The 72,089-nt window shown below is 37.5% G+C and overlaps 1 protein-coding gene and 1 long non-coding RNA gene across 2 annotated transcripts; one reads left to right on the forward strand and one right to left on the reverse strand.

The window, feature by feature from the left end:
- Positions 1–14,932: 14,932 nt before the first annotated feature.
- Positions 14,933–39,717, forward strand: LOC106783202 (uncharacterized). The gene is made up of 4 exons (XR_001380843.3): positions 14,933–15,067; positions 26,005–26,256; positions 27,863–27,893; positions 38,228–39,717. It is a non-coding gene; the product is annotated as an uncharacterized lncRNA (long non-coding RNA).
- Positions 39,718–44,920: 5,203 nt separating this feature from the next.
- CD1A6 (CD1a6 molecule) lies at positions 44,921–48,561 on the reverse strand. The gene is made up of 6 exons (XM_070266985.1): positions 48,218–48,561; positions 47,574–47,840; positions 46,585–46,863; positions 46,086–46,364; positions 45,657–45,747; positions 44,921–45,485 (listed from the first exon to the last, which is right to left on the reverse strand). The coding sequence occupies exons 1-6, from the start codon at positions 48,276–48,278 to the stop codon at positions 45,443–45,445; spliced, it is 1,020 nt and encodes a 339-aa protein (XP_070123086.1). The 5' UTR covers positions 48,279–48,561; the 3' UTR covers positions 44,921–45,442.
- Between the last annotated feature and the right edge of the window lie 23,528 nt (positions 48,562–72,089).

Here is a 72,089-nt window from a genome sequence, read left to right on the forward strand (position 1 = left end):
TGTCTTCTAGCTGTGGCACTTCACAGCCAGCCAGGAGCAATCTTAAGGTATGAAGCTTTCCATGGAGGAGTGGGGGATCTGAGTGGGAGAGTGTTACCACAATAAGCAGCTTTTGACTCAGCACAACCAAAACAAGTGCCATAATATCTGGCTTTGTTGGCTATCAACAACAATGGAGAATACCCCTAGAAAAGCTATTAGACATGAAGGAAAAAAAGGCCTGCACCTAAAGGGCTCATGCACAAATTTACCCATTTCAGAAAGTGACCTGAAATCACCAGAAAGAAAGGCATGCAGTCCTTTGGTGAAAAGAGACTCACTTGCCAGTCTCAGGGTGCCTCTCAGTGAGAGGTGACATCTCCTCAGGCTGGGACCACCTCCCGGTGGACTGAAACGTAGGTGGCACCATTATGTGTACTAGTACAGGCGTGCTGAGACAGATGCTGGAAGATGTCATTGGAATTCTTTCCCTGGCCTATTAGGTTAGAGTCTGCTCCACTCACTAGACCAATGATATAATCCAGCTCAACCAGGGCAGGCAGCCCACCCTAAGGACAGGTCCCACCCAACAGCAAGCCCTCAAGCAACTTGTTGGCCCACATAGGCAGCATGCCTGGAAATTCTGCAGCCAGGCAAGTGGGTCACATCTGTAGGGCATGGCAGGTGCAAGGGGTGGGGCTGCATTGGTGGAGTTTGTGGGACCTCTGCAGTGGAGTGAATGGGTTTGCTTCAGTGGGTCAGGGTGTGTGCACAGGGCAAGACTGTGTTGACAGGATGTGTGGACCTTTGGGCAGTGGTGCTTGTCAGCTGCAGCAAACTTTTAGTTCTCAAACAGCCACATAGGGGACTGGCCCTACCTTTCAAAATCTGACATAATTGGGTGATCCCGTGTCTGGGGTCAGCCCCACTCAGCTGCAATCCTAAGAAACCAGACAACAGCCTTGCAAGCCAGAGGCCTACAGCAATTGTAAGCCCCTGAACAGAGGAATCAGCTACACTGGGTCCCTACTTACTTAACAGAAAAACTGAAACAGGAATGAGCTATTAGACCTTGCAGCCAACTGTGCTAGGGTTTCTCATACATGATAAAGTGGCTGAAGGGTCCAGAGCAGCCACATAGAGTTCAGCATTACAACCAGCCAGCCAGGGGTACAGTCTAGCCTCTCTGGGCACCTGCAGCAAGAACAACCATGCCACAACAGAAGGACTCATGTAGCCCACACCGGGGACATTGCTGTAATATCTGGAACTGTGACAAGAGAGAAGCACACTGCTGTACCTCATAAGACATCGATAAGGTCATCTCTCCAAGATTGGGAGATGTAGTTGACTTACCTAATACATAGCTATAAACACAGAGAAAGAGGCAAAATGAGGAGACAAATGAATACAATCCAAGTAAAGGAACAGGACAAAACCTTGGAAAAAAGAAATAAATGAAACAGAGATAAACAATCTATTTGACAAAGAGTACAAACTAATAGTCATAAGGATGCTCACTGGTCTTCAGAGAGTGATGAATGAACTCAGTGAGAACTTCAACAAAGAATTGGAAAATATGAAAAAGAACCAATAAGAAATGAAGACTACAATACTGGAAATGAAAAATACACTAGAAGGACTCAATAGAAGAGTAAATGATACAGAAGAATGGATGAGCAAGCTGGATGAAAGACTAGAGGAAATCACCCAAAGTGAACAGATGAAAGAAAACAATTAAAATGAGGATAGTCTAAAAGGCTTCTGGGACAACATCAAGCACACTAACATCCATATTTTAGGTGTCTCAGAAAGAGAAGAGAGAGACAAAAGGTCAGAGAATCTATTTGAAGAAATAATAGCTGAAAACTTTCCTAACCTAAGGAAGGAAAGAGATATCCAGGTACAGGAGGCACAGAGAGCATCAAATAGGTAAACCCAAAAAGTCCCACACCAAGACTCACTATAATTAAAATGTCAAGAATTAAAGATAAAGAGAGAATCCTAAAAGGTGCAAGAGAAAGACAACAAGTTACATACAAAGGAAATCCCATAAGTCTATTAGTTGACATCTCAGTAGAAAGTTTACAGGCTAGCAGGGAGTGGCACAACATACTTAAAGTGCTAATAGGAAAAAAAAGAAAAAAAAAACACACCCAAGAATACTCTACCTGGCAAGGTTATGCTTCAGAATGGAAAGAGAGAGAATGAGTTTCCCAGGCAAGCAAAAACTAAAGCAGTTTATTACCAAAAACCAGCCCTATAATGAATGCTATAGGGGACTATTTAAATGGAAAAGAAAAGACCAAATATAAGAACAAGAAAATTATCAAAAAAAGAAAAATGATGAAGTGCCTGGTAAAGGCAAATATACTGTAAATGTAGCAGGTCAACCACTTATGAAGCCAATATGAAGGTAAAAAGACAAAAGGACTAAAATTATCTTTTTCCATGATAAGAGAGTAACAGATACACAAAAAAGAGGTTAGATATGATATCAAAAACATAAAATATGGGAGGAGAGGAGTAAAAGAGTAGATCTTTGAGCAAGAGGTAAAACTAAAGAGACTATCAACTTAATATAGATTGCTATATAGTAGGTTGTTATATATGAACCTCATTGTAATCACAAACCAGAAAACTATGATAAATACACAAAGAAATTAAGAGAAAGGAATCCATTCATAATACTAAAGAAAGCCACCAAACTACAAAGGAAGAGAGGAGGAGAAGAAGAAAGGAACAGAGAAGAACTACTAAAACACCCAGGAAAAACAACAAAATGGCAATAAGTACATTCTTATCCATACCTACTTTAAATGTCAATGGACTAAATGCTCCAATCAAAAGGCGTAGTGTGGCCAATTGGATAAAAAACACACCCATATATATGCTGCATACAAAAGACACACTTCAGACCTAAAGACGTTCACAAACTAAAAGTAAAGGGATGGAAAAAGAAACTCCATGCAAATGGCAAAGAAAAGAAGGCTGGGGTAGCACTACTTACATAAGACAAAATAGACTAAAATAAAAATTGTAACAAGAGACAAAGAAGAGTACTACATAATGATAAAGGGGACAATTGAACAAGATGAAAGAACACTTGTAAATATCTATGTACCCACCACAGGAACACCTAAATATATAAAGTAACTATTAACAGACATAAAAGGAGAAATAGACAGTAATGCAATAACAATAGGGGAATTTAACACTCAACTTACACCAGTGGATAGATCATCCCAACAGAAGATCAACAGGGAAAAGCTGGCCTTAAATGACAACTTAGACTAATTGGATATAGTGGATATATACAAAACATTCCAACCAAAAACCGTAGAATACACATTCTTTTCAAATGCACCTGGAAAATTCTCCAGGATACATTACATATTAGACTGCAAAAAAAGTCTCAATAAATTTAAGAAGATTGAAATAATACTAAGCATCTTTTCTGACCACAACAATATGAAACTACAAATAAACTACAGGAAAAAAATCAGACAGTCACAGATATGTGGAGATTAAACAAAATGCTGGTGAACAATGATGGTATCAAGGAAGAAATGAAAATAAAAATCAAAAAATACCTGAAGGAAAATGAAAATGAAAATACAATCTCCAAAATTTATGGGATACAGCAAAATCAGTTCTAAGAGAGAGGTTTATAGCAATACAGGCCTTCCTCAACAAACAAGAAAAATTTCAAATAAACAATCTAACAGTGCACCCAAGGGAACAGGAAAAAGAATGAACAAAGTTCAAAATCAGTAGAAGGAAGGAAATAATAAAAATGAGAGCAGAAATAAATGAAATAGAGACTGAGAAAACAATTGAAAAAATCATTGAAATAAAGATATGGATCGTTGAAATGATAAATAAAATTAACAAAGCTTTAGCTAGACTCAGAAGGAAAAAAAGAAAGAAGGCTCAAATAAACAAAATTAGAAATGAAAGAGGAGAAATTGCAAGAGACACTTCAGAAATACAGAAGATTATGAGAATACTATGAAAAGCTCCACACCAACAAATTGGATAATATAGAAGAAATGGATAAATTCTTAGAATCATACAACCTTCCAAAACTGAATCGAAAAGAAATAGAGAATTTCAATAGACCAATCACCAGTAAGGAGATCAAACCAATAATCAAAAACTTCCTCAAAAATAAAAGCCCAAGACCAGACAGGTTCCCTGGTGAATTCTACCAGACATTCAAAGAAGACTTAATAGCTATCCTTCTCAAACTCCTCCAAAAGACTGAAGAGGAGGGGAAGCTTCCTAACTCATTCTACAAAGCCAACAAAACCCTCCCAAAACCAGACAAAGCCAACACAAAGAAAGAAAATTACAGGCCAATATCACTGATGAAAATTGATGCAAAAATCCTAGACAAAATACTAGCAAATCAAATACAAAAATAATGTTAAAAGATCATCCGTTGGAATCAAGTGGGATTTGTTCCAGAGATTCAAGGATGGTATAACATTTGCAAAGAAATCAATGTGATACACCACCTTAACAAAAATAAGAATGAAAATCACATGATCATCTCAACAGACGTAGAGAAAGCATCTGACAAGATACAGCATCCACTTATGATAAAAACTCTGAATAAAATGGGTATAGAAGGAAAGTACCTCAACATCATAATGGCCATATAGGACAAACTCACAGCTAGTATCATTCCCAATGGGGAAAACTGAAAGCTATCACTCTAAGAACAGGAACTAGATAAGGATGCTCACTTTCACCACTCTTATTTAACACAGTAGGGAAGCCCTAGCCAGAGCAATCAGGCAAGAAAAAGAAATAAAAAGGATCCAAACTGGTAAGGAAGACATGAAACTGTCATTTAAAGATAACATGATTTTGTATATAGAAAACTCTAAAGAACACACCCAAAAAGTTTTTAAAATGATAAATTAATGTGTTAAATTTGAAGGATATAAAATTAACCTGCAAAAATCAGTTGTGTTTCTATACACTAATGACAAAGTAGCAGAAAGAGAAATTAAGAATAGAATACCATTTACAATTGCAACAAAAGTAATAAATTCCTAGGAATAAATTTAACCTAAGAGGTTAAAGGCCTGTACATTGAAAACTATAAAAAATTCTTGAAAGAAATTGAAGACGCAAAGAAATGGAAAGACATTCCATGCTCTTGGATTGGAAGAATTAACATAGTTGAAAACATATTTCCTAAACCAATCTACAGATTCAATGCAATCCCTATCAAAGTCCCAACAACATTTTTCACAGAAAAAGAACAAAGGGTCCTAAAATTTATATGGAACAGCAAAAGACCCTGAATAGCCAAAGGAATCCTGAGAAAAAAGAGCAAACATGGAGGTGTTAGACTCCCTGATTTCAAAATATACTACAAAGCTATAGTAACAAAAACAGCATTGTACTGGCACAAAAACAGGCACACAGATCAACGGAACAGAATTGAGAGCCCAGAATAAAGCCACACATCCATGGATGTTAAGTTTCAAGAAAAGAGCCAAGAACATACAATGGAGAAAGGAAAGTCTCTTCAATAAATGGTGTTGGGAAAACTGGACAGCCACATGCAAAAGAAGGAAAGTAGACCATAATCTTACACCATAAAAAGTAACTCAAAATGGATTAAACACTTGCATGTAAGACCTGGAACCATTATATTTCTAGAGGAAAATCTAGGCAGTACACTCTTCAATCAGTCTTATCAGCATATTTTCAAGTACCATGTCTGACCAGCCAAGGGAAAAAATAGAATAAATAAATAAATGGGACTACATCAAACTAAAAAGCTTCTGCACAGCAAAGGAAACCATCAACAAAATGAAAAGACGGCCTGATAATTGGGAGAAGATATTTGCAAACCATATATCAGATAAGGGATTAATATCCAAAATATACAAAGAACACTTACATGTCAACAACAAAAAAAACTAGCAACCTAATTAAAAATTGAGCAAAAGTTCTGAACAGAAATTTCTCCCAAGAAGATATACAGATGGCCCACAGGCACAGGAAAAGAGGTTCATCATCATTGACTATCAGGGAAATTCAAATCAAAACTACAATGAGATATCACCTCACTCTTGTCAGAATGGCTATAATTAAGAAGACAGGAAATAAGTGTTGGAGAGGATGTGGAGAGAGGAGAATGCTCATACACTGCTGGTGGGAGTGCAAATTGGTGCAACCACTATGGAACACAGTATGGAGATTCCTCAAAAATATTAAGAATAGATCTGCCATATGATTCAGCTATTCCACTGCTGGATATTTATCCAAAGAATATGAAAACAAGAATGCTTAAAGATACATGTACCCCTATGTTCATCGCAGCATTATTCGCAATACCCAAGACTTGGAAGCAACCTGAGTACCCATTAGGGGACGAATAGATAAAAAAGATGTGGTATATGTACACAATGGAATACTACTCACCCATAAGAAATGATGAAATCTGGCCATTTGTGACAACATGGAGGGACATTGAAATAAGTCAGAGGGAGAAAGTCAAATAATATATGATCTCACTCATAAGTAGAAGATAAAACCAAGGACAAACAAACACAGAGAAACAGAGATTGTATTACTGGCTACCAGAGGGGAAGGGGGGAAGCAGGAGGGAGAAAGAGGTGATTAGGTACACGTGTATGGTGATTGATTGTAATTAGTCTTTGGGTGGTGAACATGATGTAATCTACACAGAAACAAAATATAATGATTTACACCTGAAATTTATATAATCTTATAAACCAACATTGCTACAAAAAAAAAAAAAATCCTAAACCCAGGTAGGGTCCTGAAAAGTTTTCGTAAATGAATCTATATTCACTGCCTGGTACAAATTTTGTTTTAGGCCTTCTCCTATAACCCAAATAAAACTATGTACTCGGAGGGAAAGAAAAACCTTCTCAAGACCTTGAAAAAGAATTTATGGGTGGATAAACCTATGATGTCATTTGGCTGCAACTTAATTTTTGGAGGAACTTAGAACAATTGTTTTTATCTTAAAAATCATTGGAAAACTAGAAATGAAGCCCTAGAGCCAGTTCAAAGTTCATATTCCTTTTACCAATCCCCAAACCTCTCCTATATATCTTAAAACTTGCATTCTTTTCCTGTGCCTTTGAGATATCAATGTTCTACATGGTCTCCTCTAGGAAATCTTAGCTAGACCAGCCCCAATCCCTAAGATTGAAGGAAAAAAAAGAGAAAAGAGATTTTTAAAAAATACAACTTCCGTAGAAGCATTCTTGCCCAACATCTAGTTGAAGGGCAAATACAAATCTTAAGTGCCATCTCCATAAATATTACTAGAAAAAGTTTTCCCCATCTAAGCAAGTAAACAATTTATTGCAACTATTCTTTTATAAGCTAATGGGTTTTGCATTATCCTACCAGTCTCACGGCTAAAATTTTAAAATGAAAACTATAAGGTCTCTGTTAGTATCTGTGTGTTCATGTGTGTTATAGATGTGTGGCTTTTTTCCACATCTGGATTGTATTGACAAAAATAATTTGTAAAATAACTCTAATAAGCTTAAAGAAAATTAAGTGCTTATATAACTTTAATATCAGAAATACAGTAGAAAATAATCCAAATGAATTTTAGGTTCATATGATCTGGGAAAATATTTGGTCTTAAGGCTAGTTTAATTTTCTTGGTCCAGTTAAAACAAACTTTTCTTTAGAGTTATCAGCATTAAATGTAGTACTTTTTTTTTCTATTTAGGCTTATCAAAGGTCAAAGGAGTTTATCTCTTACACATTTTTTCAGCAAGGAAAATAGTTTAGGATAATGACTGACTTTGTCTAATGTCTCATGAAATTTTTGTGGGTAGTCTAAATATAATTGCTGGGAGCAATTGATTTTTTTTTTTACTGTGTAAGTTTCAGATGTACAGCTTTATAATTCAACATCTGTATACACTGCAAAAGGCTCACCAATACAAGACTAGTTACTATCCATTACCATACAATTGATCCCCTTCACACATTTCACTGGCACTTTAACCCCCTTCCCCTCTGGTAACCACAGATTTGTCCACTGTATCTATGATTTTTTTTTTATTTTGTTTGTTTGTTTTGTTTTCTTAGATTCCATATATGAGTAAAATTGTGTGGTATTTGACTTTCTTCATCTGACATTTCACTTAGCATAATACCTCCAAGGTCCATCCATATTGTCACAAATAGCAAGATTTAATTCTTTTGTATGTCTGAGTAGTATTCTATTGTGTATATATACCCTGTCTTTATCCACACATCCATCAATGGACATTTAAGTTGTTTCCATATCTTGGCTTTGGAAATAGTGCTGCAATGAACTTGGGTGTGGTGTAACTTTTCAAATAGTGTTTTGATGTTCTTTGGATATATACTCAAAATGGAATTACTGGGTTATATGGTAGTACTATTTTTAATTTTTTGAGGAACCTCTATATTGTTTTCTATATTGGCTGCACCAATTTACAGGCCCACTAACAGTGCACGTGTTCCCATTTCTTCACACCCTTGCCAACACTTGTTATTTCTTCTCTTTCTGAAACCAGCCTTTCTAACAGATGTGAGATGATATCATTGTGGTTTGATTTGCATTTCTCTGATGATTAGTGATGTTAAGCATCTTTTCATGTGCCTGTTGGCTATTTGTAGGTATTCTCTGGAAAAATGTCTTTTTAGGTCCTTTGCCTATTTTTTAATCAGATTTTTTTCTGATATGGAGCTGTATGAGTTCTTTATGAATTTTTGGATACTAACCCCATATCAGATATATTATTTAGAAATATTTTCTCCCATTAAGTAGATCACCTTTTCATTTTGCTGATAGTTCCTTTGTTGTGCCAAACCCTTTTAGTCTGATGTAGTCCCATTTGTTTATTTTTGCTTTTGTTGCTGTTGCCTGAGGAAATAGATGAAAAAAAAAAAACATTTCTAAGATCTGATGTTGAAGGACTTACTGCCTATGTTTCCTTCTAGCAGTTTTATGATCTGAGGTCTTACATTCAAGTCTTTAATCCATTTTGAGTTTATTGTTATGCAGGCGTAGGATGAAGGTCTTCCTGACCGATGACCAGAAAATTTCAGACTGGCTGATTAAAATCTAGGAGAGAGCGAAACTGCAATTAGGTGAAGTATTAAATCTAGGTTTGGCTTTTGGCATGAGTGACACCATTTGGGGCCTGTGGTTTATATTTTTAACAATATAAAGCACAGTTATGGATTCTATTTCTGGGAAGATGGCACACTACACAACTTGAAAAGACATATAATCCAAGCAACCAGAAACGCAAGATAAAAAAATATTTTTTAATTCTTTTTGAATGCAGAGCTGCATTCATGACAAAGTTAGGGAAACCGGTAGGGAACAAAACATAGAAGAATTGGAAACCCAGAGAAGCAAGCAGGAACTGACACGTGAGCATAGGAGCTATTGTCTGGGTTCCCTGCTGTTTAGCTTTCTGGTCACTTGGATCAGGAAATAAGGCCTGGAGACCAGGCAAACAAGGGAAAAGATTCAATTCAGGCTTCTGCTAGACTTTCATCTAGTCCAACGAAATATCCACCCAATTGTACAGGGGAAGAGGCTTGACTGTCTATGTATTGAATGAACGCTTGTTTGGTTTCGGTTTGTTTTTCATTCTGAGAATTATTAATCACAAGTATGAAATTGTAGTTTGAAAATATTCTACTTGTGTGATTGTGGAATACGCAATCTAATAAATTAGAATAGAAGGTGACTCTAAGTCTGTAATACCTCTGTGAAACTTGGTGAAATTTAAAGAAAGTTAATCTCAAGAGAAGCACCCTCAAGACAAACTGCAAAGGATTCCCACACATAAAGTCTCTCTGAATATGAGGCCACAATCCAAAGTTAGAGAACAGAAAGAGAAATAATTGATCATGAAGGAGAGATGGCAAACAAATAATAGGTTAAACCCTCAAGAAATCACACATAGAGGAAGTTATATTTTAAAGTTTAAAGATATAAAAAGAAATAATACCAGAATAAAAGAGACACAATGAAAAAATACCAGGAAGGTTTTTTCAGTAGAAAATTCAGAATTAAGAAATTTAAAAAAAATCTGATCATTGCAATTAAAAACTCAACAAGTGGATTAAGCAACAAATAAAGAAAGTAATTTAAAAATATTTCTAAATTGGGAGATCTGAAGAATTTCTGATAATGCAATACAGAGCTAAAGAGCTGCTGAAAATGAAAAAATAAGTCAAGAGATATGAAGATTAAAATTAAATCCAGTATAAGCCCAATATAAATTTCATTAGGAGACAAAACACAGAATGACAAGAGGAAATATTTAAAGAAATGAGGCTGAGAATTTTCCGAAATGAATGAAAGGCATAAATCTTTAGATTCAAAAAAGAGAAAAGCTTCAAAGCAAATTAATGAGTTTGAAATACAATTTTTATTTTTCATAGTGAAGAAAGCAATTCAAAGATGTAGGTAACAAAATATAAATCAAAGCAAATCAATTAATTAATGTAAATTAAAGCAAAGCTCCTTTTTCTTAGCTTTCAGTTATTTCTTAAGTGAACAATTCCATTAATGTCTACTAAATTCCAAGGGCTTGCTGAACCCTAAGATTACAAAGAGTAGAATGATAGAAGTTCAAACTCTAGAGAATGAAACATAACCAACCATAAATGTAGAGTGCGATAATTCTCTTGAGAGAGAAAGCACAGAGATTGAATCAGCCTCATTAAATCTGTTCTATCTGTGTTTGTACTTCTTATGGCCTTACTCATTCTAAGCATGAGAGTATTTTCTGCAATAATCAGGTAAGACCAAAGCTGTGAGACTATATATCCATGAGAATATTTCAAGTGGGTTTTTTTTTTTTGGTGGTAAAGATTGGCCCTGAGCTAACATCTGTTATCAATCTTCCTATTTTTTGCTTGAGGAAGATGGTCCCTGAGCTAACATCTGTGCCAATCTTCCTAAACTTTGTATACAGGATGCCACTGAAGCATGGCCTTACAAGCGGCATGCAGGTCCTTGCTCAGGGTCTGAACCTGTGAGATCCAGGCTGCTGAAGTGGAATGCACAAACCCAACCACTATGCCACTGGGCTGGCCACCCAAGTGGTTTTTAATTCAGAAATTTATGAAGATATCAAAAAGGATTGAAACTGAATATATAATAAGCACCATACATACCACCTTGTGTGTTAGATATCAACTTCTAACTGCTCAATAAGAAGCTGATGAGAATTCTTGGACAGTCAGAGAACATTCTCTTGGCCATACTACTTAATAGGTCTCACCTGTTCTAGCAATCACTAGAAAGTAAGGGCAATAATTAACACAACTGGTAGGTGCCTCTTAGAAAAATTTCATTAAATATTGCTTTTTTTCTGGTTTATTTTGTCAGGGCCCTTATATCAGTTAGAAAGTAGATAAAGACACTCTTTTCTATGTGGTTACTCAAAGTTCCTTTAAGAGCATCGTCTACAAAACTTTTTGTTGTTTTTTTTTTTTTTTTGAGGAAGATTAGCCCTGAGCTAACTGCTGCCAATCCTCCTCTTCTCACTGAGGAAGACTGGCCCTGAGCTAACATCCATGCCCATCTTCCTCTACTTTATATGTGGGATGCCTGCCACAGCATGGTGTGCCCAGCAGTGCCATGTCTGCACCCAGGATCCAAACCGCAGAACCCCGGGCTGCCAAAGTGGAATGTGGGCACTTAACTGCTGTGTCAGCAGGCCAGCTCCTATAAAAATTATTTTAAGAAAACTTTGACTTTCCCTATGGTCTGAAAATGCTCCCTAAATGTTTAATTATTATCCTGCAATGCCTGTTATATGCTTGTCTACTTTGCTACCTTGCTTAATAACTAATCACCTAGAAGACATTGCCAACATCGGGTGCATTAGTTTGCTAGCGTTGCCATAACAAAGAACCACAGACTGGGTGAATCAAATAACAAAAATTTATTTCTCATGGTTCTAGAGGCCAGAAGTCGAAGATCAAGGTGTCAGCAGGTGTAGTTTCTCCTGAGGCCTCTCTCTTTGGCTTGTAGATGTCCATCATCTCGCCGTATCCTCACATCATCTTTCCTCTGTGCACATGCAGCCCTGGTGTCTCTTTGTGTGTCCAATTTTCCTCTTCTTATAAGGATACCATTCAGATTGGGTCCGGGCCCAACCTAAAGGCATCATTTTAATTTAATTGCCACTTTAAAGGCCCTATCTCCAAATATAGTCACATTTTGAGATACGGGGGTTAGAGCTCAACATATGAATTTTAGGGAGAAATAATTCAGCTCATAACCCTGGATATTTTCAATTTTCAAAAGTCTTAATTTCACTTCTTTCACTTCTCAAAATCTTTTTGACTTTCTAATGTGTGTTTTTTTGTTTTTTTTTTTAACGGAAGTGTCTCATAGACGTCTTAACTTTGGAGACTGTTGCTATGGCCTATGAAAGTAAACCTTTAACTTTCAAAAATTCTGTAATTCTGCATTGTTTTCCTATTAATAATTATTGCTGTAATATTTATGTTTAAATTGACATCTCTGTTTTCTAAATGTCTAAATAATCTTGATTTTCCTTTATTAAGCCCAAAGAGAAACATTTTTATTTTTCTCCTTCTTTCACAAGATGCATTTGAAGAATTTCTTCAGTGTTATTAGTGAATTGACTAACATTTCAAAAAACTAAATTTTACCCCTATTTCACATCACACACAAAAATAAGGTCCAGGTATATTGTAGCTCTAAACGTCAAAAGTTAAGCTTCTCAAAATAAAATATTACAGTGGTTTTCAGAGTGGGATCCCCAGACCAGCAGAGTCAGCATCATCTGGAAGTTGTAAGAAACACAAACTCTTGGACCTCTTTCCTGACCCAAAGAATCAGACACTCTGCAGGCATGTCCCAACAATCTGTGCTTTAAAATCCTTCCGGATGATTCTGATGCCCACTCAAGTTTGAGAATCACAGATTAAGGAGAGTATCTCATGACCTTGGAGTAGGAGTAAAGAATTTACAGGAGTAGATCACAGTAGCCATGAAGAAAAATATCAATAAACTGTACTCTATTAAAAAAATCTTTTCAGGGGCTGGCCCCATGGCCGAGTGGTTAAGTTCGTGCACTCCAGATTCAGCGGCCCAGGGTTTCACTGGTTCAAATCCTGGGCAAGAACATGGCACCACTCATCAGGCCATGTTGAGGCGGCATCCCACATGTCACAACTAGAAGGATTCGCAACTAAAAATATACAATTAGGTACCGGGGGGCTTTGGGGAGAAAAAGGAAAAAAAAATCTTTTCATCAAAATACAACTTTAAGAAAGTGTTTAAGAAAGTAAAAAAAAAAACTGGTTGAAAACATTCACAATGCATATATCCAACAAAGGAATAGTATCCAGAAATTATAAAAACTTCAAAGGAATAAGAAAAAGATTGACCTGCTCCCATACCACACACACACAAATAGATAAAAACTTAAACTGGCAATTCATAAAAGAATGCATCTCAATGGCTAATAAGAATATGAAAATATGTTAAGTACCATTAGTCAACAGGGAAATAACTAAAACAACAGAGGGGTACACTGCACCCCCACCAGAATGGCTAAAAATGAAAAGTGTTAATAATATCAAATATGGGCGATGATGTGGAGAAGATGGAAGGTAGATTAGTATAACTACAATGAAAACTAATTTTCCAGTATCTATTAAATGTAAAAATGTATATAATAGTGACCCAGCTATTCCATTTCCATATTCCATATTCCCAAGAGAAATGAGTGTTTATATTCACAAAAAGATGAAAAAAATGACCAAAAGAGCATTATTCAAAATAGCTAAAAACCGGGAACAATTCAAGGTCCATCCACAGTAGAAAGGAAAAATCGTGCTATATTCACACAGTGGAATATTACAGAGAAATTAAAAATAATGGACTGCTGCTACGTGCTTCAACATGGATAAATCTCACAGAAATAATGTTGAATGAATGAAAAATAAGGCTTACTGTATAATTCTAGCAACTCATGTTCAAAATCAGAATCAAAACTAATCTATGATGAGAGGAAGCAAGTAATTGTTGTGTTTAAAAGTTTGTTGACTGGGAAGTGGACAGGAGGCAGACTTCTGGATGCAAAAAAATATTCTTTCTCAGGATAGTAGATTATGCTTAAATTTCTTCTAGAAAGCAGACTCTAAAACAGGAAAGAAGAGAAATTCAGAGTAAACTATTTATAGGTAAGACTTCATTTGGGGACATGACACGAGGCATTAGGAGTGGGACTCTAGGAAGCGCAAAACAGGAAAGGAGAGAAAGCCAACACAGTGGTGCATTGTCAGAGTGGTCAGCACTATGCAAAAGCAGGATCTGATCCCAGTGGAACCCTCTGATGAATCATGCAGATCCTGCCTCAGTATTGTCCACTGAGGGATCAGATATCCATGATCCCCAGCCCCTCATAGTCAATAATCGCCACGTTGGGTGTTAATTCCCCCACTCTTGCAGTTTTGAGCATCCACAAGTGATAAGCAGCTTCTCACAGGTGTCTCAACCACATCATGAGGGAAGCCTTTGTGCAAAAATGCAAATGATAAGCAGTGCAATTAGGTACCGGGGGGCTTTGGGGAGAAAAAGGAAAAAAAAATCTTTTCATCAAAATACAACTTTAAGAAAGTGTTTAAGAAAGTAAAAAAAAAAACTGGTTGAAAACATTCACAATGGCTGGGGGAAAGGTGGGCTGAGAAGATGTGAGGCAGGACACAAGTGGTCTCTGATACTGTCAGGTTTTTATGAGCAAACAAGCAAAAACATATACTATATAAACAGAATCAATCATGGGAAAGTTTCAATACGCCACAATCTGTTCAGAAACTGTTTAACTTCCAGTGACACCTAGTGGTGAAATATAGACACTCACAAGCATCAAGTTACAGCTCTGAAAATTTTACGTTGCTTAGTTTCACTCCATTCTGAATGAAAAACCCAGTGCCTGATGTGGACAGTCACCTGCAGTAACAGCTGTTCATCTGTTGGGACCTTTATCTTAATCCAGCATTTTAAGAAGAGCAGGCCAACTCCATTTGGTAGCTTGTAAGTAAACTCTATTGATGTGGGGAGCTTTGTAGTAAGACTTTGCTGTAAGTGGAGGATTTTGTGACTCTGGGCTGCTTCCCCGATATGTTTTCTATAGTTATATTCAGCCTTAAATGAGATCTCTATATTGCATTCATAATAAAAAAAATCCTAATTTCCTCAACTTTTGGAAGTCACTCTACTTAAATCTTCAAGTTAAAATATCTGAGAAAGTGTACCAAGTAAATTCCATCAATCTAATTTAATTCCACTATTCTAAAACAATGAATAATTTATATTTCCTCAATTTTATTTAGATTTAATTAAAATTATATTCATTGGTATCAATTTTTGTATGAAAAAATTGTACATGGTAAAAACTGATTGGCAAATCAAATGTTGGATTACACCTGTAAAGTTTTGCTTTCATAGATTTTCTTTTGTAGCCATTATTTCTACCAAACTGCAATTTTCCCAGATTGATTTGTACAGCTCTAAATGTTACTATATATGGCTTTATTCACTTTAAATCTTATTTTGTGTTGGTTTTGCTGCTATTCATATTTATTTAAAAATTTAAATAAAGCAAAAATAGTTTAGCTCATTGATGCAATTTAATGAGATGTTGTATGATTTTCCTTTTTCTCAGATTATTTATTATATTGCTAAATTGGTTCTCCCACAATTTTGCAAACTGTATACTAACTATGCAGGTCCTGGACTGAGAAAAGAGCATTAGCACTTCGGTAAATGGTCTCAGAAAGTATCACATCACCCACAAATAAAGAGAGGGAGGCTGCTTGTCTTACAATTTATATGGCTCTAATGTCTTTCTTTTGTCATAATTCTTAATTAATAAAATTGGGACATCTAGTACAATGCTGAATACAAATAGCGACCACAGACAGCCTTAGCTTGCTCCCAATCTTAAAAATAATAAGCCTGTAATGTCACCAGTTAGTATGATGTTAGCTGTAAGATTTTGTTGATGCCCTTTATCAAATTGGGAAAATTCGCTCTTATTCCTAGTTTACTGGGAGTTTTAGTCACGAAGAGGCATTGAATGTTTCAAATGTTTTATCTGTATCTCTTGAGATAATAATATGATTTTTCTCCTGTATTCTGCTAACACGGTCAATTATAATATATTTGATTTTCAAATATTAAGCCAATCTTCTTTATCTGGAAAAACCCCATATGGTCATCATTTAATAGGCTTTTTACACACTGCTAGATTTTATTCATTTTAGTTAAGGATTTTTGTGTCTAAGTGCTTAAGAAATGCTGGTGCATAATTTTCTTGTCTTGTAATTTCTTTGTAAGTTTTTAGAGTTAGGGATAGGCTGCCCTCTTAAAGCACATTGAGAATCTTTGCCTTCTCCTGTTTTCTGAAAGATTTTAAGTAAGATTGGTATTTCTCTTTCCTCAAATGCTGATTGAATTCAACAATTCTTCTGAGCCAGGAGTTTTCCTTCTGGGAGGGGTTTTAATAACAAATCTTTAATTATTTGTTAATATTTATTTTTAATAGTTAACATTTATTATATTAATAACAATCTATTATTGATACAGAATTATTCATATATTCTCTTCTTATCTCAGTTACAGTAAACTGTGTTTCTTAAGGAACTTGTTGCTTTTAATCTACATTTCTGAATGTATTAGCACAAAGTTTTTCATAATAGTCTCATCTCATCCCTTTAATAATAGAATCTGTGGTAATGTCCCTTCTGTATTCTTAATACTGATAATTTGTTTTTTTCTGTTTTTCGTTGATCATTCTGGCTAAGGATCCATCAATTTTATTAATCTTTTCAAAAACAAACATTTGGCTTTTTTTATTTTCTCTGTTTCCTGTTTTATTTCTCTATTTTTATTATGATTCTCTACTTATACTGGGTTTGCTTTGTTCTTTTCGTGTTGCTTCTTAAGGTGGAAGCTTAGATCACTGATTTTAAATTATCAAAACTGTTGCTATTATAGGGGAGGAAGACGTTTCCTCTACCCACTCTGGATCGTCCTGACTGGACAATAAATTAAATTCACATGAGACAGAATAACAGGAGAAAATTAAACAAAGCTTTGTAACATGTATACATGGGAGAGGTTCAGGTAACCTGGGTGACTCAGCCAGCTGGCCAAGGCAACTTGTTTCAGTACCTCCAGCTACAGACAGGGAGGACATTTGGGGTAGTGGTTTGGGTCTTCAAAGGGGAGGAAGGCAACCCACATGGAAATGGAAAAGCAAATCTCTGGTAAATAGAACTTTAAGAAGAGTGGGCTTAGCAAAGATCCTCCCAGTCTACCGGAACCCAAAATTATCTATGGTGATGGCCCCTCCTGGGGACAGACCTTTATTTTAAATTTCTTTTAGGCAGTTAGAGGGGAAAAGGTTGAATGTTCTTGCTGAGTCTGAGCCTTTATTGTCTTCAGCTTGAAATAGTCCACATACCAGAGTGGCTCATCTTGGGGCGGCCTGCCCTGAACCCCATCATTGTTTAATATAAGCATTTGAACTCTGGGGTTTCTCTTAGCTTTATATCACTTTTGAAGTACTTAATATATTTTGATATGCTTTGTTTTCATTATCATTTGGTTCAAAATATTTTCTAATCTCTCTTTTGACTCTTTCATTAATTCATGAATTATTTAGAAATATGCTACTTAATTTTCAAATATTTGGATATTTTCTAAGTCTTCTTGGTATTGATTCCAAATTCAATTCCACTGTGGTCAGAGAATATACTGAGTGATTACAATCCTATGATATTTATTGAGACCTCTTTATGGCCTAGCATATGGTCTACCACAATACATGTTTCATGTGTGCTGGAAAAAAACATATATTCAGGATTTGTAAGGTGCAATGTTCTATAGATGTATATTAGCTCATGTTATAGTGTTGTTCAAGTTTTCTACATCGTTATTCATGTTTTATTCACTTATGTCATCAGTTGCTAAGAAAAGTTGTGTTAAAATCTCTAATCGCGATTGTAACTTGTTTATTTCTCCCTTTGATTCTAAAGATCTTTCCACAATGAATTTTGAAATTCTTTTCTTTGATGCATTGATAGTTAGGATTTTTATGCATTCTTTATGAACTGGGCATGTTTTCATTATGAAATATTCATCTTTTTTACTGTTCCTAGATCTCTTTTGTCCTTCTTGTATTCCTGAGTTTACAACTTGTATCATTTCTCTTTCTCCTGAAGGACTTACTGTAACATTTCTTAATAGGCCTACAGGCAACAAATCCTCACAGGTATTATTTATCAGAAAAATATCTTTATTTTATCTTAATTTCTGAAGGATAGTTTTTTGTTTTTTGGGTTTTTTTGAGGAAGATTAGCCCTAAGCTAATATCGACCACCAATCCTCCTCTTTTTTTCACTAACTTTTTATTCTGCAATGTTTATTCTGTTGAGTTCATCCAGTATGTTTTTGTTTTCAGAACACGTTTTATGACTTTTGTATGTTTTGTTTTCATATATTCTATGAGATTGCCCATATGTTCACCCATTTTTTATTTTTACTTATAAATTTCAGAATATATATATTTCTGGAAAATGGAAAGAGGTTTTATTTATAAAAGGATTATTTACAAAGTGTAGGGGAACCTCAAATGAAGTAACCTGGAGCTAGTAGCAACAGAGCTATCACCTCATTTAGGCCTTAAAGGCCAAGTAAAGGGAGTCATTACTGGAAGCTGGAAAGAGAAAATCATATAGAGTCAGCAACTTAGAGAGGAGCAGCGATCTTTGCTTGAGGGACAGAGCTAACCCAAGGCAATGCCACAGGCCACATATATTTATAATACTAGTTTTAACCTCCTTTTCTGCTAGTTCTAATATCTGGGTTATCTATGAGTCTATTCCTTTAATTTGCATTTTCTGTCACATTTTCCTCACATATCTCACAACGATTTATGATCTATGGATTTAATATGTAGATAACAGTGGAGATTTAATTATACAACTCTTTTGCTTTGTTTTTATTTCCAAGAGTGTGCAATCTCTTTCCTGTTCAAGACTGCAAAAGACAGAAGGTGGTTATTCAGATTTCACCAGATATGATGTTAATCTTGGCCTAGGCTTCATTTATTTAAATTGACCTCATCTCTATTTAACCTTCCTCCAAGTGCCACAGCTCTTTCTGTCCAAGTCTAATTTCTTTTATCTTATCAATACTTAATCCTGAAGCCTGGTGAGAGGTAGACCTCAGTTTCATCTTTCAAATAAGTCATAGAAGAGCCCTTTGATTCCAGGCTCCATGAGAATACATGAGACTACAGTATATTCTCATGTACTAGAGTATAGTCTCATGTACTCTCCAGACTAGCCCCAGTATCTCTACCTCTTTCTCAGCAAAAAGGAGTAGGGAACCAGGGAGCATTGTCAGTTCAAGTAAATTGTTGCTTCATTTGAGAGTCTTCTAGACTCCAATCTCTCCAGTCTGTACCCACCATTGCCAATCTCTCATCTATCTCAGGCTTGGCAGGCTTTCTCCTCCACTGTTGTCTCCAATAACTGCCACTGCTTATAGTCATGTATAAAGGTCTCTCTTCTTTGAAAAGTCAGTCCATCTTGGATTTTCTTGCATCTACCTCTCCTTAATAGTTTCATAGATAAGTACAAGTTTTATAACATCTATTTTTTTTTTTTTGGTATTACCATGAGAACAAAGATCTCGAATGTCCTTTTATATCTCAGCCAGAAAATTGTTTATTGGTGTTTAATTGTAGTCAAATTGCAAAGAAAATCATTCTTTATTCATTTTGTTTATAATTTACCTGGTTCTCTTTATAATTATCTACTGCTGGGTAAAAGGTAAAGAAAGAAGAAAGAAATACAGTTATGTTAAAACTCAGCATAGCATCTAGGATTCTATTTTTCTATCATGAGCCTAGGAGCTCCTATTTTACAAATAGAACAGAGATGGAACATATTCTTTAGAGTTATGACTCACAAAATTTAAGAAACCTCTAATTCCATTTCTTCAAAAGCAAACAAACAAAATGTGCAACAAATAGTAAACCAACAAGAGTTATGCCTAGAGCTACTGCAGAGAAAGAGTGTGGGAGATAGCAATTGGGTCACTAGGAACTTAGCCTTAGGGAAATAGAGTTGAAGCCAAAGAAGTAGACTGCTAATGCCAGGAGAGGGAGAAATAGATGAGTAGGGAATCAAGAATGTCAGACAGCCATCCTAGAGATGTAGGAGTATAGCAGGACATGATTACCCTGAGACTAAATTCCATTGGAACTTTGTTAAAAGCATACTAGTCCTTGAAACACAGAACTGGAAATTTAAGTCTTGAACACACACTCTGAGTCTAAACCTCTACAATGATGAGAAAAAGCAAATTCTTTTTGGAAAAAACCATTGCCAAATTAGGACAATTAAAATTGCATAGAGAGGCTAGCCTGGTAGCATAGTGGTTATGTTCATGCACTTAGATTTTTATCTTCTACCACTTCATTGGAGTCAAGGGGCATCTCCTGTGAGCCAAAATAAAGTCTGTCTTCAGCTTAGCATCAAAACTGGTCTACCCTCAGTTTAACATCAGTGTGCATGCATGGAGAACTAAGGAAAAGGAGAGACCTTTTCCCAGGAAAGGACTGAGATAGACAAGGGGCCTCTCCCTACGAAAGAACTGATGGAGACTCCCTGGAAACGATTTAGGCCAGTCCCTTAAGGGAGCTTCTCTCCCAAGAACCATTACCAGTCTATGAGAGGTGATTGGGTGAGGGATCAAGGATGCATGATCACCCCAGGTCATAGCTGGGGAGCCCAACCCTCATGGCTAAGACACCTCGGCAGGAGGTTTCAAGGTGATGGTGGAAGGAGGTAATTTGTTCAGGGATTTTGTTTTGTTTTTGTATTTTCACCAATCTTCTTCCAACAGTACTGGCAAGAAATGATGGGCTTTATATAAAATGATTACATCTCTTTTGCCTGATTCTATTTTAAATTATATTGTGGGGACAAGTATTGTGTCTCACTGGAAAACATTTCCTTTGTATGATATTGTGAGAACATATAAATTGACGCTTCAGGCAATGTTAATTAAGCATGGTAAGGGAGATCTCAGTTAAAAATGAGCAAAATGACTTCAAAAACAGCTGTAAAAAGGATCCCTATGCAAAAAGAAAATAATCTTTGGCATAAAAAAAGTCTTCAGCCATCTGAACAGGTAGCAATTTGGATCCAGCATTCTTTTGAGTTCTGTGCATGAGGCATCACTGAAATTCTAAAGATCTCTGTTTGTGTCTATCTAAATGTCTGTATATGTGTGTCTATATATATGTTATAAATGTGAGATATTTATCCACCTCTGGATGATATTGCCAAAATTAAGAGCACTGTTTAATTGGCTTAAAGTAAGCACTTACATAAATTATTTTTAAATGTTACATAAACTAACCCAAATGTCTATGAAGTAATCTTTGGTAAATGAAAGCTTGTTTAAGGTTGTTGGTTTGATTAAATTCGACATATCCTCCAAGTTATCAGCATTGGATATAATGCAAACATGCAGCCTGGATTTACTAGTCAAATAAGCTCATATTATCTCTGTTACAAATTTGTCAGCAAAATAACAGCCTAAAATGATAACTGATTTTGTGTAATGTCTCATAAATTTTTTGTAGGGAGTCTAAACATAATTATTGGAAACAAGTAAACTAAACAGATGTAAGTAAGATAAAAGTTTTTATGTGAAATTTTTAATAATAATTATATATTATGGTATATGTACATAAAGTAACTTCAAAACATTTTGGTGACTTGAAACCTTAGAGTTTTGTTAAATTAAGTTAAATGATAAAAATTAGTAAATATCTAGATAATTTCTAAATAAGATAAAACATTATACATTAATTGTTAAATACAGGCTTATCTACTTCAGGCTGCTTCTTACAGAGAAACTAAAAGATGTTTGCATCTATTAGCAAACATGTCTTGTATTTTATTAAAAGATTGTATTATAAAGTAACATGTTTCTAGAAATTGTGAAGAGTATTTATAAATTTGCCAAGCCACAGAATACTCATGTAAAAGACAGTTTATAATTGCTTACTTCTTAGTTTTCACTAAAAATTAAAGTCTGTAAGGGTTAAGAATTTTAATTAATATACACGATTAAAGGTAGTAAAATTTAATGAGCAAAACATTTTTCAAGAAAAGTAAGATGTGTATTTTCAGTAAAGAACATATAAGAAATAAAGATATTTTTGTTTGTTTAAAAGGTTATAGAAGGTTTATGGGAAAAACATTTGAGAAAAGAGTGTCGTACATGGTCAAATTGGCTAAGATTGATGTGAATTTAATTAAGTGAATGAGTTGTAAGATCAAAAGTAATCTGGTGCAAAAGTAGAATTTGGGCTTTTAGCCCCACCCCCACCCCCTCAACCCCCGCCGCCTTAAAAGGATAATTCTCTTTAACTTTCAGTCTGCTCTCGATAAAGAGATTACAAAAGTTTTTTACTTTCAGTAGTCTGCCAGAAAGGTAGGGATTATATGCTTTCTAAAAATAAATTTCCTGTAGGTTTTTAACAGGTCTTTAATCGCAGGCACTAAGGTTTTTCTTACCACTATTTAGCTTTCTGGATTTGCCTGAAAATCTTTGTTACCATGGTTAAAGGGATAACTAATCATTGTTTCATAGGGACCTATGATGTTGTGTGGATAAATGTTATTAATATAAATATTTTAAATATACATATATATATATATATATATAACATTCCTAAACTACTGATCTGTCCTTGGTATCAGTCATAATTCAAGTGTTGCATGTCACAAAAATAGCCAAGCTTTTTGTTGATTGCAATTTTTGAGTCTTTTGTCATTTACAGATAGTTACTGTTTTACTTGGATGCTTTTGCAAATGTTTCATATTCAGAGAGATTCATGGAAAGGGTTTGGGTGCTTATTCTAGAATAAAGGTTTCTGACAAACTTTCAGATCATAAAACTGAACTGAGTAAGAAATTACAGAACTCTAACCAAGAAATGGATGATTTTATGAAACTGTGAACAAGCGATCAAGATCAAGAGTTTACTACATGGGCCTGAGTGAACCAATGGGGATGATTATAACATGTATGACTTTTTGCTTGAAATATTGCTGATTTGTTTTAACATATTATTTTTCCAGATTTAAGGAAACCTTTTTCTTTTTTCTCTTCAGCTAATTATGACTTATAGAAATTTCATAAAATTATACTTTTGTAAGCAGAATTGAAACATTTATCATTTTCTCCCTACCTGATCCCTCCAGAATTTGGAAACTCTTAGTGGGTGAATATTCCTAGTTTTGTGGAAATATAGTTATTTACATAAGTTCGGTAAGAATCTGTTTTGTTTTACTATAAAGTCTGAACAATATCTAAGGGCAATGCAGTGGATCAGAAGTGTGATGCTTGTGAGTGTCACTCCCTAAAAATGTCATCAGCACTCTCTTGCATATCTCAATTTCTGTAGCAGCAGTCTAGAACTACGCTGGGGGCTCAGAGCTCTGGATGAATAATTTGTTCAGACTTTTTTGACACAATTCATTCCAATTTAAAGCTAAATTTAAAAGATCAGCCTGCCTCATTCACATCCAAGTTCACCCTGGGTTCACCTGGCCTAGGAAATTCCTCCTAGGTTTCTCTTACCTTGCAAATTCCCCCTAGGTTCCTCTTGCTTAGGAAATGTACTGGTACCCCCTTAAGACACCTAGTCTTAAGCCTTGAAATAGCTCAAGTGAAAATCAAGACCTACAACTTAAATAAGGAGAAGCGGAATGTGCGAACTTAAGCACTACACCACCTGGTCAGCCCCTCAAATTTTTCTTTTTTAAGCCCAAAGAGAAACATTTTACTTTTCCTCTTATTTCATAAGATGAACTTGAAGAAGAAGAAAGTAGGAAGAGTTACTCTGGTTGTTATCAAGATTTATTATAAATTTAAAGTAATTAACATTGCTTTATTATATTGCATTGGCACAAGCATAGACTTATAGAAGAAAAGACCAGAATAAGAAGTCTAGAAATAGATCCATAGATAGACACTTAAATTACAAAATAATTGGTACTGCCTATCAGTGGTATTAGTCAATTGACTAACATTGAAAAAAATAAAATATTACTCCTATTTCACACCACACATGAAAATCAAGCCCAAGTATACTGTATTTATAAATGTAAAAAGTAAAATAGTTAAGTTTCTCAAAGTCAAAATGGTACACTTGTTTTCAAAGGTGATTCCCAGACCAGCAGAATCAGAATCATCTAGAAGTTATAAGAAATGCAAATTCTTGGACATCTTCCCTGACATAAAGAATTATACTCTCTGGAGGTGTCCCAACAATCTGTGCTTTAAAACACTTCCAGATGATTCTGATGCCGACTCAAGTTTGAGAACCACAAATTAAGGGGAATATCTCATGACCTTGGAGTAGGAGTAAATAATTTATAGGAGTAGATCACAGTAGCCATTAAGAAAAATATTGATAAATTGTATGCCATTAAAAAAAAACCTTTTCATCCAATTTAAGAGATTGAAAATTAAACCAAAGACTGGGAGAAAATATTCACAATACACATATCCGCCAAAGGATTAGTATCCAGAAATTATAAAAAAAAACTTCAAGTCAATAAGAAAAAGACTGACTTCCTTCCTTGCCACACACACACACAAATAGATGAAAATTCAAACTAGTACTTCACAAAGAGTGTATCTAAATGGCTAATAGGCATATGAAAATATGTGAAGTACCATTAGTCACAGGGAAATATGAACTAAAATAATGGTTCGATACACTACACCCCAACCAGAATAGCTAAAACTAAAAGGATTAATAACACCAAATATGAGTGAGGATGTGGAGAAGATGGAAGGTAGATTGGTAAAACATCTTTGAAAACCAGTTTGCCAGGATCTATTAAATGTAAAAAACATGTATAGCCTGTGACCCAGAAATTCCATTTCCATGTTATGTTCCCAAGAGAAATGACTGTTTATGTTCACAAAAAGCCATGTACAAAAATGTTCAAAGCAGTATTGTTCAAAATAGCTAAAATCTAGGAACAATTCAAATGTGCATCCACAGTGGAAGGGGTAAATTGTGCTGTATTTACACAGTGGAAAACTCCACAGCAATGAAAAATAATGAATTGCTGCTACGTACCCCAACATGGATACATCTCACAGAAATACTGTGGAGTGAAAGAATACAGATACAAAGTAGGAATTACTACATGATTCTAGTAATGTGAGGTTCAAAAACAGAACCAAAACTTACCTATGGTGTTAGAGATCAGAATTGTTGTTGTCTTTTAAAAGATGTTGACTGGGAAGTGGAAGCGAGATTTCTGGGTGCTGAAAACACTCTTTCTCAGGATAATGGCTTATGCTTAGGCTTTTTCTAGAAAGTAGAATCTACAACACGAAAGAAAAGAAAGTCAAAGTAAACTTTATTGATTTGGGAAGCTTTATAGGTAAGGATTCATTTTGGGATATGATACCAGGTATTAGGAAGAGCAAAATAGGAACAGAGAGAAAGCCAATACAATAACATGCTATCAACGTGGTCACCACTATGGAAAATCAGGATCTAATCCCTTTGGAACCCTCTGATGAATCAGATATCCATGATCCCTGGCCCATCATAGTCAAAGATTGCCACGTGTTAATTCTCTACTCCTGCAGTTTTGAGCATCCACAGTGATAAGCAGCTTCTCACAGGTGTCCCAACTACATCAGGAGAAAAGCCTTTGTACAAAAATGCAAAAGATACACAGTGCAGCAGAAGTTATGCTCTGTCATGTTGCCTTAGCAATGGCTGGGTGGAAAAAGTGGCTGAGAAGATGTATGGAAGGACACAGAGCTGTGTGATACCATCACATTTTTATGAGCAATCAAACAAAAACTATAATATATACAACAAAATCAATCATTTATTTTTTTCATAGGAAGACTTCCATGTCCCACAATTTGTTCGGTAACAAAGTCCCAGTGACACCTAGTGGTGATACATAGACATTCACAAGCATGAGGTTACAGCTCTTCCTTTGAAACTTCTGTTGCTCAACTTCACTCCATTATGGATGAGAAATCCAGTGCCTGATGTAAACAGTCACCTTCAGGAACAAGCGTTCATCTGTTGGGACCCTTATCTTAACGCACCATTTTGGGAAGAGCAGACAAACTCAATTTGGTAGCTTGTAAGTAAACTCTATTGATGCGGGGAGCTTTGTAGTAAGACTTTGCTGTAAGGGGACGATTTTACCTGACTCTGAGCTACTTCCCCTCTATGTTTTTCCATACTTGCAGTCAACCTTAAATGAGATCTCTATATTGCATTTATAATCTAAAAATCCTAACTTCTCCAAATTTTTGGAATCGCTCTACTTAAATCTCCAAGTTAAGGGATCTATGAGAAAGTATACTAATTAAATGCCATTAAGCCGATTTAATTCCATTATTCTAAATATACATTAAATAATTTCTATTTTTGCAAGTTTTATTTATATCTTATTGAAAGTACATTCCTTAGGAGCAATTATTTTTCTTATGAAAAAATTATACATGGCAAAAACTAACTGGAAAATCAAATGTTGAATCTTACCTGTAAAAGTTTGGTTTTTGTGAATTTTCTTTTGTAGCCATTTTCTACCAAAATGCAATTTACCCAGAATGAATTGTACTGTATGCAGTTTTATGCACTATAAATTTTATTTCCTGTTGGTTTTGCTGCTATTCATATTTATTTTAAAATTTAGATAAAGCAAAAAAAGTTTAGCTCATTGATGCAGTTTTAATAAGATGTTCTATGACTTTTCCTTTTTCCCAGACTAGTTTATTATATTGCTGCTAATTTGTTTTTTCCACAGACTTTGCAAACTATATACTAATTATGCAGGCTCTGGACTGAGAAACAAGGCTAGAACAAGAGTAAATGTTCTCTGTTGGAGTGTGTGGTCGTTCTCTGGACTATCATGTCTCCTACAAATAAAGATAGCTAGGCTTCTTGTTTTACAATATTTTTGGCTTTAATTTCTTTCTTTTTTGCCTTATTAATTCTTAATAAATTACATTGGGACCTCTAGTACAATGCTGAATATAAACGGTGAGCACAGGCATCCTTGCCTTGCTCTTAATCTTAGAAGAAAAGGATATAATGTCAACATTTAGTATGATGTTAACTGTTAAGTTTTTGTTGATGCCCTTTATCAAATTTAGAACGTTCCCTTTTATTCCTAGTTAACTGGGAGTTTTTGTCTTGAAGTCTTGAATGTTTCAAATGTTTTATTTGTATCTATGGAGATAATAATGTGATTATTCTCCTATGTTCTGTTAATGTGGTGTATTATGTTTGATTTTCAAATATTAGGCCAATCTTCCTTATCTGAGATAAACCTCACATGGTCATGATATAGTAATATTTTTATATACTGCTAGATTTTATTCCATTTTGTCAAGGATTTTTGTGTCTAAGTTTATAAGAAATATTGGTGTATAATTTTCTTGTCTTGTAATTTCTTTGTAAGTTTTCAGTGTTAGGAATACATGGACCTTATAAAGTAAATTGGGAAGTTTTGCCTTCTCTGTTTTCTGACAGATTTTATGTAAGATTGGTAGTTCTTCTTTAAATGCTGATTGAATTCAACTAGCCTTCCGTGCCAGGAGTTTTCTTTGTGGGAGGATTTTTAATAACAAATTAATTTAATATTCATTATTATTTATTTTATCATACTATATTTTGTTTTTAATATTTAACATTTATTATATTAATAGATTAATTAATATTGTATTAATTTTTATTAACAGAACTATTCAGATGTCTTGCTTCTTATCTCAAGTAAGTAAACTGGGTTTCTTAAGAAACTTTTCGTTTCTAATCTACAATTTTGAATGTATTAGCGTAAAGTTTTTCTTACTACTTCCACTTTACCCCTTTAATAATAGGATCTCTGGTAACATCTTTTATGCTTAATACTGATAATTTGTTTTTTAAAAAAATTATTTTATTGAGGTCAAATTGGCTTGTAACGTTGTATAAATTTCAGGTTTATATGATTATATTTCAGTTCTTATATAGCCTGCATCATGTTCACCACCAACAGTCCAGTTTTTATCTGTCACCATGCATGGAGAAAAGAAAATCTCTTCAATAAATGGGAAAACTGGACAGCCACGTGCGAGAAAATGAAACTAGACCACTATCTTACACCATACACAAAAATTAGCTCGAAATAGATTAAAGACTTGAATGTAAGACCTGAAACCATAAAATTCCCAGAAGAAAACATAGGTAGTACACTCTTTGACATTGGTCTTAGCAGCATCTTTTTCAATATGCGTTCTCAAGCAAGGGAAACAAAAGCAAAGATAAACAAATAGAACTATACATCAAACTTAAAAGCTTCTACACAATGAAGGAAATGATCAACAAAGTGAAAAGACAACCCACCAATTGGGAGAAGATATTTGCAAATCACACATCCGATAAAAGATTAATATCCAAAATATATGAAGAACTCAACAACAAAAAAACAAACAACAAGATTAGAAAATTGACAGAGGATCTGAATAGACATTTTTCCAAAGAAGAAATACAGGTGGCCAACAAGGACATGAAAAGATATTCAGTCTCTCTCATTATTAGGGAAACATAAATCAAAATCACAATGAGATATCACCTCACACCCATCAGAATGGCTGTAATTAACAAGACAAGAAATTACAAGCGTTGGAGAGGAAGTGGAGAAAAGGAAACCTTCATACACTGTTGATTGGAATGCAAACTGGTACAACGATGTCTCAAAAAGTTAAAACTAGAAATATCATATGATGCAACTATCCCCCTACCGGGTATTTATCCGAAGAACATAAAATCAGTCATTCAAAAAGATATACACACCGTTATGTTCATTGTAGCATTATTCACAATATCCAGACTTGGAAACAATCTAAGTGCCCATCAACAGATGAACGGATAGAGAAGATGTGGTGTATATATATACATAAATGGAATGCTACTCACCCATAAAAAAAAAAAGATGAAATCTTGCCATTTGCAACAACATGGATCGATCTTGAGGGCATTATGGTAAGTGAAATAAGTCACACGGAGAAAGCCAAATACCATACAACTTCACTCATGGAGAAGACTTAAAAAACAATAATAACAGACAAACAAAAAGATGCAAGAATAGAATGGTGGTTCCAGAGGGGAAGCAGGGAGGACAAAAGGGGTAAAATGGCATATACATGGTGACAGATAGCAATTAGATTTTGGGTGGTGAACACTATGTAGTGTACACAGAAATTGAAATAGAATGAAGTACACCTGAAATGTATACAATGTTATAAATCAATGTTACCTCGATAAAGAAATTTTTAAAAACCACAGCAATAATTTTCATTTTATATTTACTTATATTTGCAATACTCTCCAAAGTTTTGGTGGACTGAAAAGTAACACTATTATTGCTGTATGACTTTTTAAAACTCTTTAAAGATAGACTTTTACTACCAAAATTTTAAAAAGAATGGGCACAGATCAAAGAATATAAAATGCCATGTAGTTTTTTCAAGGATTTTCAAATGTTGTAGATTATATTTTCCATGTATGCTGGCACTGTCACATATCTGTCTCTTCAAATAATTTTTGTCTGTATTCAGCTTTTGTAAATTGCCTATGAATGATTTGTATAATTCTTTTCCAGTCATTTCACGTACTGGGAAAATTCTTCAACATGTTTTTTTTTACCTGACTTATATCTGAAGTTTTATTATCAAATCTTAGAGAAAAGTATTTAGCATATCTTACCTTATTTAAAATTATTTGATTCGTGCATCTACCATAATATTAATTGCTTGCTTTTGTATTTTATTCCCTGAATAATATGGTATATTATTTGTTATTAATGTTAGTTTTCTGGATATATGTTCTTCCATAATTTTCTATAATACTTACCAAATTAAGAGAATAGTAATACATTTTTTTTGGATGGTGCTCTGAATGCTTGACTTTGTCTTGCGAAAAACTGAGTCACCCATACTATATGTTCATTCACAGCATGTCAATATTTTTGTATAGTCATAGTCCCACAGCATTCATTATGTAAATTAATCATATTTCATAATTGACTACTTATTATGTATACAAGTATTGGTAAGGAGTTTTCCTTTTCTGGTAACGTGATAACTCTGCTGATCTTTTACTCATTTTCATTCATCAGATGATTTTTTTCATTCCTAAAATTAAATAATAATACATATGAGTTTTTTTTAAAAAGCAACCAGAATCCAGTTAGTTTTTCACCAATTTAAACAATTTGTGTAAAATAAATGTTTCAAAACCTCCCATCTTTACTTAAACTTTCCACTGAAGTATAATAGGTATTCAAAAATGTACACAATCATAATTATAAAGTTTGTTGAATTATCACAAAGACAATACACCTGTGTTATGTAATTCACATCAAGAAGTGGAATACCGCTAGCGCCTCAGAAGTCTCCCTGTGCCACACCCAAAATTACTCCATCTCTCATTCCGTAGCATAATCTCTATCTTGATTCCTAACATCTTAATTAGTTTTTCTATCCGTTTGTCATAGTTTACCTTCTCCCTAATGAATACCTTTCAGCATTTCCTTGTATGGTGACAAATTATTCCAGTTTTTTCTTGTGTAAAAAGAAATATTTATCTTCAGTTGTGATGGATATTTTCCTTGAGTAAAGAATTCTACATCTTCACTTTTACTGTGTTAGCATGCTGAAAACAACATTATGTTAATTTCTGCCTCCCATTGTGTTTTTCTGGAAGTCAGATGTTCACGTAAATATTGCTCCTCTCTGTGAAATTAGTTTCTCATCTCTGACTATTTTTAAGATATTCTCATTGTTTTTGGTTTTCAGTAGTTTTACTATGATGTACTTGGTCTGAATTACTTTTTGCTCATTTTGCCGTAGTACAATTGAATAGTTGAACTGCACTTTTTCTTTTGGAAAGTCTCAGCCATAATTTCATCTCAACCATTATCTGCTCCATTCTCTCATCTGTCATTTTGTGACTCAAGCTACACATATATTTGATCTTTTCATGGTATTCCCTCAATTACATGCTTTGTCATTTCTATATTTCCCAAATTTTTGTCCCTCCAAAATTTATTCTGGATATATTCTTCTAATGTAGCTTCCAGCTCACATGTTCTGTATTCAGTGGGGTTTTATCCGCTACCACATCCATCCAATTTTTTTAACTGCTATCATTTTATTTCTCCATTAGTTTCCTTTTTTTCTTTATATCTTCCACTTCTCTGCTAAAATTCTTAATCTTATTTTTCTCTCCTTGAGCATGTTAAAGTCTGCTTATTTTAAAGTCTGTATCTGATAACTCCATTATCTAGGACACTGGTAAGCCTGTGTCTGCTCTCTGTTGTCCTTTTTTAATTTTTTTTTTTTCACTTTACCTTGTCTCTTAATGTCTTTGAGTGGTGTTATGTTTTGTTTTGTCTTTATCTTTGTTTTTGTTTTTGAGTGTTGATCAATGTTATTCCTCCAGAATCATTTAGGGGCATTAGCAATACAAAAATATCACATTAATTTCACAGATTAAGATAATTTGGAACTTAGTTACAGTCTCTGCAAAGATTGTTCTCCTTCTGCTTCACACTTACTCCTACAATGCAGCCAAAAATAAGGTCACAACCCAAAATTCAGGCTCCAATGATATCCTGGAAGATTTATGAGTCTGCTGAAAGCTTTGCTTAGCTTCTTAGTCACTTTAGGTGCCTCTCAAGGAATTAGCAGGTACTCCTGTGAGAATAGTAGCCCCAAATACTGGGCTCATCTCTGTGAGTTTCTGTCTTCTCCCAGAAAATTACCTGGCAATTTATCTCTTCTTTGAAGATTCTTCAGTGCCTTGAGGCAGATTTTATTTTATATTTTTCTTGCTATTCCTAGTTGTCCTTGACAAGAGAGTTGCTCCAAATTAGGTAATCTACCATTTCTAGAAGCAGAAGCTCTCCTGTTTCTTTTTAAATTGTTTATTAATAAAACTTACTATCATTCCATTAGTGAAGTCACAATTTGTGTCTCAGGTATCTAGGCAATAGAAGAGTTGGTATAGACAACTGGAGACTATATAGTGGGAGATGATCCTTGAGCCTGTGTACAAGCTGTGTGAATTCAAGTTTAGTTTGTTCACAGGTCTCCTTCTTGACCATGAAGCCAGTTCAAAACAATATAGGAGAGAAACCAAATTTGGGGCATCTCATCCAAACTACATACCTAGCTAGGCTGAAAGCCAAGGCAAAAACTGACACTAACTGTTTTTGTGCCTAATGTTTTAAAATAATCCATATCTAAGAGCTCTCTGATTCCTTTAATAGAATCTTTGCCTCAGCCATTCCTGCTGAGGCAGACTAGTTAGTTGAAGGTTAGTGCTTGTAGAATCTCAAGCACATTGCCTAAGATTTGCTTGGGCCTTGTGGCCTGAGTTTCATTACTGACTTTGCTTGTGAGGCCTATGCATTTATTTAAGGCCCAGCAAGTAAATCTCTACTTCCATAGCAACACATTCTTGCTCTGGCAGATACTGTGGCCAGTCACCAGTATACTCTCTTCAGGACAAATATGCTCATCCGCTCAGCATAGGGAAGTATTGGCTGCTGACTGCTCACAGATAGGTCCCCCTCCAGGAATTGCCTTCTGTTGAAGAGAGTTGCTTTGTCCAAGGGAATGTCCCTTCTCTGGAGAGAGCACACATCAAATGTGGGAATAAAAAGGTACAGCCCCGTTACCTGTTCTAGGAAATCTCTGATGGGTCATCTTAGCTCCAGAATTCTCTAGGAGCTTGATTAAATTCTCTGGGCAACTGCATCACAGCTCAACCTCTCCTTCTGCTCAGTTCTGCTTTCCTCTCTCCTTTATAGGTGTTGCTTTTGAGAGCATTTCCTAATAAATGTTCTATATGCAGATGTTTATCTGAGTCTGTTTCCTCAGAAATGGACCCAAGACACTCATCTATATAAAAACAGCCACTTGACTTAGACAAAGCCATCCTAAGCAGCAGCAATCTGCCACAGTAAAAACCTCAAATGGATGCTAGGTGCAAAATCCTGCAACTACCTGCCCAGGGCACAAAGGTAAAGAGGCCACTGCGCATCATATGAAAGCTAGTTACGTTGAACCATATAGGGCAATACACAACAACAAGGTCAAAACTCATGTGATCATGTCCTAATTTCTAAAGCTCATTACTAAAGGCTGTTTGCTTTGGCCCTACCAAAACATTCTCACGCATTAATTTATCTTCTATTTCCACAATAGTTTTTTCTCCATGGTTGTCTTCTAACAAAGGCCTCAGTAGTCCCTTTGTTAATTGTCTCCTGAATTAAATTCTCCTAAACTACAGACATCAATCTTTCATCTTATCAAAATTAGTTAAAATGTATGCAAAAATTTACACCAACTTTGGTTATAACTTCCTCGGTTTTTGTTTTAAGTTACAACTTTTCCCTCAATTCAATATAGATGAAGTTACATTTTCTCCTTTGGATTTATCTCCGTGACATGAGTTATAAAATATTTCACCGTACCATTTGTCCAGAAGTTCACTCTGATTCTAATGTTTCACATAAATTTTGGAAAAACTGGCTGCATTTTTCTCCCTTGCCTTAAAAACTATACGTCTACAAACAAATTATAATGATAACACAATGACAAGACAAAAATGAACTTAGAAAAATAACATAGATGTCATTGTCAAAAACTTGATTTAGCCTTAGCAAACAATAAATAATCCATATAGGTCATTACAATGAGAATAATAAAGAGCTACCGGGAAGCATTTCATGAACCAAAGCTGTCAACCTTTAGTTGATAGTAAGCCAACATCCTGGATTCGTTAGGACCAAGTTTAGCTGCAGGTGTCAGAAAATTCAAACAAACAATATCTTTAACAAGATGTGGTTATATTCTCTGTGGTTATATATATAGTCTCTGTCTTGTGAAGAGACTGGAAGTAGGCAATTCAGGGTTGTTCTGGCATTCTATTGCTCAGGGACTTGGTTCCCAGTTTCGTCTTTTGTGTGGATTTTTTTCTGGATTTTTTTGTTTTACTTTATTTGTTTCGTTGTGGTCTTCACCATGCTTGGTCCTCATTCCGAAGGTCATCCCATACTCTGAGATGGCTGCCAGAGATCTTTTCATCAAACCCACCTTTTATCCAGTGATGAGGAGAAAGGAGGAAGCTGAACACACCCACCTCCCACTGCTTCAGATCTACTTTGCAGAACTTGAACACTCCGTTGGTCAACTGCAGTCACTTAGCCACAACCAGCTAAAAGAGTAACTAAGAGATACAGCTTTTATTCTACCCAACTAATAATCAGGGCGTTGATTTTTTCTAGAGGAAGTAGAAAGTAGATTCTGGGAGACAACCAGTTGTAAATCACATTTGGCAATTCATCTATCCATTTAGGTATGTCAATGTGTAGTTGGGGGCCAGTTTCATTCGAATAGGTAACATAGAAATAAAATTATTCAAAGCTCAAAAACCATATGTGCTTTTCTCAGGACTCTTTACACACGAATTAAGGCTCATACTTGTTTTAGAATATTTTCATGTCTAAAGTCACATCTGACATTCTCTCTGAGGTAGAATTGGTTATGCACTGGGGATGGAAAGAGTTGTAGTTAGGCTAACAAGTGACTGTCAAAGAACAGAACCAAAATGGTATCGTGAGAAGAATCTTGGTACTCTCTTTGGGTATTATCCTCCCGGGAGCACATCTGAGATTCAGGCAAGAGTTCTTGAGTAGATCTCCAAAAGCCACATGAAATTTCCAATTGCCAGTTCCAACCACAGCTCAACAGATGACTAAAGTTACTGCTCTGCATTTACCAGATAATATAAAATTGTTGCACATAAGGAGTATGTTAGAATACATAAGCTGAAAGTTGCTGCTGCTCAAAAATAATTATTTTAGATCAACATATACAATATTTATGGGAAACAGAGTCTGTTCATTCCTATAGGTAATGTAAAATCTCCCCTTGAGTTTTCCAGAACATCAGAGAGCTGCACACTAATGAGATCATGTTGCATTGTGAAGAGTTATTTTCCTCATTTTTTGTGTTAGGCAGATATAATCACCTTAAGAGATGTAAACAAACCTGGGGAAAGAGTGAAGGGGCAAAGGAGCACATATGTACGGTGACAGATAAAACAAGATTATTGGTGAACATAGTGGTCTATACAGAAACTGAAACATAATAATGTACATCTGAAATTTACACAATGTTATAAGCCAATAAGACCTCAATAAATATTTTTTAAAAAATTAAAAATAATTAATTAAAAAAAGGCCTATGCAAATCATAAAACTTATTGAATGAACTTTCCTGACACTATTGTTCACTGAACCAAATAGTTTCCTCTTTATGAGAAATGATGGGCCAATTTTCTTTGTGGCCTCAGGACCAGGAGTGGATATACCTTTCCTGAACATTTTATTTGTCTATGTCTTCTAGACACTGTGAATATGTAATGCATCTTGTCTTAATCATCTCAGAGTCCTCTAATAATTTGCAACCCATATATAACCAATGTATAGGATATTTTGACACTTTTTAAAATTTACTTCATTCTTGGCTTCATCAAATTTTCCAGCCATATACTCTCTTTGGTTCTATTCCTATATTATTATTGATATTTTTATTTATTTAATTTTTTTGGTAAGGAAAATCACCCCTGAGCTAACATCCGTGCTAATCTTCCTATATTTTATGTGGAATGCTGCCATAGTATGGCTTGATGAGCGGTGCCAAGTCCGCACCTGGGATCTGAACCCACAGACCCCATGTAACCGAAAGTTCGGTCTCTGAACCCGATGCCAATCCAAATAACAAGAACAGAGTTGTGTGTGGAGGAGGAAAGGTTTTTACTATGCCAGGCACAGGGAGCAAAGCAAGGGCTCATGCCTCAAAAATTGCTAGCTCCCCGATGAGGAATGGGTAGGGATTTTTATTTGGGGATTTTGGGTAGGGGAGGGAGTGCATGTAGCTGTGCAGGCTGGTGTTTTCCCACCAGCCTGCGTTTGGCCTTGAGAGGCTGCTTGCAGCAACGCAGGGAGAGGGTGAGATAGGAGGATGGCAGGTGGGTGTCCTTCGCCATTGTCTCTTGTCTCGTCTTCCTGTTTGAGGTGGGTTCGAGCCCCAGGAGTGAGGAGTTGAGGTCTGGGAAGCCTCCGTTCCTTGATATTCTTGAGACAGCGGCTTTCCTGGCAAAGTCAAGGACACACAATTAGCTAAACTTTAGTGTGCCTCCAACTCCAGGCCACCTGGGCTTTTTACAATTTGTAACTCCCATTTAGTTGTAAAGCTCAAGGAGTTTAAGTTTAAAGAAACAGGTATTTACATATGAATGGTGCTAGAGAAGCAGAAAAGGGGGTGGTGGGTTTTAGTTTTAACCCCATATACACTGGGTTCAATGTGGGGGAACTGATATCAGGGCTGATGTGAAGAGCCTGTAACACCCAGGCAGCCAAGGGAGAGAGCACGAACTTAACCACCCCTACCACTTTTCTTGCTGGAGGAAGATTAGCTCTGAGCTAACATCTGTACCAATCTTCCTCTATTTCTTATGTGGGTCATGGCCACAGTGTGACTTGATGAGTGGTGTAGGTCCACACCCAGGATCCATGCCTGCAAACTCAGGGCGCTGAGGCAGAGTGTGCTGGACTTAACCACTAGACCATGGGGCCAGCCCAGATATATTTTAAATTTTATGTACATATTTTTGTAAGTAATTTTCAGTTATTTTTAGAGCTAACAAGTTATTGCGAATATAAGCGTGGCTTTGTAAGCTCCTTGATGATCTGAGGAACTTCTAAACTTTTAATAATAACTAGAATGCTGAAACTTTGTTTTAATCTCTATGGCCACCCAGCAACAAAATGTAGATATTTATCTCAATCTGTACCTTCTGATAATTACAAAAGTCCTGAGACTTCAACTAGAAGGTTTTCGTGTTGTAGATATTTTGATTCTGTGCTTAGAAGTATAAGTATTTTATACAATATTAAATAGTTTTATGGTTTTTCCCAGAGAAGGTACAACCTTGGTGCAACCCATTATCCCAATACAATCTCTATTCCATAGAGTATCATTATACACTTTTCGATCTTGCTTTGTTGTTTTGTGTTTTGACTTTGGAATCATAAATGCAGGTTGCCGACTACTCATTCTCCATTTAAAATCTCATGGATATCATTTGGTCTGAGCAGACCTCATCTGTAAACTGTTGGATTTATTTATTTATCCCTATTTCTTTCTCTTCACCACATTCTAAAATATTACTGTGTTATTCTTCTGTTTGTATGTATTCTTATACAATGTGATGTTGTTTGATGTGTACAATTTTAATTTCCATAAAAGGTATTATTATACTATATGCTTTATATGTTAAAGTATTTAATTCAGCACTCTTTTAAGACCTTCCATATTACTCTGTGTCTAGTCTGTTATTTCTATCTGCCGCACAGAATCCCATAGTGGGCATCTATTGTGTTTACTTATAGCTTGCCATAGGGATGGACATCTAGCATGCTTCCCACACCTCACTACCATGAAAACACTGTCATAAACACTTTTATATATGTTCCCTCTGGAACTGGGTAAACATTTCCTATTATGAATATTCGGAAGTCAGATTGCAAGGTAAACAAGATACTGCCGCAAACTCCAGAATTACTTCATCACCAACAATGCATGGAGATTGCCACCTATCCCACTTCCCTGCAAACACTGGGCTTCTGCAGCTTTCTGATGTTGCCAAGTTGGTGATTTAAAATGAGATCTCTTAATTTTCATTTCTCTAATTACCATGAGTTAGATACAACTTTAATTTCAACAAAATATATTATGTGTATGCTTCATTTATTAATGCATTTCATTCAGCACACTTTTAAAGGCCTTCCATATTACTTGGTGTGTATGTACACAATACATATATATTTTATTTTTAGAATTTCAAATACTTCTCTCAATTTTTCACCCATTAATTTTGTTCAGTGCATACTTTATTGAAGAGAAAGCCTTAATTTTATAAAGCACAATTCAACAAATTTTACTCTTAGTTTAATTTAATTTTATTATTCTTTTTTTTTTCATTTTATACAGTTTGTGGTTCAGAAGAAACGATATGCAAGACAGTGGAACAGTCTATGCTGCCCACCTACTTGAACATACCCACTCTTGTCCTCTAAGGAATAGAGAACCCAGGACTCCGGTCCCTGCAGGAACAGACTTAGTTACAAGCACCTAGGAAGGGCCAAGTCCTTAGGGGTCAGGGCCAGAAGCAAGGGGCACCAGAACACTCAGGGGCCCACATGTAACTGGAACTGTGTATGGGAGCATGGAAGCTGGGGGTAAAGTCTAACCATAGGCCATTTCTCCCCAAGGCTATAGAGTTTCAAATTTGAGAATTTAGTTTAAGAAATAATTCCCCACTAATAGGTCATAAAGATATTCTGAAGTATCATATGCTGCAAACTTTGTATTACTTTTTGCGTTTAAGACTTATTCTATTGTGAATAAACCTTTGCTTGTGTCTTTCAAAAATTATTCAGATATTTGTAGTCATTTATTCTTCCACATAATGTAAAAAGTTAGTTTACAAGGTACCTCCGAAATCCAGCTGGAATTTCAATTAGGAATTTATGGAAATTATAGAATATTTTTTAATTTTTTTGTAACAACTCTTTCCACACAATTCCAGTTCATCAGAAATACTTTCTTGATCTTTAATAGTATTTAGAACTTCTCTGTACAGTTCTTGTATATCCTTTCTTCAGCTGTATTTAGCTATTTTATAGATTCTGTTGCCATTATAAATGGTATCTTATTTTCTTTTATTTCTTTGTTGCTCATATAAAAAAGCATTGATTATTTTCATATTTAGTTTGTGGCTAGATAACTTGGTGAATTTCCATGGTAGTTTGATGGTTCACTTTTTATTCTATTAGTTTTCTATGTAGAAATTATATCATTTGAAAAAAAAACCTATTCCTTTGAAATCTTTTCAGTTTTATTTCTATGTTAAATTTATAACTAGATAACTTATGAGCTCTTCTGTTACTTCCAATATTTTGCTAATTTCTAATTTCCTCATATAGAATCATATAAGCTGCAAATAATGATATTTTTTCTTTAATATCTATTTTCATACCTCCTTATTTTTCTAGCTTTACTAGCTCAACTAAGACTTTAGTGTGCTAATGAATAGTGCTGACTGTAACAGGCAGACATCTGGTTCTGGATTTTCACTGGAATGCTTTAAAGCTTCAAAATTAAACCCATCTCTTGGAGGTTGTTTGCTGCTACATTTGATCATACAGAGGGAGTTTCTTTCTTTCCTGAGTTGATAGTATTTTATAAGAATAAACATTTAAATATATAAATGATTTTTCTGTAACTCTGGAGATGATTATATGATTTTATTGTACTAATCTGTTGAAGTAAGTGATTTTATTAAGAGATTTTAATGGCAAACAATCCTCTTATAGATTTTGTTTTTATGGACAAATCCCATTTAATTGGGTGCCGGGTTTTTTTTTTGTAAATGTTTTATTTGAGTCTATACACATAATTTCTGAGTAAATCTGCATAAATGAGATTAGTTGATAATTGCTATTTTAATCTTTGCTTTGTTTTTTTCTGGAGGATTTTCTACTGGCTCTGGTGTCATCAAAATTTTGCCTCATAAAGATAGTTGACATTATTTTCCTTCTGTTTCTCTACCTGGAACAAAGTATGCGAAATATGATTATCTGCTTCTCAGTGTGGTCTGTACCTAGGAAATTACTCAACCAGAAACTGAGTAATTGTTCATTTTCCTTAACAATTACTTATATATTCACATTTTCTCCTTCTCCTAGGATTTTTTACATAAAATTTTATTTTTAACAAATCTGTTTATGTTAAATATATATAGCATTTTCTTATTTTCATCTGTACATTGCTTATCAGTAATATGTCTACTTTTCTAATAATATACACTTTTGATCCGTTCTGAGAGAGGTTTTTATATTTTTATTAGTTTTCTCAAAGTCAGCCTCTATGGCCTGGCCTGGTGGCATAGTGGTTAAGTTCATGCACTCTGCGTTGGTGGCCTGGGTTTTGAGGATTTGGATCCTGGGCACAGACCTACACACCACTCATCAAGCCATGCTGTGGTGGCATCCCAGATACAAAATAGAGGAAGGTTGACACATATCTTAGCTCAGGGCCAATCTTCCTCTCACACACACAAAAAATAAACAATAATAAAAAATTTGAGGTTAAAAAAAAATCCAGCCTTTAGTGTTGTTGGTCACCTTTATCAATTTTTTGTTTTGCTTTTTATTTTAACTTTTACTGCTCTTAAATTAATTTTCTACCTTCTAAATTTTCATTGATTTTGCTGTTCTGTTTTAGCTTCCTCAATTAAAATCTTATGTGTTTTGTGTCTGTCTTCTCTACAAATAAATGCTATAAACTTCCCTCTACACGTCACTTTAGAATCATTTATGAACCAGAAGAAGAGAAGACGAGCTCACCTATGTAAAAACTAATGCATAGTAAGAAGATTGTAAAAACTAATCCTTAGTGACCATTGTTTAAAAAAATCAGGATAATTAAAATTAAACAAAAGCAGAAAGTACAAATGTCAGTGCAGATACACACTTTGTTCACAGTCCATGTCTGCTTGCCATTTTAAATACTGAGGTACTGAATTTGCAATTCACCACAGAAAATTGAACAAGGTGTAAATAAATCATTTCTGAAACTTACAGACCACATCAATCATCAAATTCCCCGATGAATGTTTCTAGCCCCAAAACTAACATCATACAGAAAATGAATTTCAAAGCCAAAATAGCTAATATTAATATTCTTGTTATGTGCTATAAATTGTTTTTCCCTTTATTCTTGCTACAATTCCTCCTAAACTCTTACGCCTGCCTGTGATGAACATAGGTTTGTGTGTAGGTGTAGCCAGATCTCTTTTAAGAAGAAATTTCCCTTTCCTTGGTTTTTGCTGGAATTGTGCATCCCTGCACTCATAAGTTCTCTTTTAATCCTTCTTGCTAGAACTGAGAAATTTCCTGTACTCCCAGCTTGATGTAGACTTCATCGGTTAAACGTCTTCTCGTATGCAAATAAGAAAAGGATCTTTTCAAAGATCATCACAACTACTTAAAATAATAATAAAAGAATTCAGAATTAAATTATTATAAATAGTAAATATAAATATTTATAAATGTGGTGATGAATGATGTGTTAAATTCTTTCTCATTTACAAAGCTAACTATAGTCATCTGATCATATGTCTGGATTTCCTTTAAAAAAAATCTCTTAGATGCCATTAAAAAGTTTAGAACAAAATTAAAATCTAATTAATAAATTAGAAAAACATCAACTACATAGCTACATCCTTTTATCATTCAACATAATTTCATATTTTAAAAATTATCATCTTTCAACTTGATCAGGTTTCTTTTATATCAAATAATCAGGAGATAGGACGCAGGTGGGTGGGCACAATACCCAGCGCCTTACATGTTCTCACAAGTGGAGTGGCTTTGTCATCAATCCACTTACCACTTCCCCAGTCTGCCTACTAATTCTGACAATAGAGGCAACGCCTTCCAACTGTGAAATCCCACGAAGCTTATGTTTCAACTTCTGTTTTCTTCCCAGTCCAATTATAAATCTGCCTCACATTTTATACTAGGGTCTCAAGCCTTTCTTAAGGAGATTCTCAGTAGGAGAAACTTCTGTTCCCTAAACAGGACCTGACTATGGCTGAGGCAGAGTGTTTGTTTAGGAAACTAATAAGAATGCATATTAAGACAGAGGAAAGCTCTGTATTTATCCTGTGATGAGATTGTTAAACCTACTATTAGGAAAAGGAAGAAAAAAATTTACAGGTTTTATAGAGAATAAGAAAGGAAACAGAAAAGCTGGGAAAGAAAGTCTGCAAAGATGGCTGAAGTTTGACTCCAGGTGATTAAATACAGACATCAAAAAAAGGAATGAGCTTGGGGCCTGCCTCACGGCATAACAGTTAAGTTTGCACGCTCTGCTTGAGCCCCGGGGTTTCGCTGGTTCAGATCTCAGGTGCAGACTTACACACTGCTTTATCAAGCCATGCTGTGGCAGGCATCTCACATGTAAAATAGAGGAAGATGGTCACAGATATTAGGTCAGGACCACTCTTCCTCAGCAAAAAGAAGAGGATTGGAGGGAGATGTAATTTCACTGCTCATCTTCCTCACAATAAAAAAGAAACCAGCTTGGAGGAAGAGATTATTCATTATATTCTAAATACCTGGGGACAAAGCTGCTTCTCATCCACTGTGCAGCCAATCTCAGTGAATGTGTTTACCATACAAATAAGAAACACTGAATATGTGATCAATGAATGAATGAATGAATGAACAAACTTATATATCCAGCGGAAATTCACAAAAAATGTCTTGCATTTGGATTATTTAACTGTCACTGCCATGGCATTTCATGGTTTATACTCAGCAACATAACATGCAGGACAAGAGAAAGCATCTCTCTCCTATGATCAAACACAAGAATCAGGCTTCATATCAACTGTGCCACCTTAGAGGGGATGCCTAACCCAGAGCCATCACTCTGAGCAAGGATAAGTGGGATCTATATGATGATTTGGCTTCAATTACAGGTTACCTGTCCATCCTTTAGCCTATCACATCTTCAAGGATGCTTTCTCATGATTGCCTTAGGCTATCAGAGTCCAGGACTACAGATGAGGATAGAGTCAAGCTACCAAAATCACATGGCTGCTACTCAAGGGTGACAAAGTAGATTGGAGTCTAAAGAAACAATCAACCAGTCTAATCCAGATAGGAAGTTTGCAGCAGTCCCACTGTTTGCTCTCCCTCATCTCATAGTTTTCACCTTTCTCCCCATCTCCATTATCTTTTTTTTCATTTTACAAAAATTTCCACATGTGCAGCTGCTGCTACCTGCCCTTGGTCCCTTGGGATGTTCTCCTTGCCCTGGGCCCTCTTTCTCAGCTCCCTAAACAATTTAGAGTTAAGTGTCTTTCCTCAAGTGTCTTTCCTCTAAGTGTCTTTCCAAATAAGTTGCTATACTAAGAAACAAAGAAAGAACCAACAATGAAAACAGTACGCTGTAGAGCCAAATTAGGAAAGCCAAATTTTTAAGCTCAGAAGATGGTGATATCTTTCTCTCACTGACTACTTTATGCTCCATAAGTCCGTGCTGCATAGTAAGTGCTTAAGAAGTATTTGTTGAATTAATTAAAGAATCCTAGAGTAATTGCGGTCTAGCCATGGATATCTCAACTCAAATTGCACTTAGGGATCATTAGTCCTAAAGAGCCGACTTTCATTATTCAAGAATTCTGTATTTGCTAATTAGCCTAACTGTTCATTCATAGACATGTGCAGAGTGGTGCAAAGTTTGTTACCGACCTCACACATTTCCAACTGGGGTTGAATAAGGTGGGACTCTGCCTTCTTGTTTCAGTTCTCACACTGTAAACAAGCGTCTTTTTCATGGTCTATTTAATGCCATATTTTCAGCATTTTTGTGCTCTTGGCTTGTGGTATCGCTACTTAAAATGGCTTTGAAGCATACTGCTGAAGTTCTGTTTAGTGTTCCTAGACACAAGAAAGCTGTGAGATGCCTTACAGAGAAGAGGCACGTGCAGATCAACTTTGTTTACGCATGAGATACAGGGTTGTGGGTCATGACTTCAGTGTTAATGAATCAACAGTGCAGTAATTCTAGAATAAGGGAAAGGAAATTTGCTGATCTCTATGTGGAGCCACTCCAGAGAACACTAAAGTAATATCTATAATGCTATGATAAAGCTATATAAAAATGGAAAAGGAGCTATATTTATGGATTGATGAGATGGTGACAGCTTTGCTTGTTTGCGTGTTTATTTTTAAAATGCAGTGGACAGCAAAACTGTGTGGAAGAAACCCAAGAAATTTACCATCATGTTACCAAGGATGGGGAAATGTCAAACATTTATCGGTTGGTGTTTTATTATAAAAGAATACTGCATATAATACATTAATTATCTGGAAATTTGTGTATATTAAATAAAGTGGTTTTAAACAGAAATGTACATTTTAAAAAAGCTATATATTCATCAGTTGACACAAATGTGATCAAAGGCTCACAGGAACCTAACCTTGTATTTCTCCTGGGAGCAATGGCTCAATATTCACTAACTCAATGTTCTCAGTGACTTTTACACAACAGCCATGAATAGCAACAATGTACTGTATGTTCTGTCCTTGCCTTTATCTCACTTCAGTCCTGAGGATCAACACTCTCGTTCTCTTTTCTTGGCCATCTTCCTTTCTCCTCAGTGACACACTTGCACTACTACTTCTCAGGTATCACCTATATGGGTGGTTTCCAAATTTTAATGCACCTATGAATCCTCTCCTGATTTTGATAAATGCAAATTATGATGCAGTAAGTCTGAGATTCAAGATTCTGTATTTCTAACACTCTCCAAGGTGATACCTCTGCTGCGTGTCCTTGAATCACAGTGAATAGCAAGGACCTACATCCTGCCTTCCTCATTTTGTTTAGAATACTTGGAGCAATAGTTTCACTACAATAGGTCTCGTAATTCAATAATAAGAATAGTCAGAGGCAACATTGTGCTTCTCCTCAGGGGCTCAGAGAAGTCACTAAGGAACTAGGAAAGTATGAGTCTCTTGGCCAAGTGAGAAGACTTTTAACAAGAAAAGCATCAAATGTCTCAACTACTACATGTCCAGAAGGAAACGAACAGGAAAAGAGTAGAAATTTAACATAAATTCAACACAAGTTTTTATTAAGAACATATTACATGCAAAGACACCTTGCCAAGGATACAAATATTCAAAAGATGAGGACTTTGCTATTGAGAAGCTTAAAAATTATAAGGGGAAAAGGGATCTAAATAGCTGCATCAAAGGGCAGGAAGTGAGGGATAGATTTGGCAAAGTACAGTTCAAGTGCACTGGGAGTTCAGACAAGGCAAAGACAGCTTCAACGTGTGAATCAGGGAAGGCCATTTAGAAAAGGTGACAACTGAAATGGGCCCAATGACCCACTAATATTTAAATATGTGGAGTTTGCTAAGACATCATCCAGTCAGAGTTATAATTGGAGTTTTAAATTCACAGAACCAGAGTCAGAACAAAAAATCTTACAAAACTACATTTAGCTTATATTAACAACTGACTATTAAGCAGAAATAAACAACAACGAAAAAGGTCATATAAGAAGAGTTGAAGGAACAGCATCATGGTATTGGGTCTAGATACATCCTGGGCTTCTGGCATCTCATTCCAAAGAGATAAGATTGCTTGGAGGTTCACAACGTGTCCTGAAAAGAACAGATATGGAAGTCACTCTGCATGAGGCAGAGGTGAGAAGTGAGGAGTAAGAAGGAAGGGGACTGGGAGGAGGAGAACTGAGGAAAGAGAAAATAAAAAAGATGGCAAGAGAAATGGGGAGTGGGGGAAAAGAGCAGGAAAAATGGATATAAAGAACTCACCAGCGCTTCCTAAGCCAAAACGCAAGCACTGTCAGAAGCACCAGGGGCACTATCACTGCCAAGAAGATCCAGCCCATGGAGCTGCGATGTTCTGTGGATTTGGGTGCACACAAAGGGGTCATTTCAAATCCACCCCATTTTACTGCATTTCCCTGGTCTTCCTTTGTTCATTTGAATGGCTGCTCCACCAATCTCCTTTTTTCCTATTTCTTCTCTCATCCCTCTTCAAGATGAATCCATCATCTAACCCTCAGTGTCCTCCTACATCCGCAGGGTCCCTCCTTTTCAACTCTCCTATTACTTGAATTACTTATTTTTATTCCTTTTGGGTCTGAAGCCCCTAGAATCCCAAATTTTTCATCTGACTGTCCTGCTTTGCTTGAGGACCACCTACTCCCATCCCCAGCTTGGGTCACAGTTCTTTCTTACCCCAATAAAGGATGATGTCCTGGTCTTCTAGACTGCTGTGTCTCACCCGGCAAGAGAGGCCATCTGCCTCAATGGCTTCCACATCCAAGGACTTCCTAAGATACCATGTCCCATCAGCATTGGGCAAGATGTCACTTTGCTGAGTGCCCTGTTGCTCTTGCTCACCCCGCATCCACATCACCCAAATAGGCTTTGGGTAGAAGCCAGAGACTTGACAAACCAGCATCAGACGGCCTGGAGCAGGACTAGGGCCAGTGGACAGCCAGGCTTCTGGCCTTGCTGCAGAGGACAGGAAAGATATTCAGAAAAGGTCTGTAATACAGACTTAGAGGTTCAGATCTTCACACCAGTTTAGAGAGACACATCTTTCCCGCACCTAAGAATCTGTTACCCATTACTCCCTCTCCCTCGTGGCTCATTCTTAGGAAGATGGGAAGGAGATAATGAGAAGGTTTGATTTCAGAATGGAAAAGTCTTGTAAAAAGGGTGGAAAACTGACCTTGTCGCTGGAGATCTGCCTTCCCTGCATCAAGAAGACCCAAGAGGAAACGTGGGCAGGTGTCAGTGAGGAGCCTGTGTGTTATTCCCAGGATGATTTTATTCAAATTGAATAGTCTGGAGACTTGCTGAGCCCTACGTCCACCCTTTGGAGATGGTAACCATGAATTATTCTGGAAGCTTGCTAAATCTAATCCTTGATAAGCAATCCGCATGAACCCTACTGAGGCTTCACCGATGTGAAGCTCACAGCCTTTTGTTACCTGTACATGAAAGGGATCTGGGGAAGAGAGGTTGTGAATTAGATGAAAGAGGAAGTAAAAAGGATAAAATGAAATGAATGGAAGCAAAAGACAGTAGAAACAGAAGGGAGAAGTTTAGGAGATTTAAGGGAATGGGGCAAAGTTTGTTTTAATCAGAAATTTAGTAAAAGAGGAATTGGTGGTAGCTGGAGATGGCGGAAGAGATGAATGACAAGAGGAATGGGGCAAACTGTTCAAAGAAGGCCACATGAATGGTCTGGGAAAAGAAGAAGGTAGGACTCAGTGTGGGAGAGGTGACATCATAATAATCTAGTGTGAATGGAATGCAACAGGTTACAATGAATATATTGACACAGACTCCTGAAGAGATAGAATGGGGGAGAAAAATCACACTTTAAGAAGTCAATCAAAGAGTGGGGAAGCTGAGGGTATCTGGTTGGATGCCAGGGAAAGGGGTGGTCACAGAAACCACTAGTGGAAGAGAATAAGGCACAAGCTTACAGTCAATGAGAGAGGAGTTTGCAAGTAACAGAAGACTTGAAACTTTCAAGAATTGGGATCCAGATTATACTCCCTGCTGAAAAGTGTGTAATTTCAGTTTTATGATGAAGGGAAGTAAGGTTCAGAAGTTAGTGGAGGCTGTTTCTTAAAGGAATAAGAAACTCATTGAGACATATACACACCTCCCAACCATATCCCCACTCCCCATGGAGGGAATTATACTCACATTCAAGCTGCCATTGACTTGCATGGTTGTGAAATACCTGATTAAGTCCTATGGAGGTCATACGGGATAACTTTTCCATTTCAGTCATCTCCTTATTGCTGAAGTTGCCCTTCGACCAGGGCCTCAGATAAATTAAAGTGCCAGTGTGGCTCTCCCACCCATGAGTCTGCAACTCACCCAACCAAGCTGAGCCCAGAGCTTGTACCCAGGAACGGTTGTAAAAGGATGAGATGTAGATAACTCGGAAGGAGGTTGGCTCCTGGAAGTCTGTGTCAAAAGAACAGATAAAATGAGGAGAAAAAAGGCATTGGGAAGGAGAGAGAATGGAGAAAGAAAGATGCCAGAGAGGGGAAAGTCAGAATATGCAGGAAAGGAGAGCCATAGTTATCTCAGGAGACATTTACCTGCCCCACGGCCCCATGCTTTGTATTCAACTTTCAGAAGAGCACAGAGACCTGGTCAGGGACACTCAGAATGAAACAAGGCTGACATTTTCACTCTCCAGGTATATGCTGGGGAAAATCCACCACATGTAGACACACAAACACACATAAAAACACACACACTTTCACACACACACAGACACACACACACATAGACACACTGCCTCTTGCATCCAACTAGGCAGCAGCCAGAATTCTTACCATCTTTACTGTCACCACCTGGGAGGAGAACCACTAGCAATGCAAGCTGCAGGAACAGCATTTCATTTGCTGATGTTCTTTCTTTCTCTCAGAAAAGCTGGTCTTTGATTTCTTCTCTAAACAAACGTTCTCCACAATACCTCTATTCTGACTTCCTTCTCCTACGAGCAGAAAAACCTTTCCATTAATCGTTGTCCACCAAAAAGATCTATTCCTTCCTTAAAACCTAAACTACCTTTTCAGACTCTCATTTCCTCTTTAGCTTTGTGACCTGCCTACTCAGAACCTCACTTCCCCTCCAGTTCTGTGGACTGCCTACTCAGACTCATTGCCCCTGCAGTTCTGACTCTCCTCTCTGGCTTCCAGTTTCTCTCCTTGTCACCAGCTTCCATCCTGCTCACCTCCCCCTGATTTGAGTGCTATGGACCAAGCCTTGTGCGGCATTGCACAGTCATTTTAACTCTATGGGCTTTTTTCTTTCTCATTCATACAATAAAAGCATGAAACTAAATGGCTTCCAGCACCCTACCTTATCTTCTCAAGCTCCTGCTCTTTACTATCACTCTGTCCTCTCTTGCCCTTTTGAATATTCCCCAGATATTCTCTTCCCCTGCCTCGACCCCACCACACCTCATTCACATCTCTGACTTCTCATTCATTGCTTTATTTGCTTTATCAAAATCCCTATGATTGCCCTGTGTAACAATATAAATTACCACCAACCCTCCACTCCCCTATTCTTAGGGAAGAAAAAATAGTTATCAAGAGACCATAAGAACAGTGAAACACATAAAGTAAAAACCCCTCTGTTTGACTCCCATTGATATATATTCACTTACCAGTTGCCGAGCACCTACTGGATCCAAGCATCTTGCTACACTCATGACTATTGTGGTTGACAATGTGATCACTTTATTCAAGGAGGCTTTAGTCCAATTGGGAAGAAAAACAGTTAAACCAAGAACTATAAATCTTGGTGGGTTGAGTTTTCTTATACTGTATAGACCTCTAGACAAAGACAAGCATGCTTGAAACAATATTTTCTAAAGTGGTGACCCTTAACTGATGTTTGCCCACTCAGAATCTTGACTTTAGTGGTTGGCTTGTGGTGTTATATCAATATCCCTATTGTGCTGGATCCTCAACATCTAACAGAGTGCTTGGTAAGTGATAGGTGGTCAATGAATATTTTTGAATGATTGAATGAATTTCATTCAGATATCCAATTATTTTTAAAAGTTATGGAGATGCTCAATGTAAACTTGTTTCTTAGATTTTTAATTTTTTTAATTTTTCCTTCTTCTCCCGAAAGCCCCCCAGTACATAGTTGTATGTTTGAGTTATGGGTCCTTCTAGTTGTGGCATATGGGATGCTACCTCAGCATGTCTTGATGAGCGGTGCTAGGTCCATGCCCAGGATCCGAACCAGCAAAACCCTGGGCTGCCAAAGCAGAGCATGTGAACTTGAACGTGAGGCTGGCCCCATAAACATTTTTTAAGACATCAGAAAGTATTACTTGTAACCCTACTTGGTGAAATGAAAATCTTGTACAGTTTTATTTAGGATGAAAGCACATGCTAATAAACATAAAATTTCTATAGAGGGTCCTGCTGTAAATCTCCTATTACTTATAATAAGAAATCAGTGAGAATTTGTGGGAAGTGGAGTTAATAAATTATTCTGGAGTCATTTTCCAAGATTTCCTTCTTATTGGTCCTGTTTGGATGTTCTGTGCTTGTCTTGTAAGCTGGTCTCTGCTAAATGTGCTGACCCTCTTTCATGGTGTTTATAACTATTTAAAGGCTCTTAAATATTTGTCTTTGCTTTGTATCCTCTGGATAAATGTGTTTGGGCTGTTTATTTTGTTATTTCTTGGTTAACAAATAAATAGAAATAAGCATCAGGCTAAGTTACAGAGAAAAATATTTTTTTTGGAAAGTTAAGATTAGAACATAGAAAGCTGGAAAGCTTCTCTCCCATACTTATGTAAGGGAGGAAGACATTTCCTCTACCCAATGTGGGTTCTTCTGGCCAGAGAATTAATTAAATTTACATGAGACAGAATAGCAGGAGAAAATTAAACAAAGCTTTATAACATGTATACATGGGAGAGGCTCAGGCAAGCTGAGCAACTCGCCAAAATGGCTGAAGCCACCACTTTAAATATCATATCCAGCTAAAGACAAAGCAGCATGTTGGGGGTTGGGGGAGTCAGTTACAGTAGGTTACCAGAAACAGGAATAAGATTATATGCAGATTTAAGTCCTTGCGTTCTGTATTGATGAGTTTCTAGAGATCAGGTCATCACCCTTCTTCCTAGCAGAGAGGGAGACAACTTTACACATGGAGATTTCCTTACAAATGTAAATGTCTCCTAACAAAGGGTAAGTAAACTCTGCTTCTCAGAGTTCTTTTCCTGTCTGCAGTTTTTATTAAAAGTAACCAGCCCCAAATAATCCTCATGCCAAAGAGACATATCTTGGGGTGGCCAATTCTAGGCCCCACACTTACAATTTTAGAAAGTTAGATAATCAAAACCACAACTTATTTTTAATCCATCAGAAAGCTGAAATACAAGGGCAACAAATTAGTCCTGAATATAAGAAAAGACAGACTCTCCAAGGAATTATGGGATCCAAACCCTTGCTGACAGACAGATGCCAGATGCTGTACAAGCCAGGAAGAATAATTCAGCTAATATTGTTAACAAATTACACTAAACTAGCAGGAGTGTATAGAAACCTTCAGAGTCACAGACACAGAAAATCCACTTATATCAATAGGCTTTTCCCATAGACCTCACCAGGGCATCCTGAAAGGTTGGAGTCAAGGATAAAGACCAAAGGAATCCTTTCTCATGGTGCAAGCCTGAGATATGAGAGCATCTAAAGCAGGAAAAAGGCAGGAAGTCTCTACCAGGTCTTTCTCCCCTATCTCCCACACAGAAAAAAAGCCTTAATGTGGTGGGGGAGGGGCAGAAAGACCTGTTGCCTTCAGGGCACAGGTGAAGATGCCCGGCAGCTGGGGGAAGGGGAAAATTGGGGAAAGGACAATAAAACATCCTATCTAGGCTGCAAGAGTTTCCATACTGCTGAGAGAAAAGCAGGAACTCTTAAAGGCCCAATCCCAACCTAAAAAACAAAACACCTGCCCAAGGGAGAGACTGAACAAGAACAAAAGTAATGCCCCTACACTCTCTCCCAAGTAGGTTAGCAAGCATCAAATCACAAGATGTGTCATTGCTGCAAGAGAAGCAAGAGGATGGAGATAATTCTTCTTGAGGCACAGCACAAAGGACGCACCAAAACCTGAGAGGGAAGCAGACATTAAGAAAACTCTGTGACAAACAGCCCGACCCTGCAAACAAAGTAATCAAACAGGAGTTTGAAGGCTGTTGAAATAAAACAAAACACAAACCCTGTTAACTCTTGACTAGATTGATTCAAACTTCCACACTCAAAACTTAGCAAAAGAAATAGCACACACATTTTCAGATCCCCTTCCAAAAAATACTATTTAACTCAGTGTCTATTATTCTAGACAAAATGTCTGCATTTTGACCAAAAATTATTAAACCCACACAAAAACCAAGGGGAGAGGAGCCTACTGGCACCTAAGAGGATCCTAACTTTCCCTGTGAGTCTCTGTGCCAGAGAGAGCAGCATTTGCAAGTTAAAACAAAGAGACAACAGCAACAAAATAATAGCAACAAAACACCGTGATAGCCTGAACCAGAGAGAGAGAGACATCAAAAGAACAGGAAAAGTTTTATGTTTTAGTACCTTTGAGACAGAACATCTTAATCTCAATGTCCTGCGCCCAATATGCAATAAGCCAATCACTGAGACATGGGTGCTTAGAGATAAAGTTACTCCCATTGGCCGAAACAAGAAGGCTAGAGGATAAATTTTACCAAATTTGCCTTAAAAAGAGAAGAAAAGGGTTTTATAGACCTAAGTGTCTTGACAGAAGGAGTTTTAGAGAAATGAAGGGGTAATCCATGTTTCTTTCACTCTAGATAGGCCCTTAGGCAATCTGGATTCTGGGCATCAAAGGCAGCCAGGGGTTGCTTATCTGGTCATCATAACTTCCTTGAAGGCATTATTTTTCTTCTGTTATACAAGCTCTTAAATCCTTAAGACCCCTGAGACACCTCTCAGATTAAACAAGGAAACAGCAAATTGACAAGATTAACTTCTTTTCATCTTTGTTTGTGTTGGGAACAAGGTCAAAAGGTAATCTTACCGAATATTTATAGTAACCCTCAGGTACTCAGCTTCGCTCTTAAAAGTATTTTTGTCAGCTTTTTACGTATAAGGCTCCACATTTTCATTTTGCATTGGACCCTGAAAATTATGTAGCCACCAGTGCTTAAACCCTTGTGTGTGAAGTGGAGAAAGTGATAAGACAGTTTGGGTTTGGGTAGGAAAGAGAAGGAGAAGTAAACTAAATGAGGAATGGAGTTCTGGGACTAAAGGGCTGGGAGATGGTCAGAGACACCAAGGCACACAAAAAGATGCAGGATGAAGAGGAGGAAGAAAAGAAGAGGAGGAGAGGAAGAGGGGGGAGGCAGGAGGGTAGGTAGGGAAGCAGAAGGAGGAGAAGTGGGAAACCAGAAAGAAGAGAAGAAAGGAAAAGAGAAGGCTGAGAGGGAAGAGGGAGAGGACTGCAAAGAGGAGCGGAGCAGAGCCACACATTTCTTCAGCTCAGTTCCTGTGGGCAGAGTTAATCCTGATCAGGGATGCAGGATGCAGCTGGTACTTGAGTCACAAACACAATGTGGGTCTGAAGCTTTCTCGGCAAGCTCCGATCCTGAGTACACACTCTGTTATGGTAGATGAAGGAGAAGATCTGAAAGAGGAGAGGGGAAAGGAGCTTCTTGGCAATCTCCTTGGAAAGCTGAGGAATACTAAGAACTGGGATAGCTGAGAAAGAGTAGAAAGGGAGGCAAAAATCAAGAGATAAAATGGGGGAAGGGCAGGTGACAAGGACTAGGATAACACAAAAAAAAGACTTGAGCGATAAGGAAATAGCTATATAAGTCACTGATAATCACGTGTTTCCCAGACATAGGGAACCCCAGAGGCAAAAACTGGGATGAGTGTTACATACTTTGATTAGAACTTGACCAGTCAGGGTATCCCAGCTATCCTAGGGAAGTCCAGCATTCTTCTCTGTGTCACCAGACTTTGCTGGAAACCCTCTTCTTGACGCATAGGTGCTCAAGCAACAAGCTTGCTCATGGTCTTTCTAACAGCTCTAATTTGGTGCTTCCCAAAACACCATCACAGCTTTCGATTTCCTCCTTATTGTAAAGCTCTCCTCGGTATCCAGATGTGAGCTCCCCTCCCCACGCAGTCCCACACACTTATCTGACACCACCCTCACCACCAACAGAAACCTCAACTTCCTGGCTAGAGAAATCCACTGTTCTTATAACCATGTACCTTTTACTGAGCTTCTCATTTTCCCTCCTTCTCTGCTTCAAGTTTTTCTCTCTTTTCTGGCATCCAGCAGCTCTTCCTACATGTGGTCTGTGTCCTTCTTGCCTCTCACAGCAAATCTACAGCAATAAAAGGAGCTTTGGACTGAGTCAAGATGAATCCTGCATGGGACACCTGCTTGATGCAGTGAATTAGAGAAATCATATCAGCATTCTGGGCTCAGTCTCTTTATCTATAAAATGACTGGGTGGAAAGAACTGAGGATTTTCTACTAACACTTTTGGCTCTAACATTCTATGCGTCTTACGTCTATGGGCTCCTGTTCATTCCCACTCATGTGTTCTTCTCTTTCCCCACTCTGCTTCTCCCTCCTTCTTTCTCACCCTTCCATGTTTTCACAGTCATTCTCCACTTTGCCTTCATCTCAGTCACCATGGCCTCCTCTCCATTATCTCATACTCACTATCCACTCAATCTCATCTCAGTCCCTCCTCCCTGACTGAAGTTCAAATCTCAAGCATTCTTTTATTACATGACCCTTGGATTCCCATGTGTAAACATATGACACAGTTATGAATTCTATTTCTGGCAAGATGGCACACTATACAACTTGAAAAGACATATAATACAAACACCCAGAAATTCAAGGTAAAAAAATCTCATTTAATTCTTTTTGAATGCAGAGCTGTAGTCACAATAAAATAAAGGAAACCCCCTAGGGAACATAACACAGAAGAAATGGGAACCCAGAGGGGCAAGCAGGAACTAACATTGACCATAGGAGGCATTTCACAGATTCCATAAGTGTTTGGCTATTGTGGTCACTTGGATCAGGAGATAAGGCCTTGAGACCAGACAAGCAAAGAGCAAGTTGCAACTGAGGCTTCTGCTACTCTCTCATCTAGTCCAAGCATAAATCCACCCAACTGTACAGGGGAGGAAGTTTGTCTGTCTGTGTATTCACTGAATGTTGGTTCGCTTGATTATTTGTTTCTCATTCTAAGAATTACTAATCACAAGTCCGAAATAGGAGTTCAAAAATATTCTACTTACGTGATCCTGGAATACACAATCCAATTCATTAAGATCAAAGGTGATTCTAAGTTTGCAATATCTGTGTGACACTTGGTGAAATTTAAATAATCTGAAGACAACCGCCCTCAACACAAGCTGCAAAGGATCTCCATACCTAAAGGCTTTCCTAATATGAGGCCACAATCCAAAGTTAGAGAACACAGAGAAATAATTCATTATGAAGGAAAGTTGGCAGAAAAAACAGTTGGTTAGGCCCTCAAGAAATCACACATAGAGGAAATTATATTTCAAAATCTTAAAGATATAAATGGAAATAATACCAGAAAAGAGACATGATTAAAAAATAACAGGCAGATTTTTTAATTGCAAATTAAGCTTCTAGAAATAAAACTCTAATCACAGTAATTAAAAAGTATTGAATGGATTAAGCAAAAAATAGAGAAAACAATTTAAAAATATTTTTTAATTTAGACATCTGAAGAATTTCTTATAGTGAAATATAGCGCTAAAGAGCTGTTGGTGACAAAAAGAAGAGATATTAAGACTAAAATGAAATACAATATAAGCACAATATGAATTTCACTAGGAGATAAAACACATAATGAGAAGAGGAAACATTTGAAAAGATAGTGACTGAGAATTTTCCAGAATTAAAGAAAACTGTAAATACCTAGATCCAGTAAAAACAAAAGCTCCAAAGCAAATTAACGAGTTTGAAAAATAATGCTCATTTTTCATAGAGAAGAAAGCAACTCAAATGTTTAAGTAAATTAGAATATAGATCAATTTAAAGCAAATTTCTCTTTCCTTAGGTTTCAGTTATTTCTTAAGTAATAATGCCATCAATGTCTAATGAAGAGGAACAAAATTTGTTACCTCAAATTGTCTCTTTTTAACATGGGGATTACTTTTAGTAAACAAAAGACTCAGAAAGTTTTTCTTGTTATCTCCCCACTAACTGCCTAAAAGAATGTAGATAAGTGGTCTGTAAAAGAGAGAGATATCAGCAGAGATATCTACAAAAAATATGGGCTAATTGGTTGGGAGAGACAGCAGGCCCTAGAACTCAGAGTCCTTTCCATGTCCCATTGTCTCTGCATGGCAAGGCAAACATTTGTTTAGTCATCTGAGAAGAAATCACTCCAACTTAAACAGCAGATATTTATTTGGACAATTAGAATTAGAATTAGAGTTAGAATTAGAAGTGCAATTAGGGAGACACATTCAGACAGAAACCCAAAATTGTGTTCTGAGGAAGGCAAAGAAGGCAAGGGTTTATAAAGGCAAACAGAAATAAGCTACATGGGTTGTTTTGCAAAATTTGTGATTCGTACTGGCAACAACTGTTACTTCTTGGCTATATGTGATTGTTTGCTAAGGCCATCTCTAAAGCAAAATGTTCTTATTTATAGGAGTAAGTATATTTCTTGAAAGGAAGTCAAGATGACAACAGTGAAGAAGAGTTCAAAAGTTGCATTTCATCAGGGTCGAGATGTAGTATGCATGCATAAACCCCATTTCCTTGATGGCCTCCCAGCTCCATTTTAGAAGCCTTGACATATGTTACTCCATTTTGTTATCACTGTTCACAGTTTCCCAAAGGTTTGCTTTTCCATCTTCATGTGAATCGCCTTCTTCCCATTTGAAGTCCCAAACCATTACCCTCAACATTCTCTTTTGTCTTTATCAGAAGATAGTATTTAAGGTGGTGACTTTCGCTATTTTGGTGAGTTACTCAGTTCTCCTGGGTTTCTCTCATGTATATATGTTGTTAAACATTGTTTGATTTTCTCCTTTTATTCTACCTCATGTCAATTCAACTCTTAGACCAGCCAGAAGAACCTAGAAAAGTAGACGAAAATTTCTTTCCCTACACTACTAAATACCAAGGGCTGTGCTAAACACTAAGTTTAGGAAGAGTAGAAAGAAGCTCAAATTCTAGAAAAAGAAGCATGTAAACCAACCTTAAAGGTAGAGTGTCATAATTTGCTTGTGAGAGAAAGCATAGGGATTGAATGAGCCTCAATAAATCCCTTTTATCTATATTTGCAATGCTTACCTGACCTTGCTTACTCTGAGCACCAGAATATTGGTACAAGAATCAGGTAGGAAAGAGGCAGTGAGAATATATATCCAAGAGACTATTTCAGGTTGTTTTTAATGCAGATATTTACAAAGATATTAAAAAGGATTGAAACTGAACCTAGATAATGAGCACCTCATATACCACCTGGTGTGTTAGATATCAACTCCTCCTAACTCCTCAGTAAGAAGCTGATGAGAATTCTAGGACAGTCAGAAAACATTCTCTTAGCCATACTGCTTCAGAGTTCTCACCTGTTCTAGCAATCACTAGATAATAAGGAGAATAATTAACACACCTGGTAGGTGCCTCCTCTTGGACTATTTGCAATCAATATTGCCACTTTATTTTGTCAGGGCTCTAATTATCAGACAGAAAGTAGGTGAAGACACTCTTTGCTACATGTTTACTCAAAGTTACCTTAAGAACATCCTCTACAAGAACTATTTTAAGAAGACTTTGATTTTTGCTATGTTCTACAAATGTTCCCTAAATTTTTAATTATTATCCTGCAATGCCTGTTATATGCTTGTTTACTTTGCTACATTGCTTAAAGACTAATCATCTAGAAGAAAACTGCCAAGACAGGATATATGAGTTTGCTAAGGTTGGCATAACAAAGAACAAGAGACTGGGTGATTCAAACAACAAAAGTTTGTTTCTCATGGTTCTAGAGGTCAGAAGTCCAAGATCAAGGTGTCAGCAGTTTGGTTTCTCCTGAGACCTCTCTCTTTGGCTTGTAAGTGGCCATCTTCTTGCTGTGTCCTCACATCATCCTTGCTCTGTACACCTGTAGCCTGGTGTCTCTTTGTGTGTCTAAATTTCCTCTTCTTAAAGGGATAATATTCAGATTGGATTAGGGCACACCCTAGAGGTTTAATTTTGATTTAATTGCCTTGCTAAAGGCCCTATCTCCAAATACAGTCACATTCTGAGATATTAGGAGTTAGGGCTTCAACTTACAAATTTTAAGGAGAAACAATTGAGCCCATAACCCTGGATGTTTTCACTTTTCAAAATATTCTTGACTTTCAAATGTGTTTTAATAGAGGTGTCTCATAGACATGCACATTTCAGGACTGTTGTTGTGGCTTATGAAAACAGCCTTTAACCTCCAAGAAGTCTGTAATTCTGTATTGTTTTCCTACTAATAATTATTGATGTTGTATTTATATTTAAATTGACATCTCTGTTTTCTAAAATGTATAAATAATCCTGATTTTTATTTATTAAGCCCAAAGAGATACATTTTATTTTTCTTCTTCCTTCACTAAGATGTGCGCTTAGTGAACTGAGGAGTCAAAAGAAAGATTTCTTGAACTCTCAAGGCCTGGTAGTAGTGCTCCTTTATTCAGGGAATAGCATGGGAACAGGACCCATGGTCAGGGAAGAGCTGCAATGGGTTGAGGAAGTAGGGTTAAATTTATAAGGCATAGGCATGCGAGTTATTTCCTCACAAGTCAAAGGATATACCGTGGAAAAAAGTCATTAAAATGGTAACGGGGAAGGTGGGGTCTGGTTCCCAGGTGGTTATATAACTTTGGATATGAATCAGGTCAGATCTGGTCAGGACGTCCCTATGCTTCCCAGAGGATGATATAGATTGGTATGTAGGGCAGGACACCTTGGGCTTCTCTCCTTGGGGCGGCCTTGAGCCTCATCAACAAGATGCACTTGAAGAACTTCAGTGCTATTAGTCAATTGACTAACATTGAAAAATATACAATTTTACACTTATTTCACACCACATGCAAAAGCAAATCAAGGAATATCATAGATAAATGTAAAAGGTAAAATACTTAAGTTTCTCAAAGATAAAATAGTACAGTGGCTTTTGAAGTGTGATCCCCAGAGCAGCAGAATCATCATCATCTGGAACTTGTAAGAAATGCAAATTGTGTGGCCTCTTACCTCTGGTGGTATGCTTCATAAATCCATGCTTTCAAAGCCTTCCAGATGATTCTAATGCCCACTCAAGTTTGAGAACCAGAGATTAAGGAGAATATCTCATGACATTGAAGTAGGAGTAAATAATTTACAGGAGTAGATGACAATAGTTATAAAGAAAAAGTCAATAAACTGAATCCCATTAAAAAGAAAATCTTTTCATCCAAATACAACATTAAGAGAGTGAAAAGTAAACCAAAGACTGGGAGAAAATATTCACAATACATATATCCATCAAGGGACTAGTATCCAGAAATTATAAAGAACTATCATTCAATAAGAAAAACACTGACCCCCCTCTTACGTCACACACAAACAAATAAATAAAAATTTAAATTGATACTTCACAAAAAAAGTGTATCCAAATGGCTAATAGGCATATGAAACATATTAAGTATCATTAGTCAACAGGGGTGTATGAACTAAAACAGCAATTGGATACACTACACCCACACCAGAATGTTAAAACTGAAAGGTTAATAAAATCAAATATAGGCGAGGATGTGGAGAAGATGGAAGGTAGGCTGGTATAAGTTCTATGAAAAATAATTTGCCAGTATCTGTTAAATATATATAGCCTATCACCCAGCAATTCCATTTCCGTGTATATTCCCAAGAGAAATGAGTGCTTATGTTCACAAAGACATGTAAAAAAATGTTCAAAGCAGTATTATTCAAAATAGGAACAGTTCAAAAGTAGATGCACAGTAGAAGGGATAAATTGTGCTATATTCACACAATGGACTACTACACAGCAATGAAAAATAATGACCTACTGCCATATGCCTCACCATGGATAAACTTCACAGAAATAACGTTGAATGAAAGAAGGCAGACACAAAATAGGATTCTAGTAACATGAAGTTCAAAAACACAATCAAAACTAATTTAAGATGATAGAGATTGGAATATTTGTTGTCTTTAAAAGGACTAGAAAGTGGAGCCATAAGGGGGACACAATGGTGTGTCAGAGTGGTCAGCACTATGGAAAACCAGGATCTGATCCCAATGGAACCCTCTGATGAATCATGAAGATCGTGCCTCAGTGTTGTGCACTGGAGGGATCACGTATCCATGTGTGTAATGGTCAATGATTGCTACATGAGGTGTTAATTCCCCAACTCCTGCAGTTTTGAGCATCCACAAGTGATAACTAGCTTCTCATAGGTGTCCCAACCACATCATGAGAAAGGCCTTGAACAAAAATGCAAAAGATAAGCAGTGCAGCAGAAATTAGGTCCTGTCACCAATTGCCTTAGCAATGGCTGGGGGAAAAAAGTGGGCTGAGAAGATATGTGGCAAGACACAAGAGGGGTGTCTCACACTATCAGGTTTTTCTGAGCAAACAAGCCAAAAATATAATTTCTCTTTATTCTGAAGAACTTACTGTAGCATTTCTTAGTAGGTCTACAGGAAACAAATCCTTTCAGACCTCATTTTTCAGAAAATATCTTTATTTCATCTTAATTTATGAGGATACTTTTGCTGAATATAGATTTCTAAGTTGAAAGTTTTGTTTGCTTTTTCTCAATGTGTAGAAGAAGTCATTCCATTACCCTCTAGCTTGTGTTTCTAATAAGAAGGCAAATGACATCCTTATCATTGTTTCCCTGTATGTAGTATGCCTTTTTTCCTGGCTGCTTTTAGGATTTTTCTCTTTTTCTTGGATTTTCAGCATTTTGTCTATGATATGCATTGATGTGGTTTCTTTTGAATTTATCCTGCTTGAGATTTACTACGATTTTTTAATTTGTGAGTTGATATTTTTCATCCACTTTAGGGAATATTTACCTATTATTTCCAAAGATATTGATTCTGTCCCAATCTAATTATTATGACTCAAGTCAAAGACATTCTATTCAGCTATTTTAGTCTTTCAGTCATTTCTCTCAATATTTTATTTTAGAATATTTCTATTGCCCTTTCTCATGATCACTGATTTTTTCTTCTGTATTGTTTATTCTGCTGTTGAGGTCATCCAGTACGTTTTGGTTTTTCAGAACATATTTTATGACTTTAGTACATTTTAAATTTTCATATATTCTATGAGATTCCCCATATGCTCATCCATTCTTTAAATTTCCAAAAATATATATTTTTTGAAAATGGAAAAAAGTTTTATTTATCAAAAGACTATTTACAAAGTGTAGGGCAACATCAAGTGAAGGAACCTGGGGCTAATAGCAGCAGAGCTGTCACCACATCTAGGCCTTAATGGCCAAGTTGAGGGAGTCATTACTGGAACCTGGAAAGAGAAAGAGTCGTGTAGAGTCAGCCACTTAGAGAAGAGCAGTGATCTTTACTTGATGGACAAAGCTAGCCCAAGGCAGTGTCATAAGTCAAACATATTTATACTAGTTTCAACCTCTTTTTCTTCTAGTTTCAATATCTGGGTTATATGTGGGTCTGCTTCTTTTGATTTGTCGATTTTTTATGTCTCCTATTTCCTCACGTATGTCACAAAGATTTAAGGTTTATTGGACATTAAATACAGATAACATTGGAGCATTAATTGCACAACTCTTTTGCTTTATTTCCAAGAGTGGGCAACCTCTTTCCAATGCATGGCTGCTAAAGGGAGAAAGTGATTATTCAGAACTGACCAAGTTTCAAGTTAATCTTGGCCTAGGCATCACTTCTTTTAATTGACATCATCTCTGGTTAGCCTTCCTCCCAGTGCCATAATTGCTCCTGTCCAAGTCTAATTCTAGAATACAACCTAGTCTCATGCATTCTCCAGACTAGCCCCACAGTCAGTGCCCTTTTCTCAGCAAAAAGGGGTGGGAAGCCAGGAAGAATTGTTAGGTCAAGTGAATTACTGTTGCATCTTGGAGTCTTCTGGACTCCAATCTCCCCAGCCTGTCACAGCCATTGCCAACCACTCATCTATCTCAGTCTTGGCAGGCTTTCTTCACCACTGTTGCCTCTTATAACTTCCACTGCTTGAAAGTCATGTATAAAGAGTTCTTCTCTCTGAAAAATCAATCCATCTGGGATATTTTTGCATCTACCTCTCTTGAATAGTTTCGTAGATAAGCACCTAAATATTTTGGTGTTACCATGAGAACAAAGATCTTACACATTCTTTTATATCCCAGCCAGAAAGTTATTTATTGTTGTTTTATTGTAGCCAAATTGCAAAGAAAATCATAGTTTCTTCATTTTGTTTATAATTCATCTGCTTCTCCCCATAATTACCTAATACTGGGTAAAAGGAACAGAAAGAAGAAAACAATGTAATTGCATTAAAACTCAGTGTAGAATCTAGGATTCCATTTCTATCATGAGCCTAGGAGCTACTACCTTACAAAGAGAACAGAGATGGGACATATTCTTTGGGGGTATGAATCATAAAAGTTAAGATATCTCTAACTCCATTTCTTCAAAAGTAAACGACCAGGGGCTGGCCCCGTAGCTGAGCAGTTAAATTCACTTGCTCTGCTTCGGCAGCCCGGGGTTTTGCCAGTTCGAATTGTCAGGACCTGAAATTGGCCACCCCAAGATATGTCTCTTTGGCATCAGGACTATTTGAGGCTGATTGCTTTTGATAAACTGGGACAGGGAAGGAGGCTGTGAGGAATGGAACTTGCCCTTTGTTAGGACACTTACATTTGTAAGGTAAATCTCTATCTGTAAAAGGTGCCTCCCTCTCTGTATCACGAAGAAAAAAGGAGATGACCTTCTCTCTAGAAACTCTTAATACCAAAAGCAAGGACTTAAATTTTGTATTTTATTGTGCTTCTCTGGTAACCTCCTGTAACTGACTTCCCTCCCCCTCCCAACGTTGGCATCTCCTTAAAGATTAAGCATCTTTCTTTAGGCTGGGAACCGATTGCAGCGCTCATCTGTGACCCCCCAGCCTGAGGCAACACACCTGCCACCCCGTGGCATTCACTGAGACAGCAGACCTATCTGCCATTTCCATCAAGAGCTGTGCTGATAGAGCAGCCTCATGACTATTGTAAAAGGGACATTTCAATCATATGTGAAACACCCTGTTTGGGGGTATATAACCACTATGTGGACCCCACTTCTTTGGTGCCCTTTCTTCCTTCGGGGAGAAAGGCCCTGGGCCATGGTTCCTCATCAAGCTTTGTTTAATTTTCTCTTGCTATTCTGTCTCATGTGAATTTAATTTCTTCTCCGGCCAGACAAACCCACATTTGGGAAGAGGAAATGTCTTCCTCCCCTACAGAATCCTGGGTGCAGACATGGCACCGCTCATCAAGCCATGCTAAGGCAGCATCCCACATGCCACAACTAGAAGGACCCACAACTGAAAAAAAATACACAACCAGGTACCGGGGGGCTTGCTAGAGAGAGGCAAAAGTTTGATACTGTGACAAGTTGCAGGTTTCTTGCGGCATTCTCAGAGTATTTGTGTCTTGACTTGGTTCAAAATTTTATGTTCTGCCTGATGAGGATGTGTGTAAGATTTATTTCCTTAATGGCTTCCTGGCTCCATTTTAAAGCCCACAGACACAAGTGACCCCATTTTGTTTCAAATTTCACACTTGGTTCCAAGTATATTAGTAGGTACAGAGATTGAGAAGGTAGTCACTCCCATCCATGAGCTTTAAACTACAGAAGTATATTTAAAGCAAGAATTAAAATACATTGTGGTAATTGCCATTTCAACGTCTAGAATCTCAGATACAAGCCTGTTCAGATAAATATTCCCTAACGAGGCATTTTGACTCCCTAACCCTGTTACTGCCCATGGGGAGCTTTCTGCCCACTGCAAGACATGCCAATAGTCAAGAGGCAAAGTGATAGGAGAGAAAGGGTATTTTTATTGCAGCTTGCCAGCAAGTGGCGGGGCGGGGGGGGGGGAGAGGATGGCTAACTAATGTCTAAAAGAATCATCTTACAGAATAAAGACTACACTTATATAGGGGACTGATCTCTGGGCAGGGGCCTCAATCTGATCTCTGGGTGGGGACAGATATCTGGTCTTAGTTCCTGATAGTCTTTTGTTTTACTGGATATGCATCAGAGACTGGAGCAACACCCCATACCCTGATCTTTCAGTTGTTGATGATGGCTATCAGCATAGACTCTCTGCCTGGGGATCATCACATTCCTAATAACAAAGGTATCAACTTATAACAGCTTAAAGGGGCCATAGAATCTACAGAGCATGTCTGGGTTAGTTAATCAGAGGTCACTCAAAGTTACAAGATGGTTTCTTTTCTACAATATGGCTTCCCTTATGTCAGCCTTGTGTTGAGCAGGTACCAGCCACTGGGGTGTCCATAATTTGAAGTCTTGAAAGCACAGCATGCTTTTCAACCTGAGGGCTAAACTTCTGCAAGGTAAACAATTGTATTGGATTATGGTTATCAGAAAATTTAAGGGCCAGCCCCATGACCGAGTAGTTAAGTTCAGATGCTACACTTCTATGGCCCAGAGTTTTGCCAGTTCAGATCTTGGGCACAGACCTAGCACTGCTCATCAAGCCACGCTGAGGCAGTGTCCCACATAGAAGAACTAGAAGGACCTACAACTAGAATATACAACTAGGCACTATGGGCTTTGGGGAGAGGAAGAAAAAAAAGATTGGCAACAGATGTTAACTCAGGGCCAATCTTTTAAAAGCAAAAAAGAAAATGTATGTCACCATTTCTCTCCATAATTTGTAAAATATGACTCTTCCTATCTAACTTCACTGACTATTAGTTCTGCTTTCATCATGTGTGACCTAGATTACTGCCACAATCCCTTAGCTGTGCATCACAATTCAAATCCTCTCCATATCTATTCAACATTCTGCTTCAGAGTTGCTACATAAAATATAAACACAACCATGTCAAGCTCATGACTAAAATATTTCAATTACTTCCATGAAAAATAAACCAAACTCCTAAGGATGTCAATTTTATTGGCTCATATTGATCAATACACAAGTAAATAGGTAGGGTAGGTAGAAGGGAATGGGTTCCATGAGAAGGGAAGCTGACAAACTATTTGTACTGGTGAATACTTATAAACATAGATTCAAGAATCTGAAATTTATATAAAAGGCAATGGAAAGAGAAGGAGGTGATTATATAGGCCCCCTAGACACACACAATCCCTAACGAAGAATGTGAGATAAGTGTAACATTTTATGATTAGAATCCAGCCTGAGCAGAGGGTCCTGGGTATCCTGGAGGAGCCCAGTGCTCTTCATCTCTCACCAGCTTTCCCCAGTCTCCTTATGTTTGCCCCATTGGTGCTCAGGCTCATCCTCATGTTCACCTTTACCTGGGCTCTTATCTGATACTCCCCCAAGTTCACTTCAGTGAATGATTTTTGTCCCCCTAGAGAGAGAGCTTTCTTCAGAATTATGATGTCATGTCCTCACCCCACACAGTTTCACACTCCATCATGCCCCTCACTACCAGTGGAAACCTCACCCTCTGCTCACTTCCCTATTTTAGAAATCCCACTGCTTCCTGCAACTAAATGTCTTTTACTGAGCCTTTCATTTCCTGATCAGCACTCTTTCCAGTTATTCTCTCTCCTTTCTAGCTTCCAGCAGCAGTCCCTGCCTCTATTCTGTGTTCTCCTCCCTCTCACATCTACAGCAGTAGAAAGACTCCCAGCATGAGGGGGAGGATGCAGTCCTAGATGGACCACTTACTACATTGCATTTATTAACACTGTAGATTTCAGTTCCCCCACTGTGAAATGATCGGATTGAAATAACTGCTACCTGAGCCTCATTTCTTACTTTCCTATGGTTCCGTGTTGTTCTCTGTTTACTCTTGATCCTCGTTCCCAGGCCCTCCTCTATCTCATCATCCCTCCTACGTAATCTCCCTATCTATTCATTCTAAACACTGCTCACCACCTTGGCTAAATTGAAACCAAAAGTAGTGCCTTATCCTTTGACCCATAGGTCTCTGTGCATAAATATATGAATTGTAGGCAAGACGGTTTATTTACTAGATAGAAGCCATGAAATTTTTTAAAAGAATGTGAAACACATAGATATACTGGGTAAGATATAATTTTAAAAATTATTTATACATGTATACACTGACCTCACAAAATGATAAGGAAATCTTCAAGAACAAACTTAAAGACATGGATAACCAAGGAAAATGAAACTGACAAATGGGCTTCCTCAGGCATTGTCAAGAGTTGATTCCCAAAGGCTTTGGCTAAAGTAGCCACATGTGTGAGGCGATAAAGTCTTGAGGCCACCGAAAGAAAGATGCAAGTTGGACATGAGACTTTCTACTATACTCTCAGTGAAACTGGACCAGGAAAAATCTGTCAAACTGAACAGGGATATAGCAAAGTATCATGTGATTGCCTTAGGCTCTGCCTAGAAATTTTTAAAATTACTCTTATGAAAATTCTTAATCACAGATTTTCCCTCACATGAGTTTGGTATTAAAAAATATTCTACTTGAACTGATTCCAAGATGGCGCCGTGAGTAGTCCTCTTTGTCTCTCGCCCTTCGAGTCTACAATTATTTGGACACTTATCGCTTGACAAAGGATATCCAGACAGCATCTCAGGACGTCTGAGACACCCACGCGACTATACATCGGAAGGCGGACGGACTTTCCTCCGGGAGGATGTGGAAATAGGTGAAAACTCTCCGACCCCGACGGGCAGCCTAGTACCCGCAAGCGGCTTTCTTCCAACGGACGCCCCCAGAGGATCCACACACATCTAGGGCAGGAGCGAGAACACAACAGAGGAGCGACGGTGGAAACAGGTGACCAGAACCCTACTTAAACCCCCTGCAATTACTCCTAAACGCAGAGGGAAACTTTGGAGTTGCACACCTGAGCCCGCGGGGAGAGTCTCTCCCCGCCATTGGCGGGGAGACCCAGCCTGGTGCTCGGGGTGCCCGGAGGGTCCCAGAGAGACGCCCGCCCCGGGGGACTAGGGATTGCCGGAGATCTCGGAGAGGACCGGGGCGGGGGAACTTTCAAAGGCGCATCCGGCGACCCAGTGGGGAAGCGCCGGAGCTCCGCCAGGCAGCAGACAAAACTCTCTGTCTGCCAGTAGCAGAGGGGCCACGCTGAGCACTCAGGGCTCCCGGCAGAGGCCCGGAGAGAAGCCCAGAGGGCGGGGCGACCCCCAGTTGCCGTTGCCCGCCCCGGGGGACTAGGGATTGCCGGAGATCTCGGAGAAGACCGGGGCGGGGGAACTTTCAAAGGCGCATCCGGCGACCCGGTGGGGAAGCGCCGGAGCTCCGCCAGGCAGCAGACAAAACTCTCTGTCTGCCGGTAGCAGAGGGGCCACGTTGAGCACTCAGGGCTCCCGGCAGAGGCCCGGAGAGAAGCCCAGAGGGCGGGGCGACCCCCAGCTGCCATTGCCCGCCCCGGGGGACTAGGGATTGCCGGAGATCTCGGAGAGGACCGGGGCGGGGGAACTTTCAAAGGCGCATCCGGCGACCCGGTGGGGAAGCGCCGGAGCTCCGCCAGGCAGCAGACAAAACTCTCTGTCTGCCAGTAGCAGAGGGGCCACGCTGAGCACTCAGGGCTCCCGGCAGAGGCCCGGAGAGAAGCCCAGAGGGCGGGGCGACCCCCAGCTGCCATTGCCCGCCCCGGGGACTAGGGATTGCCGGAGATCTCGGAGAGGACCGGGGCGGGGGAACTTTCAAAGGCGGGTCCGGCGACCCGGAGGGGAAGCGCCGGAGCTCCGCCAGGCAGCAGACAAAACTCTCTGTCTGCCGGTAGCAGAGGGGCCACGCTGAGCATTCAGAGCTCCCGGCAGAGGCCCGGAGAGAAGCCCAGAGGACGGGGCGACCCCCAGCTGCCGTTGCCCACCCGGTGAGGCTAGGGATTGCCGGAGATCTCGGAGAGGACTGGGGCTGGAGAGAGTTCCAGAGACCCAGCTTAGTAGCCTAGGGGGAAACCCTACAGGCTCACAGAAGCCTTAGGGAAAGCCTCTGCACAGCACCAGTAGAAGGCACCCAGCCGCCAGCCACAAGGCTGGAAGACCCCAGGGCAAAAGCAGCATAGCTAGGTGTACTAACCACAGACTGTAGAAGATGCCAATAGCTCTCCTGCGACCCATAGAGGACAAGTGAGATTTGGTGGGTGCCGACAGCAACGGAGCGACAAATATAAGTGATCCCACCCCTGGCCGCTGGAAAAGCCCATAACACCGTTGCAGACCCCAAGGAGAGAGCGCATCTAGGTGGGCAACAACAGTAGGCCCCTGCAGCCTGAAGCCCCCCGTGACGGCCCCCACGGCAGAGGAGGGAATCCAAAGGGCCACTGTGGCTACGAAGAGGGGCCCAGGCCCAGTTAGCAACTACGGACAGGGTTCCTGGTTGGTGAAGTATAAACAGCTGCTCCCCCCACCGCAGCAGCTGAAACAAGTGAAAGGAGCAACTAAACTCTATCTCCATGCGGAGGCACAAATCAACATCATCAAGCAATATGAAAAAATACATTAAATCTCCAGAACAGAAAGAAAGTAACAAATACACAGAAAACAATCCCAAAGAAAATGAGATATATAACCTAAATGATGATGACTTCAAAACAGCCATCATTAAAATACTCACTGAGTTAAGAGAGAATTCTGACCGACAACTCAACGAGTTCAGGAGCTATGTCACAAAAGAGTTTGATACGATAAAGAAGAACCAAACAGAAATATTGGAAATGAAGAACACAATAGAGGAGATTAAGAAAAATCTAGATGCTCTGAACAGTAGGGCCGATAATATGGAGGAAAGAATTAGCAATTTGGAAGATGGCAATATAGAATTGTTGCAGGCAGAGGAGGAGAGAGAAGCAAGACTTAAAAGAAATGAAGAAACTCTCCGAGAATTATCAGACACAATTAGGAGATGCAACGTAAGGATTATAGGTATACCAGAGGGAGAAGAGAAGGAGAAAGGGGCAGAAAACCTATTCAAAAAATAATGGCTGAGAACTTCCCAAATCTGGTGAGGGAGATGGATCTTCAGGTGACAGAAGCCAATAGATCTCCAAACTTTATCAATGCAAGAAGACCAACTCCACGGCATATAGTAGTGAAGCTAGCAAAAGTCAACGACAAGGAGAAAATATTAAGGACAGCCAGGCAAAAGAAACTAACCTACAAAGGAACCCCCATCAGGCTATCAGCAGATTTCTCAGCAGAAACTTTACAGGCTAGAAGAGAGTGGAATGATATATTCAAAAATCTGAAGGACAAAAACCTACAGCCGAGAATTCTCTACCCAGCGAAAATATCCTTCAAATACGATGGAGAAATAAAAACTTTCCCAGATAAACAAAAATTAAGGGAGTTCATTGCCGCAAAACCTCCTCTTCAGGAAATCCTCAGGAAAACCCTCATTCCTGAAAAATCCAAAAAAGGAAAGGGGCTACAAAACCAAGAGCAGAGGAGATAAGTAGAAGGACAACAACAGAGAGTAGCAGCTCTACATCAGAACAGATTAAACCATGGGACGAGAAACAAAGGAAACTGAAGAAAACCGGAAAACAAGACACAAAATGGTAGTGGTAGGTCCCCACGTCTCAATAATCACTCTAAATGTAAATGGATTGAACTCCCCAATCAAAAGACACAGAGTGGCAGGATGGATCAAAGAACAAGATCCAACAATATGCTGCCTCCAGGAAACACACCTCAGCCCCAAAGACAAACACAGACTCAGAGTGAAGGGATGGAGAACAATACTCCAAGCTAATAATGAACAAAAGAAAGCAGGTGTCGCTATACTAATATCAGACAAGGTAGATTTCAAAGCAAAACAGATAAAGAAAGACAAAGAGGGACAGTATATAATGATAAAAGGGACTCTCCACCAAGAAGACATAACACTTATAAATATATACGCACCCAACACAGGAGCACCAAAATTTGTAAAGCAACTCTTAATAGAACTAAAAGAAGACATCAACAACAATACAATAATAGTAGGGGACCTCAACACACCATTAACACCAATGGACAGAACATCCAGACAGAAAATCAACAAGGAAATAATAGAATTAAATGAAAAATTAGACCAGATGGACTTAATAGATATATATAGAACACTTCATCCAAAAACAGCAGGTTACACATTCTTCTCAAGTGCACATGGAACATTCTCAAGGATTGACCATATTTTGGGAACCAAAGCAAACATCAATAAATACAAGAGAGTTGAAATAATATCAAGCATCTTTTCTGATCATAACGCTATTAAACTAGAAATCAACTACAAGAAAAAAGCAGAGAAAGGTGCAAAAATGTGGAGACTAAACAACACGCTTCTGAACAAACAATGGATCATTGAAGAAATTAAAGAAGAAATCAAATATTATCTGGAGACAAATGAAAATGAGAACACGACATACCAAATCATTTGGGATGCAGCAAAAGCAGTCCTAAGAGGGAAATTCATCGCAATACAGGCTCACCTCACTAAACAAGAAAAAGCTCACGTAAGCAACCTCAAACGACACCTAACAGAACTAGAAAAAGAAGAACAAACAAGGCCCAGAGTCAGTAGAAGGAGGGAAATAATAAAAATAAGAGCAGAAATAAACGATATTGAAACAAAAAAGACAATAGAAAGGATCAATGAAACAAAGAGTTGGTTCTTCGAAAGAATTAACAAAATTGACAAACCCCTAGCCAGACTCACCAAGAAAAGAAGAGAGAAATCGCAAATTAATAAAATCAGGAATGACAGAGGAGAAATCACAACAGATACCAATGAAATACAAGAGATCATAAGAGAATACTATGAAAAACTATATGCCAACAAATTGAACAACCTGGAAGAAATGGACAAATTCCTAGACTCCTACAATCTCCCCAAACTGAATCAGGAAGAAATGGAGAATCTGAATAGACCAATCACAAGTAAGGAAATAGAAACGGTAATCAAAAACCTCCCCAAAAATAAGAGTCCAGGACCAGACGGCTTCTCTGGAGAATTCTACCAAACATTCAAAGAAGACTTAATACCTATTCTCCTCAAACTGTTCCAAAAAATTGAGAAAGATGGAGAACTCCCTAACACATTCTATGAAGCCAACATCACTCTGATCCCCAAACCTGACAAGGACAACACAAAGAAGGAGAACTACAGGCCGATATCACTGATGAACATAGATGCAAAAATCCTCAACAAAATTTTGGCTAACCGATTACAGCAATACATCAAAAAGATTATACACCATGATCAAGTGGGATTTATACCAGGGACACAGGGATGGTTCAACATCCGCAAGTCAATCAACGTGATACACTACATCAACAAAATGAAAACCAAAAACCACATGATCATCTCAATAGATGCAGAGAAAGCATTCGACAAGATCCAACACCCATTTATGATAAAAACCCTCAGTAAAATGGGTATAGAAGGAAAGTACCTCAACATAATAAAGGCCATATATGATAGACCCACAGCCAACATCATACTCAATGGACAAAAGCTGAAAGCCATCCCTCTGAGGACAGGAACAAGACAAGGGTGCCCACTTTCACCACTCCTATTCAACATAGTTCTGGAGGTGCTGGCCAGAGCAATTCGGCAGGAAAAAGAAATAAAAGGAATCCAAATAGGTAACGAAGAAGTAAAACTCTCGTTGTTTGCAGACGACATGATCTTATACATAGAAAACCCCAAAGAATCCACAGAAAAACTATTAGAAATAATCAACAACTACAGCAAAGTAGCAGGGTATAAAATTAACGTGCATAAATCAGTAGAATTTCTATACACTAACAATAAACTAACAGAAAAAGAACTCAAGAACTCTATCCCATTCACAATCGCAACGAAAAGAATAAAATACCTTGGGATAAACTTAACCAAGGAAGTGAAGGATCTATACAGTGAAAACTACAAGACTCTCTTGAAAGAAATAGGCGATGACATAAAGAGATGGAAAGACATCCCTTGCACATGGATTGGAAGAATAAACATAGTTAAAATGTCCATACTACCTAAAGCAATATACAGATTCAATGCTATCCCAATCAGAATCCCAAGAACATTCTTCACAGAAATTGAACAAACAATCCTAAAATTCATATGGGGCAACAAAAGACCGCGAATTGCTAAAGCAATCCTGAGCAAGAAAAACAAAGCCGGCGGAATCACAATCCCCGATTTCAAAACATACTACAAAGCTACAGTGATCAAAACAGCATGGTACTGGTACAAAAACAGGTCCACAGATCAATGGAACAGAATTGAAAGCCCAGAGATAAAACCACACATCTATGGACAGCTAATCTTCGACAAAGGAGCAGAGGGCCTACAATGGAGAAAAGAAAGTCTCTTCAACAAATGGTGCTGGGAAAACTGGACAGCCACATGCAAAAGATTGAAAATTGACCATTCTTTTTCACCACACACCAAAATAAACTCAAAATGGATCAAAGACCTA

This window comes from Equus caballus, chromosome 5 (genome assembly GCF_041296265.1).
Source record: "Equus caballus isolate H_3958 breed thoroughbred chromosome 5, TB-T2T, whole genome shotgun sequence".
In the NCBI taxonomy this organism is placed as follows: domain Eukaryota; kingdom Metazoa; phylum Chordata; class Mammalia; order Perissodactyla; family Equidae; genus Equus; species Equus caballus.

Coding starts and splice junctions, on each gene's coding strand:
- CD1A6 (XM_070266985.1), bottom strand. CDS start 48,278: ATGCTGTTCCTGCAGCTTGCATTGCTAGTGGTTCTCCTCCCAGGTGGT. Junction 46,365..46,584: donor GGCAGATCTCCAGCGACAAG/GTCAGTTTTCCA, acceptor TGTCCTCTGCAG/CAAGGCCAGAAGCCTGGCTG. Junction 45,486..45,656: donor TTTTGGCTTAGGAAGCGCTG/GTGAGTTCTTTA, acceptor TGTTCTTTTCAG/GACACGTTGTGAACCTCCAA.